Source organism: Aquarana catesbeiana, linkage group LG04, assembly GCF_042186555.1.
Source record: "Aquarana catesbeiana isolate 2022-GZ linkage group LG04, ASM4218655v1, whole genome shotgun sequence".
Taxonomy (NCBI): domain Eukaryota; kingdom Metazoa; phylum Chordata; class Amphibia; order Anura; family Ranidae; genus Aquarana; species Aquarana catesbeiana.
The window spans coordinates 521535391-521607479 of record NC_133327.1 but is presented as its reverse complement, the minus strand read 5'-3'; the positions used below and the strand labels follow the sequence as shown (position 1 = coordinate 521607479).

Below are 72089 nucleotides of genomic sequence, written 5' to 3'. Positions count from 1 at the left end.
ACAAGTTAGTGTAGTGCGTCCTGCTCACAGTGTTCAGCTAAAACTACAAGTTAATGTAGTGAGACCTCTGCACAGTGTTCGGCTAAAGCTACAAGTTAGTGTAGTGCGTCCTGCTCACAGTGTTCAGCTAAAACTACAAGTTAGTGTAGTGAGACCTCTGCACAGTGTTCAGCTAAAGCTACAAGTTTTTGTAGTGCGTCCTGCTCACAGTGTTCAGCTAAAACTACAAGTTAGTGTAGTGAGATCTCTGCACAGTGTTCAGCTAAACCTACAAGTTATTTTTTTGCGAGCTCTGCACAGTGTTCACCTAAAGCTACCTGTAGAAGGTTGGTGGTGTTCTCCTGATGCTATCACTACCGCAGGCAGCTAAATAAGCTACAAGTTAGTTTTTTGCGAGCTCTGCACAGTGTTCAGCTAAAGCTACCTGTAGAAGGTTGGTGGTGTTTTCCTGATCCTATCACTACCGCAGGCAGCTAAATAAGCTACAAGTTAGTTTTTTGCGAGCTCTGCACAGTGTTCAGCTAAAGCTACCTGTAGAAGGTTGGTGGTGTTTTCCTGATCCTATCACTACCGCAGGCAGCTAAATAAGCTACAAGTTAGTTTTTTGCAAGCTCTGCACAGTGTTCAGCTAAAGCTACCTGTAGAAGGTTGGTGGTGTTCTCATACTACAGGCAGGCAGTTGATTTTGCTAGCTGCAGTATCAGTACATATATATATATATATATATATATATATATATATATATATATATCCCAGCTTAGTGCAGCTACAGGCCATTAGTATGTCTGGAAGGCCAACAAGGAGAGGCAGACAGTCACAAGCCAATAAAAGAGGGCAAGCAGGCTCTGTGTCTAGTGCTGGTCGTGGAGACGGTGCATCCTCATCAGCACGTGGCTGTGGGACACGCTTGGCCTTTTTTTCGGCAGCTGGCCGTGTTGAGCCGCAACATGCGGAAGACTTGGTCGAGTGGATGACCAAGCCGTCCTCATCCTCCTCATCCTCTCTCACCCATGCTCAGGGTACTTTGTCTGGCAAAGCAGCGGCCTCTTCCTTTGGCTCAATGTCATCAGTGACTCCTTCCCTAGCCCCACCATGTCCTCCTGAGGAGTCCCTCGAACTGTTTATCACAGTGTTGGGTACATGCTCCAGGAGGATGCCCAGCGTTTGGAAGGCTCTGATGATGATACTGAGCTAGATGAAGGCAGTAACGTGAGCACGGACAGAGGGGGTGCCCAAGAAGGACAGCAATCTGGCAGTCATGTTCCCCCTGCTGCAGCATACTGCCAGGTTTGCTCCAGTGATGAGGAGGGAGGGGATGATGAGGTCACTGACTCAACGTGGGTGCCTGATAGGAGAGAGGAGGAGGAGGCAGCACATCACCAACGAGGCAGGATGCCCTCCAGGGGCCAGCCTAAGGGCAGCACACTGACTGCATCACACCCCCAAAGCTCCGCATGTGCAGGGTGCTGCAGTCTCTGCGCGTTAGTCAAAAAGTTCTTTGGTGTGGGCCTTTTTTGAGATGAGTGCATCAGATTGCACCGCTGCTATTTGCAACATATGTCTCAAGCGTATCTCGCGTGGCCAAAACATCTCCCGCTTGGGTACCACATGCTTGACCAGACATATGTTGACCTGCCATGCAGTTCGTTGGCAAGCGTATCTAAAAGACCCACACCAAAGAACAAAGAGGACCTCTCCTTGCTCCTCATCAGCTGAGATCTCCAACCCCACTATACCTTCAGTCCTCTCTGAGACCTGCACTGAGAGGAATTAAGGTGTAGAATTAGGTGTGTCACAGCCAAGTACTTGTGGGCAATCTGCTTTCGGTACACCAACGTCAGATTGTACCAAGCAAATTTCCCTGCCCCAGCTGCTGCACCGCCGAAAGAAGTTTGCTCCCAGCCATCCACATGCCCAGCGGTTGAATGCTAGCTTGGCAAATTTGCTAGCACTTCAACTGCTGCCTTTTCAGTTGGTAGACTCTGCCCTCTTCCGTGAGTTTGTGGAATGTGCGATTCCTCAGTGGGAGGTACCCAAACGCCACTTTTTCTCACGGAAGGCGATTCCGGCTCTCTACCGGCATGTGGAAGGCAATGTCCATGCCTCGCTGGACAGGGCGGCCAGCTACCAAGCACCTGATGCTGATGTACCCGAATTATTTTTTTTGAAATCTCAGATCCCTTCAAAGACTGCCTATGTTGATGCTGAGTGACTATCCTGAGTAATTATCCTCTTCCTCCTCAATGATCACGCTGATAGTTTGTAAGAACATTTTTGGTTCTGGGCGCTGTCACCAGTGCCTAAGGCCCAATTTTTCAGCCCCTGTTTAACAGGGGCGTGTAATTACAATTTTTGATGCAATACTTTGCAGCAGGGCTCGTTCCTGCGTTCCAACTAGAGTATCTGTGAGGGGTTGCAGTGTTGTGGCACCAGCACCAGTGCCTAAGGCCCAATTTTTCAGCCCCTGTTCAACAGGGGCATGTAATTACAATTCTTGATCTAATATTTCACAGCAGGGCCCGTTTCTGTGCCCACCAAGAGCGAGTGAGGACTTACAGTGTTTTGGCACCAGCACCACCACCACCACCAAAGGCCCAATTTTTCAGCCCCTGTTCAACAGGGCCATGTAATTACAATTCTTGATCTAATATTTCACAGCAGGGCCCTGTGAGGGCTTACAGTGTGGTGGCCACAACAACACCTAAGGCCCAAATTTCTGTTGAGTATATAGGGCAGGCCCCTACTTTCAAACATCCAACTTACAAACGACTTCTAATTGCAAATGGAAGGAGACAACAGGAAGTGAGATGAAATCTACCCCTAGGAAGGGAAATTCTCTCCTGTATGAGTTAATATGGGAAAAACATTTCTTCTTTCCACTGATGCTTTATTACCAATCCTTGTTTCACAAAAAAACCCAAATTTTCAAAAAACATTTGTCATTGGGACAAAAAGTGAGGTGAAATCTTCTGAAGAGGAGCACAGACATCAAAACAAATGTCACAGGGGTGATAACCCTTCCCTATGTTTTCCAAAAAGCTTAAAAAAGATTTTTTGGCTGGAGCTAAACACGTTAAGAATGTACCCGTTCAAAATGACAAACAGATTCCACTTAACAACAAACCTACAGTCCCTGTCTGGTTTGCACCGCCTGTATACTGCTGTTCAGAGTATATAGGGCCTGGTGGCCCCACACCTTTCCTTTTTTTAATTTGGGTGCGGGGTTCCCCTTAATATCCATACAAGACCCAAAGGGCCTGGTAGTGGACTGGGGGGTACCCATGCCATTTGTCTCACTGATTTTCATCCATATTGCCAGGACCCAACATTACATTAAACCCGCAAGCAGTTTTAAATGACATTTTTTCCTTTAAAAATGACATTATGTGCAGGGACTGTTCTAAGCACGGGAAACACGCGCCACTTTACAGGCATACTATAGACACCCCCCAGGTACGATATTTAACGGAATATTTCACTTTTTTTTTTTTTTACTTTAAGCATCATTAAAATCACTGCTCCCGAAAAAACGTCCGTTTTTAAAAGTTTTTTAGGCATTGATACATGTCCCCTGGGGCAGGACCCGGGTCCCCAAACACTTTTTAGGACAATGCCATGCAAATAAGCCTTTAAAATGAGCACTTTTGATTTAGAACGTTCAAGTCCCATAGACGTCAATGGGGTTCTAACGTTCTTTTGAATTTTCGGTCCGTTCACAGGATCTGGTGCGAACCGAACCGGGGGGTGTTCGGCTCATCCCTACCCATCATCTCTATGAGGTTAAAGTAGTGATTTATTAATCCTCAAGAGACCAGCTAGCGTGATTCAAGTTTTTCTATTATATTTGTTGTATGTGTGTCATATACTTTTGAATTGCAGCTCTTATAGTCACAGTTTATGATTTATTCCTTAGCGCAGTTTTCTTTTTCTTTTTTCTTGGCCAGCAAACTCGCCTGACCTTAACCCCATAGAGAATCTATGGGGCATTGCCAAGAGAAAGACGAGAGACATGAGACCGAACAATGCAGAAGAGCTGAAGGCCGCTATTGAAGCATCCTGGTCTTCCATAACATCTCAGCAGTGCCACAGGCTGATAGCTTACATGCCACGCCGCATTGAGGCAGTAATTGCTGCAAAAGGGGCCCAAACCAAGTACTGAGTACCTATGCATGCCTATACATTTTAGAGGTCCAATATTGTTCTATGTACAATCCTTGTTTTATTGATTGCATGTAATATTCTAATTTTCTGAGATTGTGAATTTGGGGTTTGCATGAGCTGTAAGTCATAATCATCACAATTATGACAAATCACAGCTTGAACTATCTTGCTTTGCATGTAATGAGTCTATCTCATATATTAGTTTCACCTTTTAAGTTGCATTAGTGAAATAAATGAACTTTTGCACGATATTCTAATTTTTCGAGTATCACCTGTATAAAGACCCAAAATCGCTGAGAGGATAGAGGCACTAAAGCCATATTTTAACAGAACCTCTTTTAGATAGTTTCGGTGCACCCTGTCGAAAGCCTTCTCTGCATCAATAGTAAAAGAGCAGAGAAGGCCGTCAGCTGCACTCTGCCCTATGAATCAGGTCTATAAAGCAACAGGTTCCGTCAGAGGCCTGACGTCCCTCCACAAACCCTACTTGATCTTTGTGGATAAGCACTGGAACATATTGGGAAATCCTGGAGGCTAGTAATGTTGCAAACATTTTAATATCTACGTTCAGAAGTGAAATGGGTCAATAGTTAGCTGGGTTATCTGTGGTTTTGCCAGGTTTGGGAATTGTCACTATAAGGGCTTCTAGTGATTCTTTAGGGATTTTGCCAGAATTTGCAAAGGAAGAAAATGCTTTTAGAAGATGGGGTGACAGCAAATCTTTGGTCTTATAATATTCGTTACAAAACTGGGCCGGCAGCTTTGTGTAGAGGGAGTTTAGAGATTACTTTAAGAATTTCTTCAGTTGTGAAGGGTCTAGAAAGATCGTTTAGTTGGTTGGGTTGGAGAGTGGGCAAGTTGTTCGATGATAAGAAGCTCTGAATGGCTGCTTGGGTAAGATGAGGCTCTACAGGGGAAACTTTCAAATTATACAATTAAGCATAAAATTCACTGAATCTATTGCCAATATCTTGGGGGGTAGAGAGTTTTTTGCCTTGAGAGTCTAGCAAGAAGGAGATTTTGGATTGTGCCATCTTACTTTTATATTGTCTTGCCAATATTGCGCCTGGCTTATTACCCTGGGCATACAAGGTGGTATGCAGTCTTTTGACATAATAGTCAAAGTTGGCGTGTAGCAAGGAGTGTAGTTGAATCCTTAATTTATGCAATTCCTTCTCATCTTGGGGGTTGGAAATAGATTTGTGGGAGCACTCAACGACTCTAATATCCTAAAGTAGTTTAAAGATGGCTTGTTTACGGGTCCTATTCTCCTGTGCACCAAATTTGATTAGAAGCCCTCTAATGAAAGCATCATCGGATCCAGATCCAGAATTAACCTTGAAAAACTGTTGAATCTCAGACCTGATCTTTTCCTGGTAAGATGGGTGGGAAAGAAGGAAGGAGTTTTACTTCCAGATTGTTTGTGGTCATTTAGATGGAAAAGCATAGAGTTCCAGTGAAACTGGAGCATGATCGGACTATGTAATCAGACCAATCTGAGTGGAGCTCACGCATTGGAGTAGATGTTTGTTGACCAGGAAGAGATCAAGTCTGGAATAAGACTTTTGCATGCATGAAAAGAACTTGTAGTCTCTCCCTGAGGCATGAAAACACAGGGGCCATAAAGATTCTCCAGTAGTGCATAAGAGGTTAGGGCAGTAGAGCGTCTTCTACAAGCATTAGTCAAGTCATGGGAGTGGTTTAGGATTGTATTAACCAATTTCCACCCGCGCTATAGCTGAATGATGGATACAGTGCGGGCTTCCAGTGCAAGGAGGACATCTCTTGGTGCACACTGTGATCACCAAGTCCTTCAGACTTGGCTGATCACAGAATCCAATGACAGCTGATCAGGAAGTAAACAGAAGCCAATTTTTTTTCCTCCTTATGATCAGCGTGAGGAGAAAGAATAAAGCCAGTAACCGGCTTCTGTTACAGGGATATCGGTCCTGATCTATGCTGCTAATCAGTGCTCATGAGTGCCATCTATCAGTGCCCACCAGTGCCACCAGTGCTGCCAATCAGTGCCCATCAGTGCTTCATCATCAGTGTCACCTACCAGTGCCGCCTACCAGTGCTTATCAGTGCCACATACCAGTGCCCATCAGTTCCACCCATCAGTACTCATCAATGCCTCCTCATCAGTACCACCTCATCGGTGCCCATCAGTGCAGCCTCATCAGTGCCCATCAGTGCAGCCTATCAGTGCCCATCAAGGTAGCCTCATCATTGCACATCAGTGAAGGAGAAAAATTACCTGTTTGCAAAATGTTCAGTCTTTTTTTGTTTCTTTAGAAAAAAATAAAAAACCCAATGGTGATTAAATACCACCAAAAGAAAGCTATATTTGTGTGAAAAAAAAAATAAAAATTGTGTTTGAGTACAGTGTTGCATGACCACGCAATTGTCATTCAAAGTGCAACAGTACTGAAAGCTGAAAATTGGCCTTGGCAGCAAGGAGGTTTAAGTGCCCAGTAGGCAAGTGGTTAAAGTCCCCATATATGATTATTTGGTTCTTGGGGTAAGGGATAAGCCTTTTTTCAGAGAATGGAAAGATTGTTTATGGTGCTCATTTGTGGCATATATAGTATACTGACTAGGACCAGAGGATGATTGTTGAAAATGGCCAAAAGAATTTAGAAAATGTTAGTCGGGTCAGATTCAACTGAGCAGAATTGTACAGAAATAGAGTCATGGCAGCAATCATTACTCCCCTCTTTTTGACCTCCGTAGAGGCAAAAAAGCAATGGGGAAATCATTTGTGTTGGCAAAGGGAGGCCTTTTTAGCAGCAAAGTGTGTCTCTTGTACACATATTATGTCTGCTTTGTGGGATAAAGCATCTTTCCACATAAGCCTGCGTTTAAATGGGCTGTTCAAACCCTTAACATTATGCATGACATGTTCATTAGAGCAGGGATGCTGCAGTATGCCCAGAAAAAGACCACACACTAACCATCCACCCAAAGACCCCATAGGGATGGCATAAACAAAGCAGGTGACATAATATAGAACAAAGTAACATCCAAAAAGCTGATTAACAAAAGATTGCAATGTAAGTAGAACAACAGATAACAGCATGGTGTGCATGGCACATTTGAAACCAGGGGAGTGGAGAAACAACTGGTGGCTATCCGCTCAGGAGATGGAGTAACTAGCCATAACTCAGGAGGACGCCTGAAGTTAAATTGCAATTGAGAGCTAGGTATTTCCAGCCATGGACAGGAGTTTGAAATTTGGGAGGAGCTGGATCCGCATTGTGTTGATGTTGTGGAGGTGCTATGGGAATGCCCTAGTTGTGAAGGAGTCTGTAACTCTTCTTTGGAGTATGCATTGATATGACTGATTTCTGATTGGGACTCTAAAACAAAGTTAATACTGCAGCTGCAGGAACAGATTCACAGGACTCAATCACTGTGTTTAAAATGTCCGTTCCGAGAAAAATTTATTATTACATGTTATTTTATACATAGATAAGAAAGGGGTGGTGTGAGATGTTATTAAAAACTAACAAATAGCAATATGTTATTAAAAGCTAACAAATAGAAATATATTATTAAAAACTAGCGAATAGAACAATTGCAAAAGTAAAACCTTGAAAAGGGAGGGGGGAGTAGAGAGCGTTTAGTAGGAGATGTGTCTGTGTGTTAGGTGAAGGTTACAGAACACATTTCAACAGTGAGAACAAAATGGATTCTCTTGTGCTTAAATGAACAGTACAATGAATGTCCATGTCATTTCCCCCCTTTTGTTTATTTGACACCATTCTTCTCCGCCTTACGTGCAGCCGATTGCTGGTAACTCCTGTTACATTGGCGCTGAGAGACGGCGTCCTGTTCAGCTCTCTCCTAGCTTTCTCACAATAATGGGTTCATCAGGGCTGGTGGTACATTTGTTGGTACAGCGGGTAGTCACACAGAGGCATAGCCTGATGAGGAAGTAAATAACAAACATGAGAAATAGGAACATCACAATGTAAGCGCCTAGTTTCTGTAACCATGTTGCTATGCCATATAAAAAATCACCAAAACCTCCTAAACCCTGAAAGGGGTTCCATCCATCTTTAGCAATATCTCTGGCCTTATTCTGTAGTTCTCTTATCTTAGCAAGATGCCCTTTAATAATGTCCTCATTATCAGAAATGTATATACAACAGTCAGTGCGAAATATCTTACACATCCCACCTTGAGCTGCAGTGAGATAATTTAGCGTTAATCTGTGCTCTAATACTACTTTTTTAAGCTGAGCCATTTATTCTGGTCCTGTTTAGATCAGTGAAATTGAGAGGCATTGCTATCATGGGTATTGTTCCTGTTTGGGGATGTAAGTGAGAACACACCCAGCAGTTGCTAGCGTTGCTATGGGTTGCATACAATTTTAACATTTGGATGAAAGGGTTATTTTTCCATGTCTCAGTTCTCACAAACAACAAAAAGAAAAGAAACATTATCATCTTTTTTTCAAAGGATATCATCACTTCAGGATTTTCTTGCAGTGACTGGCGTGAATCCAGGTGGGCTTTCCTTCCAACTTGACAGCAGGACCGGTTGTCAAAAGCACCAAATGTGGTCCGTCAAATTTTGGTTCTAGTGGCTTTCTGACGTGTCGCTTGACCACCACCCAGTCACCTGGTTGGATTCTGTGAATACCTGAAACAGAATCTGGGTCGGGGATAGATTTATAAACACCTTCATGTATTTTATTCAATGTTCTTTGCAAAATCTGAACATATTCTAACAGATTAGAGTGAGAAGCCTGCAACTGTTGGGGAAAATATAGCCCTGTTTTGGGTGGCCCTCCAAATAAAATCTCATAGGGGGACAGCCCATGTGGTTGTTTAGGGGTAGTTCGTACAGAATATAGGGCTAATGGCAAAGCCTCCACCCATCTTTTTCCTGTATCTGCTTTAATTTTTGCACATCTGTTTTTCAAAATTCCATTAAGTCTCTCAACTTTACCACTACTTTGTGGATGATAAGGTGTATGGAAAGCTTGCTGTATGTGAAGGGCTTCCATTACCTCTTTCATTACTTCCCCAGTAAAATGGGTTCCTCTGTCACTCTCAATAGTTTCAGGAACTCCATATCTACAAACTATTTCATTCAAAATTTTCTTTGCTGTTGTTTTTGCATTTCCTTTGGCTACTGGCCAGCTCTCGGGCCAACCTGAAAACATGTCAACACACACTAAAGCAAACTCATAGGTGCCTATTCTGGGCATCTGAATGTAGTCTATTTGAATTCTTTGGAAAGGGAAATCTGGCTTTGGAAAATGCCTTTGGGGAACATGAACAGGCCTCCCTGCATTGTACAGAGCACAAGTGAGACATGAAGCACAAAACCTGGCTGCAAATGCACTAAATCCAGGTGCTATCCAATAGCAGTCAGTAAGTGCCACCATCGCGCCCTTAGCAAGATGACTGACGCCATGTGCCAGCTGTGCTAAAACTGGGTACAAACTCCTGGGTAGACACCACCTGTTGTCAGCGCTCCACAGGCCCTGCTGATTTTGGGTAGCATTACATTTGATCCACTTATCCTTTTCTTCATCAGGGGCCTGGTTCTGCAACTGAATTAGAGTTTCTACATCCCACTGCTCTTGATGAGGGGAATCTGTCCCCGCTACCTGGGCAACCCCTACAGTGGGTGTGACTCCAAATGCCATAAGGGCAGCATCCTTTGCCGCTTGGTCCGCTAAAGTATTTCCTCTGGCTGTCATGTCACTTCCCCTTGCATGCCCTTTTACCTTCAAGATGGCAACTTCTGCTGGTTTTTGAAAGGCCTCAAATAGCCGCTCTATGAGTTTTGCATGTCTCACTGGCTTCCCTGCACTAGTCAGAAAGTGCCGTGCTTTCCAGATAGGCCCAAAATCGTGGGCTATTCCAAATGCATATCTGCTGTCAGTGTAAACATTTCCCCTTTGATTCTCTAGGAGATGACATGCTTTGACAACAGCACACAACTCCGCTTCCTGTGCTGACATCTGGGGTTTCAATGCTTCCTGATGTAAAATGGTGTCTGTAGTGGTTACAGCAAACCCTGTGTGTGGCTGACCATCATCAGTGTAAAATCTGGAACCATCTACAAATAAGTGTGTGTCACAATCTGATAAGGGCTCATCTTTTGCTGGTGTGACAGAGGCCCTTTCTACCTCCATAAGAGCCATACAATCATGAGAAAAACTCTCAGGTTCTACATCAGTACCATTTGTTGCATCTTCCTCATCAATTATAGGAAGAAGAGTAGCCGGATATAAAGTAACACATCGTTTGATTGTTAAATTCGATGGAGCAAAAAGAGCAGACTGGTACTTGTCAAATCTACTGGCAGACACATGTCTAGTATTTACTTGATTCATGATTTCCTGTACTGCATGTGGCACATACAGGATCAGAGCAGAATCTAGTACAAGCTCCGTTACTTTGTCTAGCAGCAAAATGCAGGCTGCTATGGCTCGCATACAGCTAGGGGAGCCTTTGATGACAGGGTCTAATGAGGCTGATACATACATCACAGGCCTCTGTTTGTCTCCATGTAGCTGGGTGAGTACACCTGCAGCAAATCCATTGACTTCATGACAGAACAACGAGAAAGTTCTAGTATAGTCAGGAAGTCCAATGGCGGGAGCTTCAGACAAAATTTTAATAAGCTCCTTCATCTGCAATTCATTGTCCCATGTGAGTTTGAAAGGGTTTCTAGTGGTAGCCTCATATAGAGGAGCCATAAGTTCTGATGCATTTGGAATCCAGTCCCTACAATATCCCACTAACCCCAGGAAGGCACGTAGTTGCCGGACATTTCTTGGCTTTTCAAAGTTTTGTAGAGTTTTAACTCGATCTGGGGTTAGGTGACGGATTCCATGTAAAATGCAGTGACCCAGGAAGATCACTTTCTCTTGGCAGTATTGTAGCTTATCTTTGCTAACTTTGTTGTTACTGTTATAGAGAAACAGGAGAAGGCTTACTGTTTCTCTGCTACAAATGTCCTTTGTATCAGAACAAATAAGCAAATCGTCTATGTACTGAAGCAAAACAGTGATTGGGTGTGAGGGGGACCATTGGTCCAATACTTGCTTTAACGCAGTATTATATTCAGAGGGGCTACTCACACAGCCTTGGGGCAATCTTGTCCATGCTAACTTTTGGGCATCATGGGTAAATGAAAAAAGGTGCCAGCAATCTGGGTGCAGGGACACCGAAAAGAAAGCATTTGCAAGATCAATCACTGTAAAGCAGGTGCTGGAGGCAGGTATTCCACTTAGTAAAGTGCGGGGGTTGGGCACGATCGGGGTATCTGCCTCTATTATATTGTTAATGGCTCTCAAATCATGCACCATGCGATATGTCACCTGCCCACCCTTCTTGTCTGGCTTCTTTGCAATTGGGAACAGGGGTGTATTGACCTGGTACTTAATTGGTACAACAACCCCTGCTGCTTTCAGTTGAGTGATTTGATCCTTTATCCCCTCAGTCTGAGCAATACTCAGTGGGTACTGTTTAATCTGTGGGAGATGGGCTCCTGGTTTAATTTTTATCATGACTGGGGTGCAATCCAGCAGACCTACATCATATTTACTGGTGGCCCATAATTCAGTGGGAATCACTTTCAATTCTGGTGGAAATGGCAGAGTGGAGTCTTGGATTAAAAATACTCCATGAGCAGAATTTAAAACTTCTCCTGATAGACTACTGATTACTTGGACTCCTGTAGGAGTGTAGTCTATGTTTGCTAAAATTTGGTTCAAAATGTCAGCTCCCAAAAGATTGGTAGGAACTGTGTCTGAAACTAACACTTTAGTGACAATTTCTGTTTGCTGTCCTAGCCTGAGTTTAAGTGGCTTGGACTCAACCAAATCAGTAGAGGTCCCGGTTAGGCCAACACCAGAGATAACATTTGTAGATAATAATCCTGGAGGTAAGTCCTCTATATTAAAAACACTTCGGCTTGCACCAGTATCAATTAAACAGGTTCATTCTGTTTCTCCTCCAGGATAGGGGAGTTCTTGTAAAAATACTTTTACTCTGGCCTCGGGACCATTGTCTCCCCTATTTAACATGATTGATACTGGCATGCCATTTTCCTATGCCTGATCCACTGCTTTTGGCAGAGAACTGGGATCAGTATGAGGGGCCTCTAAGTTCTTTTCTAGTCTACGGTCAGGAAGATGGCAGAATTTGGCTATGTGTCCTTCCCCATCACAATTGTAGCATATAATTGGTCCCCGATTGCCATGATTTCTGAAATTGCCTTTGTCTCTTCCTCTTCCTTTTCCTCTCTGCTTCCCCATGTACATTACCTTGGGTTTGCTGTCTTTTTGGTTAATCCTGTTTTCTATGGATAACAGGATAGGCAGGATGTCTCGAATAGACATATTGCCTGCCTCAGGCCTTGCTGTGAACAACTTTTCTTTCAACTGGGGTATTAAACCATCAAGAAACCTTTGTTTCATCAGTTGTGTAGATGGACTTGCAGTTTCTCCCGCCTTCTCTTCCTCTATTTTAATGCCTGCTTCCTCAGCCATATCACTTAACCGCCTCCAATAAGCCTCTGCTGCTTCCTCTTTCCCTTGCTTAGCATTCATAAATTCAGCATGTCTGGTTTGTCCATATATTTGGGGCAATTTTTCCTTCAATTTCTCACAAACCTCCCGTCCACTCATCATCTTACCTAGATTTTTGACGTCTACACTACATTCTTTAAGTATATATCCAGACATGTTGCTTCCCACTGCTTTAATAAGAAGCTGATGAATGTCAGTAGCAGAAGCCTCATATGCTTCCTGTGCAGCACTAAGTTTGTTTGCAAACCCAATTGGATTCTTTCTAGGATCTCCCAATCCCTCTAATATGGCTCTCATATCTTGGGGACTAAAAGGTACATGCCATTTAATTTGAGACTTACTGTCAACAGCATCACCTTCAAAAACTAATTGGGTTCTGACAGGGTAAACTGCAACAGATTTCTCTATGCCAGGGGCAGAAGGGCTGGCATCTCCCTTCTCTTCATCTTGCTGCCACAATTTGGAAATTATGGTTTGCTCTGGAAGTTCAGACTCTATCTCTCTTTCTCTGGCCAAAGCCTTAAGTTCAGAGAGATCTAGGTTTGCATATGTGCCTTTTGATTTATGCCAATCATCTGTTTCTAGGATACGAGCCAAATCCCTCTTTGTAGGTTGATATGGGGCTGTTAAACCTCTGCTCTCTACTATATTGCATAGCTCATCTTTTGTGTGTTCCATGTAATCTAATTCTTTTGCTTTTGTGCGTGGACCCCTTAAAGCCAAACTGGCAGCCACATAAGGTGGGGGGTCCTCCTCTACAGAGTCTTCTGGCCAAATGTAGTAAATTTGGGCAGTACTTTTATTAAATATCTCCGTCAAGCCAGTTTGATTTGCTACTTTAGCTTCTGTCTCCCATGTGCAAGCTATTCTCCACGTTCCTTCACTGCACAGTAGTGGGCCATAATCGTGCAGAAAAGTTTGCCATACTTTTAAATCAAAAGTCCCTTCAGATTTTAAAGGTTTAGCTGTTCCCTTTGTCCATTCTACCCATTTATCTAGGGGCTCAGTATAGGCAGAACCGTACCTTCGGTTCATATATTCTCTAGCGCTCATCTTGCGCTGGGCATTTTCTGAAGGCCTCTCTCCCTTCATTCCCTTAATTAATTTAATGCCCATAATGACTGGCCAGTCTTCTCTCTTCTCTGCTTGTGCCTATACCCTCTTGCCTCTAAAACAAATAGTACAGAAAATCTGCAGATTTACAAGAATAGTCTCCACTTATCTACGTGGATAGAAGGGGTTTATGACAATAGACAAAACACTCATTAAGAGACCCTCCTCGTCTCTTCTTTTCTCTGTGAGTTTTATCTGACCCTACCATGCGCCTCTGACCCAGGTCGCCCACAAGGAGTCAATGCAGGGAACTGCAGAGGATTTTCCCTATCCACACACAGTCCAACCCGTGAAGGGGGACACAAACACATTCACACACACACGTTACCCAACCAGAAAGGTCCGAGAGTGGTCTGGTTTCCTTGAGAACCGACAGATAGGATACATAGGAAAAGGCAGAAATATAGCAAGCTTAAGGGCAGCTTACCTAGCCGGCATTTGAGGTCTGCGTTTCCCGATGATCCCGATCGAAGCGCGGTTCCTTCTGGAGACTCTGCCAAACTCCTGTTATGGCTCGCCAAGACTGATATGACTGATTTCTGATTGGGACTCTAAAACAAAGTTAATACTGCAGCTGCAGGAACAGATTCACAGGACTCAATCACTGTGTTTAAAATGTCCGTTCCGAGAAAAATGTATTATTACATGTTATTTTATACATAGATAAGAAAGGGGTGGTGTGAGATGTTATTAAAAACTAACAAATAGCAATATGTTATTAAAAGCTAACAAATAGAAATATATTATTAAAAACTAGCGAATAGAACAATTGCAAAAGTAAAACCTTGAAAAGGGAGGGGGGAGTAGAGAGCGTTTAGTAGGAGATGTGACTGTGTGTTAGGTGAAGGTTACAGAACACATTTCAACAGTGAGAACAAAATGGATTCTCTTGTGCTTAAATGAACAGTACAATGAATGTCCATGTCAGCATCGGCACAATTTGATTTTGGTATGCGACTAGGAGTTTTGTGTGGTACCCCCATTGGTATACCAGGTTGCGGTCCCTGAGAACTTTAGTTATTAGGGAGAATTCCTTCTGCATCTGTGTAGTGGTGGCAGAAATATCAGCAAACAGAGCAATTTTTGAGTAACAGGAAGGGTGCGTACAGATCTAGCGACCTTCATAATTTGGTCTTTTATATGAAAAAGTGGATGTGGGCTAAAACATCTCTTGGTATGGACGCAGGCAGATGCTTAGGTTTGTAGATCCTATGTGCACGGTCAATTAAAAGATCAGATGGGGACAGAAATGGGATGAGTTTAAGGAAAATCTGCTGGAGAAATGGGACTAGATCAGAATTTTTAACCATTTCAGGTATACCCCTGAATTTGATATTATTCCATCTGGAACGATCTTCCAGATCTTCAACTTTGGCTTTTAGGTATTGGATCTCTTCTGCATGACCAGAATGTGCATCGACCAGTTCCTTAATAACAAGTGTAACTTACTCCATCTGCCTTTCAAGTTGATCAGTACGCTCTTCCACATGATCTATTCTACTATGAACTTGAGAAACTGAGGAACGGAATTCTGCCTGTATATGTTTGTGGCAAGTTCAGAGCATTGATTTTAAGAAGTGTTCAGAGACTGGGTTGCTGGTAGCTGGGACAGAGGTCAGGGAACCCAGATCATCCCCCTCCTGACTTTATTGGAGCCTTGAGGGGAGTGAGCTGACAAGTCAGCAGCTCTCTTGTGCCTGTCAGCAATCTGGGGAAATGAGCAGAGCTGTTCCCTGAGTGAGGATTCCTCCATAAGGGCTTGTGGAGAGCAGTCAGGCAGCAGGGAAGGGAGCGGCGAGCGTGCTGTGTCCCCAGGGTCGGATCCATCTTGGGACTCCATTGCCAGTTGGGAGAAGAACTCTGTCAGCTTGCGCGGGACTGGGGGCTTATATTTCTTATATATATATATTTCTGGGAACATAGCCTTAGTAGTCCCCAGTGCTGGTGGGTGTATCAGGCGCGATGCGCAGCGGTCTACTGTGCTGTAAAGCTGCTGATTATCACCCTCTGGGACAGAGCAGTTAAGCAGCCATTCAGCTGTGCAGCTAAGCCATGCGCCTCAGGATTTTTTTTAACACATCACACCTAAAACACACATAAAACGCACAGGTGTGAACCGAGCCCTAGAATAGCAAGAGGCCAAATTGTACTTTTTAAATATTTGCCCTTTTTACTAATTTGAGTTTGCACCATGTTACATAGTATGAGGCTAGAAGGACAGCAGTGACAGGACACTGCAAAGAAGCTAAAGCTAGAGCCAGTTTTATACAAAATGGAACTTTGTGTAGAATTCACCCTGGGTGGTCCCTATACTGAAATAAAATGGTAATTTCATAAGTAAACCTTGTGTTCTTTGTTAAATAAACCTAATCCAGATCCAATGCAGGTGGTATTGAGTGTTAATTGTTATATGACTTTGCCACAGTAAAGCTGACCATACATTATTTTTTTTTTTCCGTTCAGCCAGCTAGCAGGACGAAAAAAATGGAGCCAATTTTCCCATCCACACATTTGTAAGCAGGTTGGAAAATTCTAGCTAGCTACTGCCCGGCAGGGAGAGAAAGGGTTAACTTGTTTGCCTGGCTTTTTCACTTGGTGAGCTCTTCTGGAGGCAACCAGTACAAGAGGATTATATGACAGCCAGATAGTGGGAGAGTGGTACTGGCAAGGTTGGTGGGTCTCATGTATAGTGTGGGGAGTGGTTCATAGCCTACCTCCCAAGCAGTAAGTGCCACAGCAACCAGGACCAGATCTGCGTGGCGGAGATCCTAGGCATCTAGCTATATGATACAGAAGAGTTAATTATGCGCATGCATGGGGTCTGCACTGGTTTCTGGCGGGCCCCGCTCTGTCACTGGGAGATGGGTGGCGGAGTCTAGCTGGACTCGTGGAACGGAACACTGTAATGTGGTGTCTCCTTCAAAATGTTGCATCATGGGATCAGGTGTATGTATCATGGGACCAAGAGGCACCTGTATGACAGCTTCAGGTTATGATACAAAGACACCGGGGTGTACGGCTCATTTCTAAGTCATGGTGCCACCATAATGTTGATGGCACATGAATGTGTCCCAGCCATTAGGGAGCATGTACACCTGGCAAGTTTCCCCCGCCCACACATTTGAGGTGGATGGGGAAATCCTCCCCGCTGTGTCATTGTATCCTGAAAGCAGGACTCTCTTACCGTCAGAATACACTGAACAGCACTGCAGCCCATTGGTTGTATGCGCGGATCGAGCAGACATTTTCCAACATTAGTCTCCAACTCTGGTTACCAGTTGCTGAGTTGGCTGGGTAAAAGTTTGTGTATTTTGTAATTGTAAGTAGGGAGAAGAAAAGGGGGTACTACTGAAGGTATTACCAAATGTCGGACTTTATAGGCCAGGAAACAATGGAGAAGGGAATATTATGAATAAATCATCACATTTATTGAAAAAATACAAAATATACATATAATAATATGCATTTATGCAATTTGTACAGTGAGCCCTTGTGCATCTGCGCGTTTCGCCATGAGGCTTTTTCAGGACACGACCAAGGTTCAAAGACGTAACAGATAAGAGAACAAAATCCCACTATCTTGAGTTGGAGTATATTGTATATACCCACAGCCTGGAATAGGCGATGGGTTTTCAAAACTCGAAGTAATATATAAATCTTAAATTTTGTGAACAGGGGCAGAAGTAGCCTTGACTCCGAACATAAGTGAGGCCAGCAGAGTTGTACAGCGTTCGACTGTCGCCCAGGGGCACGCTTTCCTTAATATATCCTCCATGCACAGCATGTCTTTTCAGGCTCTACTAGCCATGAACAATGCATAATCCCAAAAAGGGTCTGCTGCTTTGATACATATTGTATAATATTGCTCTGCTGGCCTCACTTATGTTCGGAGTCAAGGCTACTTCTGCCTCTGTTTTAAAATTTAAGATTTATTTATTACTTTGAGTTTTGAAAACCCATTGCCTATTCCAGGCTGTGGGTATATACAACAATATACTCCAACTCAAGATAGTGAGATTTTGTTCTCTTATCTGTTACGTCTTTGAACCTTGGCCGTGTCTTGAAGAAGCCTAATGGCGAAACGTATAGACAAACAAGGGCTCACTGTACAAATTGCATAAATGCATATGTATGATGTTTTTTACTCTTTCCATTTATTATATGTATATTTTGTATTTTTTAAATAAATGTGATGATTTATTCGTAATATTCCCTTCTCCATTGTTTCCTGGCCTATAAAGTCCGACATTTGGTAGTACCTTCAGTAGTACCCCCTTTTCTTCTCCCCCTATATTACGGATGTGGCTTTTGAGTGCCCTCTCCTTTATTTATGTAATTGTAAGTAAGTTTATAAGTGTAGTTTTCCTTGATTACTGATATAAAAGCCTCCAGTTCCCCTTTTCACAACAATCAGCTTTCTTTTAGATGCTACATGCTGTATACAGTGTATGTGTTTTTCACTTCAGAGCAAAGTGTTGTGCTTGTTTTAAAGCGGTGTTCTGGCCTTCCCCTCCAAAAATTAAAAGTCAGCAGCTACCTATATACTGTAGCTGTTGACTTTTAATAATAGGACACTTACCTGTCCTGAAATCCAGCGTTGTCGGCACCTCAGCCATGTTTACATCAGCTGTCTGGTGCTGCCACCACCATTGCCAGTAAGGGAACCCGGAAGTGAAGTCTTGCAGCTTCACAACCGGGTACCTACTGTGCATGCGCGATGCGTGCTGTGCTCTCTTACTGGCCCGACAGCAGGGGAAAGAGGAGGGAGGAGGAGTAGGCTGGATTTCCTACGTACCTCACCGCGGAAAGGTCCAACAGAAGTGGGGACAGGGTACCTGGGGAGGAATCAGATAAGCGGAAGTTCCACTTTTGGGTGGAACTGCACTTTAAATTTAAACCCCCAACTGGCTTTTTAAATATATGGGTGTTTTTTTCTAGATATTGCTGTAGGACTTTCCTTGTGCCCCTTTTCAAACTGACTACTTACTAATTGTGATAAATGCCAAAGAAAATGAAGGGATTTTGACGGTGCAAATAGACTGAACATAGAAAAATAAAAAAATAAAAATTTTTAATTAAACCATTAAAAAACATACAATTTGTACATAATTCATAAAATCACAATATCGATATAGTTACAGTGGTCAAGTAGAGCATGAGTGTATATTTATTTTGGAAGATGATATAGTTGCATACCAGCCCATACTTGGGCTAGTATGCAACTATATCATCTTCCAAAATAAATATACACTCATGCTCTACTTGACCACTGTAACTATATCGATATTGTGATTTTATGAATTATGTACAAATTGTATGTTTTTTAATGGTTTAATTAAAAATTTGTTTTTTTTAATTTTTTTATGTTCAGTCTATTTGCACCGCCAAAATCCCTTCATTATCTTTGCCATTTATAACCATTTTCAGGGATGTGGTGCCTATTCAGTAGGGTGTTTTACCATTAATCGGAACCGAAACTTTTGTTTACTAATTGTGATGTTTCGCCTTAAGCTATAATCACTGTCAGTGCTGTACTAATAGAAGCTGCAGTTCAACATGCCCTAATGTTTGCACAGACTAAAAATTTCTCATCAAAGTCTCAATTCACAAAGCCACATTCGTTTTTCTTTTTACTTGTGGTGGGTATTTTATCTGATCAAAGATGTTATATTCATAAAAATAAATGCGTTATTGTAGAATCACTTTGCGCCTCAATCACTAAGGTACACAAAGCACTACAAAACACAAAAGTAGTGGGGAAAAACCATAGAGCATTGGGGGGCACTGGCATTTGGCATTAGGTGTTCTATTTTTAGTAACATGTGCAACCAACTGTATGCCAATAAGCTTCAAACCACTGCATTTTATATAGGAAAAAAAAAATATATATATATATATATATATATATATATATATATACTTTAATCTGGCTTTTATTTAATACAGTCACATAAAAACATAAGACTTGAAAAGTGATCTAATGTACCAGACTAAAATCACATTAAAAAGTGCAGTATTTTTCATAGTTTATCATATTTCCTAGTTTTGTTCCAGCAAGATACTTTTCAAAATGTGCATCCACCTCCTTGCTCTGATCTTCGGTAAAAAGACTCTTCCAGTCCCCTACTTCTCCTTTAAAAGCAATAAAGTCTAAATAGTTATTATAACTAATGAGTTGGAATCAAAATGCAATCCTATAAAAACAATTCACAAAAAATAAATACATTGCAGAATACATCTTTGAGCTTCTTAAATTAAACAAGTCAGAATTGTAACCATATTTTACACCACTGATCAGTTTGGCTTGTTCAGTTATGTTTTAGAATATTTTTACTATCTTGCAGCATAGTCACTTGAAATATTATTTGCAGACGCCATACATTTTACAAGGATACCTTTCACAACCAAGTTGTACAATGTTTGAAATGAGCGACAAAAAGGGCAATGTTCTGCTATACAGTAAACCAAATACTTTATTATTTAACCACCTCTGTACCATGCCATAGCCAAATATGCCAACAGCATGGCTCTCTTGTTCTAGGAGGGCTTCCATGGACATCCTGCCAGAACACGCCTATCACGCACCCCCTGGGGCACGCATTGGGCATGTTCTGTGACCGCTGTGTCCTTTGGACACAGCTGATCACAGATCAAGGTAAGGGGTCAATCATAGTGGCCCTTTACCATGTGATCAGCTGTGTCCAATCACAGCTGATCACATGTAAACAAATTTGACAGTTATTGGCATTCCTTTTCTCATGTGCTGTCAGTGCTTGAGGAAAGGAGAGCTGATAACCAGCCAGTCTGGCAGGGCACATATACACTGATAATCAGGGCACTGATAATCAATGCAGCTCCATCGGTGCACATTAGTGAATAAGAAAAAGTACTTATTTGCAAAATGTTATAACAAACTAAGAAACCCTTTTTTTCATTTGTTTAGGGAAAAAAGGGGAGAGAGAGAGAGAGAGAGAGAGAGAGAAGAGAGAAGAGAGAGAAAAAGAGAGAGAGAAAGAAGAGAGAGAGAAGAGGGGAGAGAGAGAGAGAGAAGAGAGAGGAGAGAGAGGGGGGGAGAGAGAGAAAGAGAGAGAGAGATCCCCCGTTCTGTCAGGGAGAAGACAGACATCTGCTGTTTCTAGAGATTAGAAACAGCAATGTCTCTCTACTCCCAGTCACTACACTGCCCCCACAGTTAGAAAAAAGTACTTACCGGTATTTGCAAAATTTGATAACAAACTAAGAAAACCTTTTTTTTCCATTTGTTTAGGGAAAAAGAGAGAGAGAGACAGAGAAAAAAGAGAGAGAGAGAGAGAAAAAAAGAGAGAAAGAGAGAGAGAAGGGGGTGAGGGAGAGGGAGAGAGAGAGAGAGAGAGAGGGGGGGGAGAGGGTGAGGGAGAGAGGGAGGGAGAGAGAGAGAGAGAGAAGAGAGAGATCTCCCATTCTGTCAGGGAGAAGACAGACATCTGCTGTTTATAGAGATTGGAAAAAGCAATGTCTCTCTACTCCCAGTCTCTACACTGCCCCTACAGTTGGAAACACCTCCCTAAGACACACTTAACCCCTTGATCGCCCCTAATGTTAACCCTTTACCTGCCAGTCACATTTATACAGTAATCAGTGGCTATTTTTAGCTCTGATCACTGTATAAATGTCAATGGTCCCAAAAAAAGTGTCAAAAGTGTCCGATTTGTCCGCCGCAATGTCGCAGTCCAGCTAAAAATCACAGATTGCCGCTATTACTAGTAAAAAAATAATAATAAAAATGCCATAAATCTAACCCCTATTTTGTAGACGCTATAACTTTTGCGTAAACGAATCAATATACTTTTTTTTGCGATTTTTTGCGGGGTTTTTTTTTACCAAAAATATGTAAAAGAATACTAATGCCAAGAATGCATAATGGCATATTGTTTTTCCTTTTTTAATTTCATGATATTTATTATAGCAAAAAGTAAAAAATATTGTGTTTTTTTTTCAAAATTGTCGCTCTTTTTTTGGTTATTTTATTTATAGCACAAAATTGCAGAGGTGATCAAATACCACCAAAAGAAAGCTCTATTTGTGGGAAAAAAAGGACGTCAATTTTGTTTGGGTACAGCATTGCACGACCGCGCAATTGTCAGTTAAAGCGACGCAGTTCCGTATCGCAAAAAATTGCCTGGTCATTAAGGGGGAAAATCCTTCCGGGGCTGAGTGGTTAAATGCCACCAAAAGAAAGCTCTTTATGTTTAAAAAAAATTTAATGAGTACACTGTTGCATGACCTCGCAAATGTCATTCAAAGTGCTACAACTCTGAAAGCTGAAAATTGGCCTGGGCAGGAAGGGGTGAAAGTGCCCAGTATTGAAGTGGTTAAATTTGGTTGTGAAAACAAGCTCTCAATATACTATTTCTAATGAACACAGTAAACAGAAAAACACTGTCTACCAATAATTCAATTTATTTTGAAAAAGAAAAGAAAATAATCCATGGAGATATACAAATTTTCAGAATACAAATAATTTTGCTTTGCATATGATTGGGTGGCTGAAGTGAACAGATTTAGTCTGTTATTATTTTTGTAACTCAAACCCAAAATAATGGATTTAGATCTGTCTTATTTTTTTGTACAACACAGGATAAAACCGTTTTAATATTTTACCTTTTTTGAAGAAAACATTCCCAAGATCTTCATGTTTGTTTGTACAACACAGGATAAATCCGTTTTAATATTTTACCTTTTCTGAAGAAAACATTCCCAAGATCTCCATGTGTGTTACTGGATTTCTCCTTCATAGAAAAAAAGGTTGTTTTTTCTTGTACCAACTTGATTTGCTCATCCTTCAGAGCTAAGCCATAGAAGTCATTTATTTTTCTCAGTGCTTTTGTGAGGTCCTTTAGACAAAAAAAAAAAGAGAAAAAAATGATAATTATATATTGTCTTTTGCATTTTTGGGTGTGGAACCAGTCAGAGCAAAGACATTTGTGGGGTCTTAAATCATGCTGAAGAACCACAAAGACATGGACTGTTGGTTGTATCCTTGTACCAACTGAACTTCAAATGCTAGCCAAAAGCTGAATGCATTGTTTTGATGGAATACATTCCTAATTAAATCTGTAAGCCATTTTAATATCTTCTATAGATGTATTGATTCTGTACACAAATATACCAGACAAATCCAGTATTCATATTTAGGTGCAAAGTAGCAGCGTTACTGCGAACAATAGACGTTTTTGGTATTACTATAGACTGTAGGGCAAACACTAACCGCTTTCATGTCTTCAAATGTAAGTACTAGGATAGTCCCATCATCAATATGTTTCTCCCACTGAAGAGTATAATCAAAGTACGATCCATAGATTACTAAAATAAAAGACAATATGTAACAGTTACAATACCATAAAAGATTGATAGTAACAATTGTTTACTAATAGAGCAAAGCATGCTTACTTTCTGTAAAAAAAAATGTAAATTTTTAGATATCTAAGCACATCAGATGAGTGAAAATCACTTTCAAAGATTACCCATTAATGGGCAAGGAAAATTAAAAACAGGATTTTTGCTTGCAAATGATTGGATGAAGCCAGTACAACTTTATTTCATTTATTAAGCTAAGTGAAAATTCACTTTTCAAAGAAACTGCCCTTAGCTTGGAGAATGAGGTGAAGTTGTACTGACTTCAATCATCCATTCATGTGCAAGCACAAATCCATTTTCTTATCTTTCTTGCACACGACGTGTTCTTTGAAAAGTGAACTTTCACTTTATTTCACCTAATTCAATACCAGGGGCAGACAACTGTGGCCCTGCAACTGTTTTGTAACTGCATGGGCATTGAAAAACTGCCAATTACAAGCATGAATCCCAGAGGCATAATGGGAAGACTGGCAGTTACTCCCAGAGGCAGAGCCATGATGGGACTTTTAGTTCAGCAACAGCTGGCCGCTCCTGCACTGGAATAAGTGAACATTCACTTTGAAAGTCAACATATCTAATCCTTTAGTAAAATCAACCCCACTGCCTCCTACATTAAAGCTTTTTGGTATTCTACCTGTAGGTTTAGCTTTAGAACCAACTGGCAATTAACAGGTAAAGGTTTTCACATTCAACTGAAAGCAGCTTATTATGCTATATCCTCTCACTATATATTCCCTTTGATAAATATTTAATAGCATTATAAACTTAAGTAATGCCAACATTTTTCAATGTATAGGGAGCACGATGCAGTTGTTCATCTAAAAATATGTACACAAGTAGACAACAAGAAAAGTGTATTGAATGTATTTATTTGTTTTGTCTGCCTTTTTTTTTAACTGCTTCAGCCTGGAAGTTTTTACCCCCTTCTTGACCAGAGCACTTTTTGAGATTTGGCACTGCGTCGCTTTAATTGACAATTGCGCGGTTGTGCAACAATACACATGAACAAAATTGACGTCTTTTTTTTTCCCGACAAATAGAGCTTTCTTTAGGTGGTATTTGATCACCTCTGCAGTTTTTATTTTTTGCGCTATAAACAAAAAAGAGCGACAATTTGGGAAAAAACGCGTTATTTTTTACTTTTCGCTATAATAAATATCCCCCAAAAATATATTAAAAAAACCTATTTTTTTCCTCAGTTTAGGCCAATATGTATTCTTCTACATATTTTTGGTAAAAAAATTGCAATACGCGTATATTGATTGGTTAGAGCAAAAGTTATAGTGTCTACAAAATAGGGGGTAGATTTATAACATTTTTATTTTTTTTAAATTTTTTTTACTAATAATGGCAGCGTTCTGCGATTTTTATCATGAATGCGACATTATGGCGGACACATCGGACAATTTTGACACATTTTTGGGACCATTAGCATTAATACAGTGATCAGTGCTATAAAAATGCATTGATTGCTGTAAAAATGTCACTGGCAGTGAAGGGGTTAACACTAGGGGCGATCAAGGGGTTAATTGTCTTCCCTAGTGTGTGTTCTAACAGAAGGGTGGAGGGGACTGACTAGGGGAGATGACAGATCACTGTTCATACTTTGTATGAACAGACGATCTGTCACTTCTCCCCTCAGAGAACCGGGATCTCTGTGTTTACACACAGAGTGTAGAAACACGAGAGTTGCGCTAGAAAATTAAATAAATGAATAAAGTGAAGTGGTGAATATGTGAACCATATATGATGAATAGGCTAATTCGCATGCACAAAATAAATGCTATAAATATAGTCTCTATGAGTAGTGGCGTCTAATAATAACCCCCCGTGCTGAAACAGAACAACAGAGTCCACATAAGACGATCTTGATCCACTCTGTGAAGAAATGTGATCCACCACTGAAAGATAGAAGGGGTAACTCCTTACCAGAAAACCATCATCCCCCACCACAGAGGATCATAGCAAGCAAAAGCAGCTGTGACTTGAAATTGGCATCAATACTAGTCTGCTAGATCTTCGGATCATCACATGGTTGGGACCGAATCAAATGGGAAGTAGACCGTGTAACAAAGATAAAAACTCCGATAGTGTAAAACCTTATGAGTTTAATAAATCGCATAAAAAAACACACTTACACAGACGTTTCAAAAGATAAGTCTTAAGTCCGGTCAGGCGGCCGCACAGACTCGGACAGACCCATCCTCTTGGAATATGAGCAGTGACTGGAGGTGACGTCAGCGCGTCGTCCTGCTCTGCCCTACGCATTTCGTAATAAGATTACGTCATCCAGGGGCACGGGCGGCGCACTGTGTCACCTCCCTAAGTACTATAGCAATGCAACCAAGCCTCGCTTTGAGCCCCGGTCAATCAATAGACAGACAGCCTCTCTCAGAATGGAACGCAAGCCTAGGAAGCAATTAGCTCTGCATAATGTTAAATAATCAGAATATATAAAAATATATATAAAAACAAAAGGAAAAAAAACGTCCACATCGGAAAAAACATCATACGGACATCGCACGTATGAATAAAAACGAATGGAGCACTAAAAGAATGCCTCTGTTAAGGATAAACCGGAAACAAAACAGAATCCATATCACGGTGACCCTCGCAGAGATTGAATGGACTAACGTATAGTAGGGTCTCACCAGATAAAGATGAAATAAAATGCTAATCATCCAGTGATAAACAATAATAGTCCATCCTACCCGTAATCTACAGCAGAGGTAACAATGGAGGAAAATAAAAATTGAAATTAAAAATACGTAATTGGTTAATGCCGCCCCACCCGTGACAGATATGTTAATGTTCCCGACAAAGTATCAAAATAAGACCCTCTATAGTGTTGGGTAGAGCTGACCACTCAGATAGATCCTGATAGACAATCTAACCCACCAACCAAAATAACAATTTACAACTGTAAAAGATTTGGTCAGTCTAAAAAAACGGAAGTTGAATATAACCAACTATGGGGCTACTGGTGTGATAATGAGTGGTGACATCTAGTGGATCATTATCAGAATACACAGCAAAAAAGCGAGGCTTGGTTGCGTTTCTATAGTACTTAGGGAGGTGAAGCAGTGCCCCTGGATGACGTAATCTTATTACAAAATGCGCAGGGTGGCGCAGGACGCCGCGCTGACGTCACCTCTAGTCACTGCTCATATTCCAAGAGGACGGGTCTGTCCGAGTCTGACCGGACTTAAGGCTTATCTTTTGAAACGTCTGTGTAAGTGTGTTTTTTTATGCGATTTATTAAACTCATAAGGTTTTACACTATCGGAGTTTTTATCTTTGTTACACGGTCTATTTCCCATTTGATTCGGTCCCAACCATGTGATGATCCGAAGATCTAGCAGACAAGTATTGATGCCAATTTCAAGTCACAGCTGCTTTTTCTTGCTATGATCACTTCACTTTATTTATTTATTTAATTTTTTAGCGCGACACTCGTGTTTCTACATTTTGGTAATATATGGTGTCATATAATTAGAGTTGCTGCTTTTCACTTTTTATCATTTGTTCAGGTTTACTACACATTTTTCAAACCTTTACATATGATTGTTTATTCACATGATGTAGCGCGGTTTTTTTTTTCCATTTTTTCTTTACACACAGAGATCCCGGCTCTCGCCGTGTTACGAACAAGCGCATGAGCCCAGCAGTCATCGAGACCACCAGGCACTCGCATCGGCTCCAGGGGCGAGTTGCGGGCGCGCGTGCTCACCCCTAGTGGCCACCAGAGGGAGCGACGTAACATAATGGCGATTCGCACAGCCGAGCCATGTTGCCGCAGCACAACTGCGGCAGCTGGTCTGCAAGCGGTTAAACTGTATTTTTAAACCTATCCAGTCAGTACCATTTCCAGTTATAAAATCCTTGAAGAACAAGTCCCAAGATTCATATGTCGGAAGCACAGGATTCTTGTTTGAGAAATGATAGAAAGACACCGCTGTATCTTTTGGATTCCGAAGGATGAGTAACATCTGCAAAAAAAAACACACAAGGCTTAATATGGTAAAAAAGTATTGTTCACTATGTTTTACTTCAGTAACCTATGCACATGATTGTCCTGAATTATCACATATATAATAATTTGATAGGTATATAAATACATTAAATATGGAGCTATTATTAAGATGAAATAATAAAGTTTATCTCAGGCCAAAAGTTTTTGCTTAGAATTGGATAGAATATGGAATTAACATAGTTGCCAACATTGAAAAAAAAATATGTGGGACACTTTTTTGGCTGTAGGCGGAGTTGTACAATAATTAGGGGGCGGGGCATTCGTTTGTAGGCGTGGCTCCGGAAAAATCCATAAGGCGTGGCGTACATGAAAAGTGGCTCCAGCAATAGGGTCACCTGTTTTAAAGTTGGGCCTACACGATCCCAGGTTCAAAACAATTCTTAAGCTTTAACCAATTTAGACTAAAACATTTTCTTTCTTTCAGGAAAAGGAAATCTATTTCAGACATTAGAGTGATGCATGACCCATCTTTGAAATTCTGGAAGGCTATGCAACTCAGTCACTTTTTTTCTAATATCACCTACCTAACCACCTACACCTATAGATGTCCTTTGAAAAACTCTGTGGACCCTTTCCATTATACCTTGTCCACTGCATATAGTCTTCTTACACATCCTGCAGATGACTTTGAACTTCCTTTTCTAACATCCCTATAAATGGGATCTCAGTTTTACTAAGTTACTTTGTCTTAAAATCATCTGTATCTAGCAGAATCAAGAAAACCCTGTATAAACTAATGAATAGATTGTACTCAGTGCCTGGACTCCTACACAGAATCTTTTACTCAGTCCCCTCAGTAAGCTGGAGGTGCAGCCACACAAGAGGCCCTTATTTCACATATTCTTGGTTCAGCCCTTTTGGGGAGACATTCAAAATTGAGTTACTGTGTCAGGAAAGGCATACTGTGCCCAGGTGCATACATGTGCACAAGTACAGAATTAAATTGAGCCATGTTCATTAACAGGTGTTTGCATGTGCACATATTTGTGCACAAGCATGCACCTGGGCACATTTAACAGTAGTAAGAAGAGCCAGCAGAACTGTAATCCTTGAAGTGTCGTTTATTGGTACATCAGAGTGACAATAAAACAATAAGCTGACACGTTTCGGCAATAGCCTTAGTTGTAGCTAGTTTGAAACAGATATGGCAAAATATATATATACTCACGTATGCAAATTCCATCTCTACATAATTGGCCTATCGGGTTAGTGTCACAGAAAATTAACATATTTAATTGATACCACCAATTATCCAAGTGGTTAGTGACTACACCTGTTTTTAGCCAGCAAGAGAAGGGGGAGAGGAAACAAAGAAATGTATTTCTTAGAAGAAGGTGAAAATGCAGACTCATGTTCAAGTAAAATACTTTGTGAACATCAGTCTGCATTTTCACCTTCTTCTGAGGAATACATTTCTCCCTTGGAGTAATATGGTCCTAATATCTCATGTAGCATTTTTTCTACACACTTCTTTTTGGCTCAACAAAATAACTTTTTATATTGCCTTTGTTTCCTCTCCCCCTTCTCTTGCTGGCTAAAAACAGGTGCTGTACACTCACTACTTTACATTGTAACAAAGTGTCATTTCTTCAGTGTTGTCACATGAAAAGATAGAACAAAATATTTTTAAAAAATGTGAGGGGTGTACTCACTTTTTTGAGATACTGTATACTCTGCATCCAGTGTAGCCTATATCTACAGTGCATTCGGTGGTGTACTGTTTCTAATACACTTCAGGTGGTGTACACGGTATCTAATACAGTGTGTATAGTTTCTACTACTTTTTTGGTGGTGTACACAGTATCTAATACAGTGTGCACAGTTTCTACTACACTTCAGATGGTGTACACAGTATACAATACAGTGCAGCCATAGTACAGTTTGGAATACAGTGCAGGCGGTGTACATAGTATCTAATACAGTGTGTACACTTTCTAATACACTTCAGGCAGTGTACACAGTATCTAATATAGTGTAGTGTGGTGTTGCAAAATAAAAAATATATCATGTCTGGAAGGCCACCAAGGAGAGGCAGACGCTCACAGGCCACTAAAAGAGGGCAAGCAGCCTCTGTATCTACAGTCAACAGTGGTGGTCGTGGACATGGTGCATCCTCTGCAGGTGACCGTGGGGCACGCGTGTCCTTTTTTTCTGCTGCTGGCCGTGTTATTGCGCCACAACATGCAGAAGAGTTGGTGGAGTGGATAACAAAGCCATAAATAACAAAGAGTAGTTTGCCTTCCAACGCAGCTGCCAAAGCAGTATATTCCACCTGCTCCTTGTCCACAGTCACTTCTTCCATAGCCCCACCATAATGCACAGAAGAGTCCCCAGAATTATTCGACCAGTGTCGGGTACATGCTGCTGGAGGATGCGCAGTGATTTGACGGCTCCGATGTTAGTTCCCAGGTTATGGAAGGGAGTAATGTGAGCCTAGGGAGATGGGGTGCCACAGAAGGACAAGAAACTGGCAGGCATGTTTCCCCAGTTTGCTCCAAGGAGGAGGAACAGCTCCAGTGAGGCAGGATGTCCTCTAGGGGGCAGCTTAAGGGCAGCCACCCTATTGCATCACACCACAGAGCTCCGCATGTGCAGGGCGCTGCTGACTCCCCGCTGACTTTTAAAAGTTCCTTGGTGTGGGCCTTTTTCGACACGTGTTCAGCAGATCGCACAGTTGCTGTTTGCAACCTATGTCTGAAGCGGATCAAGCATGGCCAGAACAGCAGCCGCTTGGGCACTACATGCTTGACCAGACATATGACGACCTGTCATGCAGTTCCGTTGGCAACAGCACTTGAAAGACCCACATCAAAGAAAAAGGCAGACTTCTCCTTGCTCCTCATCTGGCATCTCCAACCCTACTATACCTCCAGTCCTCTCAAAAACCTGCACTGAGAGGAATGAAGGTATAGCAATAGGTTTCCCAAGTACTTGCAGCCAATCTGCTAGCAGTACACTCCCAACTGATTTTAGCAGGCAAATTTGCCCACCCCAGTTGCTGAACCGTAAAAAGAAATTTGGTCCCAGCCATCCACATGCTCAGCGTCTAAATGCTAGCTTGGCCAAATTGCTAGCACTGCAACTGCTGCCTTTTCAGCTGGTAGACTCTGCTCCCTTTCGTGAATTTGTGGAATGAGCTGTACCTCAGTGGCAGGTTCCAAAACGCCATTTCTTTTCAGGAAGGCCATTCCAGCTCTCTACCTGCATGTGGAAGGCATGTTTTGGCCTCGTTGGACAGGGCGTTCAGCAGTAAGGTTCATATTACCACTGACTCATGGTCCAGCAGGCATGGGCAGGGACGTTACCGTTCCTTCACAGCACACTGGGTAACTCTGCTGGCAGCTGGGAAGGATGCAGGACAGGGTTTAGTGTTGTTGGAGCTTGTTCCACCACCATGCCTCCAAAATGCTAGTGATGATTCTGCTACAGCTCTCTCCTGCACTCCCTCCTCCAAGCAGTCAGGCTAAAAGATGCCATGCGGTGCTTGAGTTGGTCTGCCTAGGGGACAGGGGCCACATTGGGGCAGAGACTCTGTCAGTTCTGCAGGGGCAGGCTTAGAGGTGGTTGACGCCACGCCAGCTTCAGCCAGGAATAGTTGTATGCGACAATGTCACCAACCTTCTCTCCGCCCTCTGACAGGGACACTTGACCCATGTTCCATGTTTGGTGGTGCAGTGCTTCTTGGTGGTGCAGCGGTTCTTGAGCAGGTACCCAGGCTTACAGGATCTCCTGAGGTAGGCCAGAAAAGTCTGTGGTCATTTCTGCCGGTCATACAATACCAGTGTTCGGCTGGCTGACATTCAAAGAGAATGCAACCTGCCCAAGAACCGCCTCATTTGTGACATGCCCACCAGGTGGAACTCAACGATGGCAATGCTGCAGCAGCTGCACACACCTGTGCTAGTATGGCACCAGGACAGGGTCAGGGGAGTTTGGCTTCTTTTCACCACGCCAGTGGCTACTGATCAAGGATGCTTGCACTGTCCTGTCACCATTTGAGGAGGCCACAAGGATGGTGAACAACGACAATGCATGTATCAATGACACTGTCCCTCTAGTCTTCCTGCTGGAGCACACACTTTATGGAATCATGGACAGGGCACTTGAGGCAGAACAGCGGGAGGAAGAGGAGGACTTCCTTTCCTTTAAAGGCCCCCTTTATCCAGATAGCATTCCTGCGGGCCCGCCAAACATACAGGAAGAAGAAGAGGAGGAGGAGGATTGTGTCAGCATGGATGTAGAGGATAACACTCAGCAGCAGTCTTCAAGGGATGGTTTTCAGTCCCCAGAAACCCAAGAAGTTGTACGTGGCTGGGAGGAGGTAGTTACGGATCATATGATCCTCAGTGACCCAGAGGACTCAGAATTGAATGCCTCTGCAAACGTACGCTGCATGGCCTCCCTGATTCTGCAAAGCCTGCGAAAGGACCCTAGGATTCGTGGCATCAAGGAGAGGAATCATTACTGGCTGGCAACCCTTCCTGATCCACTTTACAAGGGTAAGGTTGCTGAACTCATCCTGCCTTCGCAGAGGAAGCAGAGGATGAAACATCTTCAGGAGGCCTTGAAGAAAGGTTTGTGCAATGCATTTCCAGACCCTGGGAGGTTACCATTCCCTGGTGCTGGACAACATGTTGCTGAGGCTTCATTCAGTCAGGGGAAGAGAAGGTGGCCGCCTGACCGATGCCTTTAAACTATTTTTCAGTCCTCAGCGCCAAGGTCTGATCGGTTCAAGCAACCATCTCCAGAGTCTGCATTATATGGTGCAGGAAAATCTAGGGGCAAGAGCAGACATGGAGACCTTTCCAACAGAGCATCCACTGGGTTACTGGGTCTTGAGGATGGACCACTGGCCAGAACTTGCTCAATATGTACTTGAGCTACGGGCCTGTCCTGCATCCAGCGTGCTTTCTGAACGCACATTCAGTGCTGCTGGAGGGTTTGTAACAGATTAAAGAGTGGCCTGTCCACAGACTCCGTTGATAGGCTCACATTCATAAAAATTAATCAGTCTTGGATCAGCAGCTATCAAGCACCTGATGCTGATGTAACTGATTGAATTTGCTATGAATGTGGGATCCCTTGAAGACTGCCTATGCTGACTATCTTATCCCTTCTCAGTCTTGATGATGCTAGCTTCCAACAATATTTTTGGTTTAGGGCACCGCCACCACCACCACCCAAGGCCCAATTTTTCTGCCCCTAACAGGGGAATGTAATTACAATTTTGATCTAATATTTCACAACAGGGCCCGTTCCTGCGCCCAACAAGAGTATCTGTGAGGGGTTACAGTGTTGTGGCACAACCACCACCACCACCCAAGGCCCAATATTTGTGTCCCTGTTTAACAGGGGCATGTAATTACAATTTTTGATATAATATTTCACAGCAGGGCCTGTTCCTGCACCCAGCAAGAGTAACTGTGAGGGCTTACAGTGTTCTGGTACCACCAACACCTAAGCCCAGTTTTCTGCAGAGTATATAGGGCAGGCTGTATAGTATAAACACTGTTGTTTAGAGTATATAGTGCCTGAGGGACCCCCATGCCATTTTTAAAAAAAAATTTGGTGCACGGTTCCCCTTAATATCCATACCAGACCTGAAGGGCCTGGTATGGATTTTTTGGGGGGGGACATCCACGCCATTTTTTTGGGGGGTATTTTATCTATATTGCCGGGATTCCAACATTATAGCCGTGAGCAGTTTTACATTAAATTCTTTCCTTTAGAGCTGTAATTTTTCTGTGGCACTGTTATAAACATGGGAAAGATGCGCTACTTTACAGGGAGGCATACTAAGGACACCCCCCCGGAATGATATTTAAAGCATTTATTGTTTCACTTTAAGCATTATTAAAATCACTGCTCTCGGAAAAAACTGCAGTTTTTAAAACTTTATTTTTACATTGATACATGTCCCCTGGGGCAGGTCCCGGGTCCCCAAACACTTTTTATGGCAATAACTTGCATATAAGTCTTTAAAATTAGCACTTTTGATTTTTCACGTTCGCGTCCCATAGACTTTAACAGTGTTCGCACAGATTTTTTGCCTGTTCACATGTTCTGCTGCGAACCGAAGGGTGTTCGGCTCATCTCTACATTACATTCACATCATTTTAAACTGTTTGTTCTTGGGTTCAACTGTAACCATAATGCCAACCTCAATATGGAATGAAATGTTCCAAAAAATATATATATATAGTTACTCACCAATCAACAATACTGTTTGTGGCTGGTGTGTAAGAGGTAACCTCATGATCATTAAAGAATTTTTGTTAAATTGTAGTGAATAAACATATAAATCTGGCTGAGCCGTGTGTTCAGCAATATGCAGCAAAAACTTTGTGAGGGAGTTATAGTAAGCAGCAGCATCCTTTATACCACAAGACCTATATATCCAGTTATTTTCAAGAGATACAAAATCAGAATGGATAAATCTATGGGTAGAATAGAAACTGCTAAACTATATAGCCTAAATGAAAACAAAGTTTTCATAGCTGATGGTTAAATGTTATTTTTTGTAACTTTGCTGGTGAAGTTGTACTTAAGAAAAATAGCAAATCTGTAGGTATTATTTATATTTCAACAATATTTAAACTTTTTTTTTGCAAATGGATCAACATGCTTACTAATACTATACCTTGGTCTTCTTTTCAAAAAAAGATTTAGGAATGTTTTCGCATGTAACGTGTGATGAGATGACTCTTGGCGATGGCTGTTGACTCATGTACTTCAAAGAAGGAAAAGAAAAGGTATGTTCATTTTTTTAACAATAAATAGCAAATGTACAGAGGGAGAGAGGAAAGAAGCATTTGTCTGTCAGAGTCACATATGAAGCAAAGTGAATAACCCCAGGTGTCTCTTTCCTGTCCACATCCCACCTCATCACACAAACTGATGTAAACTTGGTACCTCCTTGATCAACTGTTGTGACACCGCTGCTACGCAGCTTTAAAGCTGTTGCTTTTCAGAGCTGATTGGCTTTGTTTGATGCAAACTAACCCATTAATTTAAAATAGAATTTTGACCTCCAATTAAAAAAATATATGCTGCAGCACTTAGTTATATGCGCAAGTGTAATCCAATGCTACCATGAGACAAATCGATATGGTTTGTGGGGAATTTTTAAAATAAATTCTATTTTTAAAGCTAATAGGCAAGGGAATAACTTCCGTTCCTAAGAGACAGTTTCCAAGGCTAATTGGGCGTACACACAGTCGGACTTTTTGGCTACAAAAGTCCAACGGACGCCGACGGACCAAATTCGGTGGACAATCCGATCGTGTGTGGGCTTCCCCAGACTTTCAGTGGACTTTTCCAGTCGCAAATCTGACAGACTTTAGATTTGGAACTTGCTTCAAATCTTTACGTTGTAACTCCGCCAGACCCAGAAATCTGCTCGTCTGTATGCTAGTCTGACAGACAAAAACCGACACTAGGGCAGCTATTGGCTACTGGCTATCAACTTCCTTATTTAGTCCAGTGTACGTCATCACGTACGAATCCGTCGGACTTTGGTGTGATCGTGTGTAGGCAAGTCCGGTCGTTAGAAAGTCCACCAAAAGTCCGCCAAAAGTCAGTCGAAAGTCTTTTGAAAGTCTGTCGGACAGGCTGTCGGACTTTTGTAGCTGAAAAGTCCGACCGTGTGTACGTCCCATTAGGCGTAAATGCACAAGTACTAACAACTTTTTGGAGCAAGCACAAACATTAAAATCAAGATTTCTTGAAGTTAATTTAGGTTAGGTTAATTTAGGGTAATATGTATTCAGCTACATATTTTTGGTAAAAAAATCCCAATAAGTATATATTGATTGGTTTGTTAAAATATTAAAGCATCTACAAACTATGGAATATATATATATATATATATATATATATATATATATATATATATATATTTTTTTTTTTTTTTACTAATAATGGCGGTGATCAGCGAATTATAGCGGGACTGCGATATTGTGGTTGACATTGACACTTTTGACACTGTTTGTGGACCAGTGACACTAATACAGTGATCAGTGCTTAAAATATGCACTGTCACTGTACTAATGAGAGTGGCTGGGAAAGGGTTAACATCAGGGGTGATCAAAGGGTTACCTGTGTGCCTAGCCAGTGTTTTATTATACTGTGTGAGGTTCTTTTTACTAGGGGAAGAGATGGAATTTATTTCCTGCTTTGCATGGACACAAACTCCATCCTTTCCCTCCTGTCAGACTGGTGATCTGCCTTGTTTACATAGGCAGATCGTAGTTCTGTCTCTCTGCTCAATGATCAGTGGGTGCTGGAGGACAGGCCCGGTACAAGGGGTGGGCGGGCAGGGATTCTGCCCTGGGCGCAGTGTGGGGGGGGCGCTAGGTTGTGAGAAGAAAAATCTGTCCACAAAATGTAGCTGTGACACTTGTATGCCCCTGTTGCCTGCTTAAATCAATAATTATGCGCCCCTGCTTGCTGCTCTGCGGTCGCAAATACACCCCTTTCCAGGCTCACTTCTTGAGTTCCTATGAGTCCTCCCCCCTAGATCTGAGTTGGTACAGTCCCAGCAAAAGTGCATGTGGGCGGAGCAGTTAGAGAAGCTCACACTGCAGCATCGATCTTTGGGTCCCGCCCAGCACAGAGCAGAGACCTCCTCCAGAGCAGAGTGGAGATGAGAAAATCACAGAAGACAGACTGGATCTTCTTCTATTGTGAGTCCCGACTGCCCTGCATTCCTCACTGTGATATAAACCTGCTCTGTACTTTTCACTGCAAGTTTATTGAAAGTGAAAGTAAGATTCTACACACAAATTAGGAATTAGTGAGACTGGTCAGGAGCTACATATGTGTAATCCATATACACATTATATCTTCTAAAAAGAATGATTTTTAATAAGATAAGATGTGGGCAGCACAGTGGCGCAGTGGGTAGCACTCTCGCCTAGCAGTAAGAAGGGTCGCTGGTTCGAATCCCGACCACGACACTACCTGCCTGGAGTTTGCATGTTCTCCCTGTGTCTGCGTGGGTTTCCTCCGGGTACTCCGGTTTCCTCCCACACTCCAAAGACATGCTGGTAGGTTAATTGGATCCTGTCTAAATCGGCCCTAGTATAGGTATGAATGTGAGTTAGGGACCTTAGATTGTAAGCTCCTTGAGGGTATAGGGACTGATGTGAATGTATAATATATCTATATGTAAAGCGCTGCGTAAATTGACGGCGCTATATAAGTACCTGAAATAAAAATAAAAATAAAATTACATTGTATGTAGCACCTGAAATGTCACACTAATTCTTAATCTATTGAAGAATATAAGCATACACAGTAAAGGATGTGATTTCTTATCCCAGCCTAACTCCAAGAAAGTCCACTCTTGCAGTGTGGGGGAGGGGGGAGAAAGGGGGTATAGTCTTTTTTTACCTACCTGATTCTATGCTTCAGCCAGCTCTAGTGCTCTCCCCCTCCCTAGATATCATCACATCTACAAGGAGATTAACCCTGTATGGTCCAAAGTGGAGGCTGGAGTGTGACCACTGTCACTGCAGGAGACCAGTAACAGCACTGCAGGGAGCAGCAAATGACAAGGTAAGACTGGGTACACTGATCAGAATTCATCTGGTTCAGTGGGGGGGCTGAATATTGATCGGCGTGTAACCCTCTCTGTTAGGCAGAAACCGATTGTTATATCCGCTTCTGCTGGAAATCCTTGTTCAATTTAGCTGTTTGCAGCCAAACAGCTGCAGTGCTGATCAGTGTATTCTGATAGGGAAGAGTCCCTGCTGTCAGAATACAATGTCCCAGTAAGGGGGAATTCCCACATCCACCCCACTTGTGTGGATGGAGGAATCTGTCGGCCACATGCTCTCGATCCAGCAATGTGCACAAGAGCACTTGCTCTCTAGTGGACTGTTTGTTTATAGTGTACTTTATAATACTTTGCGCTGTGTGTTTGATCTGCAGCACTGGGAGTTTGGTAGCAACTCCAACACCAAATTGTGTGCAAATGAACCATAAGAATTTGACTAGAGTTATTTCAATATTATTTGGGAGTTATTCACATTATATGTTATAGTATTTAATTTTTTTATTTACAACACCAAGAGTGTGGTTTTATCTCCCTCACAAAATGTTTTTGCAGCACAGGGAATTTGGTCCCACATACATGTGATATGTAATTGAATATTTATGTGTTGTTTGCATTATATGTTTTGGTATTCTACTTACAGCTCTGGGAGTCTGGGATTCGCCCCCTCACAATTTTGTTTGCAGCACTGGTATTTTGGTTCCATATTCATGTGATATGTATAATTCACTTGGTCATATTTGATAATGACACATACAGTAAATTTGATATAATTTATAGGGGTACTGCTATGCACTAGGGTGTATATACTCCTGGTCTCTGCACTCTGCAGTTTATCGCTCTTGACTCCTGCACATTGTATATTACTATACATACACCTTACCTCTGCACTCTGTATGTTTTCCTCTCCTGACTCCTGCACACTGTACATTATCTTTGCTCCTGATTTTTGTACTTTGTAATTTATCCAATCCTGACCTCTGCACTCTATATGTAGTTATAATGATCAGGTTTGTGTGTAAGATAATTGGTTGGGGGGGTGCAGCTTGGCATGTTCGCCCTGGGCGCTGTTTGACCTTGTCCTGGCACTGCTGGAGTACATCAAATACCCTGCAACCGCCGATCAGCTTCCGCTGCATGTAATCACAGCAGAAGCAAGCCGCCGGTGGCATGCATGCGTGCCGCCTACCTAGGAGTGTTGGATCACGTATATATACACGTGATCAACTGCACAGGTGCTGCTCTGTAGCAGTAAAACTGCTATAGGGCGGACCTAAAGTGGTTAAAGCTTAATTTCATTTCTCACGTATTGTAATGATGTTTTTTGTTGCATTTGCATAAGAAAGAAGTGCACTGAAGATCTGGTCATGCAGACATCTGTTAGCGATAATGTTTGTTGCATTTTCTAAAGTTTGAATATAATTCTAGAGCTACACATTTTACATTTATGATTTTATATGCTGTGTCAAGATATAGTGTTAGTAGCTTCACTTTTAGGTGATTTAATATATTCTTTTAGGAGGGGATTCTTTTTATTTTAATAGGCAAGGGATTGTACAACAAAAAGCCACAGAGGCTTGACACTGCCCTGTATGCATTTACCAATACACATAAAAAACACTTTTCTGGGAGCTGGAAACCACTTTACGCAAATCGCCGTCATTGTACGTCGGTATTTTGATGCTAAATGCCGGTGTTATGGCAGCAGCTAGCTGCCAAAACCCCAGTATTTTCAACAATGGCGAGCGGCGCTCTTTCAGATAAAAGTGGTCCCTGTGATGGGTTCGCCGCAAGATCACTTTTATCGGGGGCGGGAGAGGGCCCCCCCACCGCGTTGCGGTCATCTCCACCGATTACCGGAGCCATCGGTAGAGGCGGAGACAATCTCATCCTTCCTCCTGACAGACATGGAGTCGAGTGAGGGAAAGATGGCCCCCGTTCGGCTCCATAACATTGAATGGTGGAAGCAACGTCAAACATCACTTACACCCAATGGTCTCAAAAGGGGGAAATTATTTTTTTTTTTGCAAAAAAAAAAAAAACACATTTATTTTTTTATTTTTAATTGCATTTCAGTGTAAATGTTAAATCTGAGGTCTTTTTGACCCCAGATCTCACATTTAAGCGGTCCTGTCATGCTTTTTTTCCTATTACAAAGGATGTTTACATTCTTTGTAATAGGAATAAAAGTGACCCAATTTTTTTTTTAAAGGACGGTGTAAAAATAAAATATAAAAAAGTAAAATAAATAAGAAAAAAATTAATTTAAAGCATCCCGGCCCGCCGAGCACGCGCACAGAGGCGAACGCATAATACGTAAGTCGCGCCCGTATATGCAAACTGTGTTCAAACTACACATGTGAGGTATTGCCTCGATCTTTAGAGCAAGAGCAATAATTCTAGCACTAGATGTCCTGTCTAAACTCGAAACAAGTAACCTGTAGAAATTTTTAAATGTCGCCTATGGAGATTTTTAAGGGTCAAAGTTTGTCGCCATTCTACTAGCGGGCGCAATTTTGAAGTATGACATGTTGGGTATCAATTTGCTCAGCATAACATTATCTTTCACAATATAAAAAAAATTGGGCTAACTTTAATGTTGTCTTATTTTTTAAGTCAAAAAATGTGTTTCTTTTCCCAAAAAAATTGCGCTTGTAAGACCGCTGCGCAAATACAGTGTGACAAAGTATTGCAACAACCGCCATTTTATTCTCTAGGGTGTCTAAAAAAAATATATAATGTTTGGGGTTCTAAGTAGTTTTCTAGCAAAAAAAAATATTTTAACTTGTAAACAAGTGTCAAAAAGAGGCTTGGTCCTTAAGTGGTTAAAAAAGACTTAAAATGAAACATAAAAATATACTTCCTTTAAAAACATGTTTGATGAATGCCTTAAACCTGCCTATGAAGTAGCACACCTGTTCAGGGCATACAATATACTATAGCAAGTGACATTTGCAAAGAAACAAAAATACCATTTAAATTGCTTGTAAATTACATTCCAGCTTTGTTTTTTGTTTTTTAAGGTAGAGTTCCACCCAAAAATGGAACTTCCGCTTTAAGTGCTAGTGACCCCGACATGCCACATTTGGCATGTCATTTTTTTTTGGGGGGGGGGAGCGGGTACCCTGTTTTTACAGGCACCCAGCTCCCACTTCCTCCCCTGGCGCCGGAAGGAATATTACCTCTCCCTCTCCCTCCCTGCAATCTTCTGGGACACGTCACAAGTCCCAGAAGATTGCCCGGCTATTCACAGTCTGCAGGGTGGCTCGCGAATGCGCATTGCGTGCCTGGCTGTAAAGCCACAGCCGGTCGCCCACAGTTAGAATGCTGGCACTGCGGAGAGGAGGGGGAGAGCAGCGAGGCTACGAGCACCCGCATCGCTGGACTATGGGACTGGCGAGTGTCTGATTATTGAAAGTCAGCAGCTACACTTTTTGTAGCTGCTGACTTTTAAATGAGTAGAACTCTGCTTTAAATATAAGTACTCCCCAAAATATATACCAGACCCCAGTGGCGACTGGTGCTCAATTTTCTCCCAGCCAACCAACCATCCCCCAACGCTCGCTCGATCGCCGATTCTCCCCCCCAGCGCTCAATCACCGCATTGCTCGCCCGTCAGGCCCCCTGCCAGCCTCTCACTTACCCCATCCAGGTCGCGGCATCTGCGGCTTCTCCCCCTACATCTCCTCGAGTCCTGGCGGTTGCTTCTCCTCCCAGCCAATCTCACGGCCAATCGGGTCTCAGGACTCGCTTCCTGATTGGCCGGGAGGAGAAACAGGAGGACATTAGCGAATATTAATTCCCCAATGTCACACAACTGGGTTGGCTTGGGGCGCAGTGCTCTCTGCCCCAAGCCCACCTTTTTTGAAGCCAATTAGAGCCTCCAGCTCTAATCACATGCCTCGGGGAAAAAAAACCCCAATTGGAATCCATGCGTCCGGCGCTCTGCATGTAGATTAGGGGCCAGGTGCGTGGATTAGGGGGCGGCGCCCCTTCATGAGCGGCCACCACTGCCAGACCCTTAAGTTTGGTCATTTTTTAGTGGACCTTTAAGGGTCCCCATGCCAGTTTTTCACAAAAAAACAAGCAAATGGAATTTGCCAGCAACGTTTTTTTTCCTCCAAAAATATCACTTCTGCTGTAGGATATCCTATAGAAAAGACCAAAATGCCTGGGGTTCCTTCTAATGCCCCGTACACACGGTCGGACTTTGTTCGGACATTCCGACAACAAAATCCTTGGATTTCTTCTGACGGATGTTGGCTCAAACTTGTCTTGCATACACACGGTCACACAAAGTTGTCGGAAAATCCGATCGCTCTAAACGCGGTGACGTAAAACATGTACGTCGGGACTATAAACGGGGCAGTGGCCAATAGCTTTCATCTCTTTATTTATTCTGAGCATGCGTGGCACTTTGTCCGTCGGATTTGTGTACACACAATCGGAATTTCCGACAACGGATTTTGTTGTCGGAAAATTTTATCTCCTGCTGTCCAACTTTGTGTGTCGGAAAATCCAATGGAAAATGTCCGATGGAGCCCACACACGGTCGGAATTTCCGACAACACGCTCCGATCAGACATTTTCCATCGGAAAATCCGACCGTGTGTACGGGGCATAACAATTCATACCAAACCTTTATCTTTCATAAAGTGAAAATGCAGCATGGGGGTTGGCCCTAGAAAATATTGTCCTCACGTTTGGCCCTGGTGGATGTGGGGGTCTGCGAGCAGGGATCTTATCAGAATCAGGAAGCTTCCTTTAAAATAATGAGGCCCCAGATATCCGCCCCCCATTATGTGAAATTTAAAAAAAAACAAATAAACACACCAAATGTTTTAAACGTTCCTTAAAAAAGAAAAAATGGTCATGGTCATATATGTCATATATGCCGAAAAAACGTACAAAATCAGCAGGGGATCAAATACTTTTTTCCCCTCACTGTATATTTCTGGTTCTCTTATGTAATGTGTAAAAGGCCTGACATTTTACGCAGTCTTACAGATTTTAAATTAAAGTGTGTAAGGTGTTACCTATTATTTGCTATTACTTTTTATGTTATGATGTGTTACCTTTAACAAATCTACAAAGTAAATAGTTACTGATTATGTATTACCTTATCCAGTATTTAAAGCTATGACAGTTTTTTGTACAAACCTCAAACTTCTCTGGATTTCCAAACTCCAACATAGCTTGATCCAATGTCGGCTCTTTGTTGTGCATTTCAAATAGCATTTCATGTAGTATCTGTATTGTCCAGTTTGTTCCTACAATGCAACACAACACAATATACTTCAGAGCATATCACAGTGTTTACTCTCCTGCGCTGTGCGGTAAATCCCAACTTGTTATCAGACTCTTATCTTGACATACAGTGCCTTGCAAAAGTATTAACCCCCTTGGCATGTTTTGTGTTTTGTTGTCTCACAACCAGGAATTAACATGGATTGTTTGAGGATTTGCATCATTTCATTTACAGAACATGCCCACAACTTTGAAGATTTTTTTTTTATTATTGTGAAGCAAACAACAAATGAGACAAAATAACAGAAAAAGTCAATGTGCATAACTATTCACTCCCCTAAAGTCAATACTTTGTAGAGCCACCTTTTATGGATATCACAGCTCCAAGTCGCTTTGGATAAGTCTCTATGAGCTTGCCACATCTTACCACTGGGATTTTTGCCCATTCCTCCTTGCAAAACTGCTCCAGCCCCTTCAAGTTGGATGGTTTGCACTTGTGAACATCAATCTTTAAGTCTGACCACAGATTTTCTATTGGATTGAGGTCTGGGCTTTGACTAGGCCAATCCAACACATTTACATGTTTCCCCTTAAAACTGCTTTAGTAGTGTGTTTGGGGTCATTGTCCTCCTGGAAGGCGAACCTCCGTCCTAGCCACAAATCACACACAGAGTGGTACAGGTTTTGCTCAAGAATATCCTTGTATTTATCACCATCCATCTTTCCCTCAACTCTGACCAGTTTCCCAGTCCCGACTTCTGAAAAACATCCCCACAGCATGATGCTGCCACCACCATGTTTCACTGTGGGGATGGTGTTCTTTGGGTCATGTGATGTGTTGGGTTTGCTCCAGACATAGCATTTTCTTTGATGGCCAAAAAGTTCAATTTTAGTCTCATCAGACCAGAGCACCTCCCTCCATACATTTTTGGAGTCTCCCACATGCCTTTTCACCAACTCAAAATGTGCCATTTTGTTTTTTGCCGAAAGTAATGGCTTTCTTCTGGCCACTCTGCCATAAAGCCCAACTCTATGGAGCATACGGCTTATTGTCGTCCTATGTACAGATACTCCAGTCTCTGCTGTGGAACTTTTCAGCCTCTTCCAGGGTTACCTTAGGACTCTGTGCTGCCTCTCTGATTAATGCCCTCGTTGCCCAGTTCCTGAATTTTGGTGTGCGACTATCTCTTGGCAGGTTTGCTGTTGTGCCATGTTCTTTTCATTTGGTTATAATAGATTTGATGGTGCTCCTAAGGGATCATCAAAGATTTGGATATTTTCTTATAACCTAAACCTGACTTGTACTTATCAACAACATTGTCCCTTACTTGTTTGGAGAGTTCCTTGGTCTTCATGGCAGTTTTTGGTTAGTGGTGCTTCTTGCTTAGGTGTTGCAGCCTCTGGGGCCTTTCCAAAAGGTGTGTAGATGTAATGACAGATCATGTGACACAGATTGCACACAGGTGGACATCATTTCACTAATTATGTGACTTCTGAAGGTAATTGGTTGCACCAGAGTTTTTTATGGGCTTCATAACAAAGAGGGTGAATACATACGCACATGCCAATTATCATTTTTTTTATTTCTGAAAAATTGTTTTATGTAAATATTTTTCTAATTTTACTTCACCAACTTAGACTGTTGTGTTCTGATCCATCACATATAATTCAGATTAAAAAACATTGAACTAAAGGCATTGAACTAAAGACTGTAATGTAACAAAATAGGTAAAAAGCCAAGGGGGTGAATACTTTTGCAAGCCACTGAGTGTATATATATATATATATATATATATATATATATATATATTTTATCTTTACATATCTGAGTGTGGATCCCCCAGTTACATCAGGGTGGTCCCCAGAGAGCCTCCCCTTACATCAGGGTCCCCAGAGAGCCCCCCCTTACATCAGGGTCCCAAGAGAGCCCCCCTACAACAGTGTCCCCAGAGGGCCCCTTCCTTACATCAGTGTCCCCAGAAAGCCCCCCCAGACAGCTGCCCCCCCTTCCAGTGGTTCCCCTGTACTTGGCTGGTCTCTGCTGTGCACCTCCAACCCCCAGCACATCTCTGTACCCCCCACCTGGGGGGAGGTGGGAGGGGGCGATCAGCAGCTCTATGGTGTCCACGGGCGGCGGGATCTCCCTGAGGCTAGTAGTTCTCTTCCCGAGTGTATACAGTAAAGGGGGCGGGGCCTCTGACCTAGCATGTGTCAGCAAGAGTGTAAAGCAGAGCCGACTCACTTGTACACTGAAGAACAAAACAAACGGACCAGCGCTCAGTGGGTTGAAGAGTAAACACAGTCTCAGCAGACAGTTGAACATGATTAGTCCTAGTTTATTCAGTAATGCATGTAAAAGAACAATCCTTTTGTCAGACAGGAAGGGATATGAGGTAGGTAAAAAAGAAAACAACAGCTTACAGTTTCACAGAAGATCCATGGAGCAACAAGGAGCTGACGGCATTGGGGTTTACAAAAAGCCTTCTGCAGCATGGGGGGGCGCCAATACCCCTGCTGCACTGCGGCCGAATGTGGAACATGCTCCCCAGCGTGTGGGGAAGGGCTGGATGTGCTGGAGGATAAAGCGAAGATGATTGACAGCGGGAAGGTGGAGACCCGAACTGTAAGCTACATGTGACTGGGATGCCAAGTCCACTGGTGTACTGACAGGTGGAAGGGAGAGAGCCACTTTGCTGCAGTGTGGATGACATTATACTTTCACAGCATCTGAAGCCCAATGGATGTGAATCTCAGCTGCATGGGAGTGTCCCAAAATGATGTCGACCTCAGGGAGATGGAAAACCAGGGCTGGATGGGCCAATGTGGATGTCAGTCAGTGTTGCTGGGGTTCTAGGGGTGCTGGTCGTTGGAGCACCTCATGGACCTGGGTGACCTGTTAGCTGTGGTGGTTGCCTTGACAAAGCGTTTGGTGCATCTGGGAGATGCTGGGTCTTGGTGCCCCCCCCCACAGCGGCAGAGTGGCAGGGCCCAGTGGCAGGTGCGACTGCTTCGACCGTGATAGTTCCGCCACTGGCTCACAGACCGAAGTGTGAATTGGGAGCTACTCTATTCTATACTGACTCTTGTATGGACCAATCCTACTGATTCTGTTTCCCACTGGACGATTAGGTCTTACTCTGTTTAAAGCAGCAACTACTTTAGTGGCCAAAAATTAAGAAAATGGTACATCTTAGATTCTTCAGTAAATTATGTCTCCGCCAAACTGGTACATTGATGACTGGTGCTGGTCAAGCTGATTAAGCTTCGTGTAGACTACAGAAAGGCCTCTACGATTAAGCCCCACATGGGTAAAATGCATTAGAGGAATCTCTTAGGGGTGGGGGAAGAGAGTTGAAGCCATTTACACCTGTAGCGCTGGTAGATTTGCAATCTACCACATGGTAGGTAAATTTAATAAATTGTTCGTTAGGAAGGTTAAGTTTGCCTCTGTTCCAGCTTGGCTGACGTTATGTGTGTTTCCATGCTGACCGGTGGGTGTCGCTGTTATCACTGGTTAGTGTTGGAAAGGCAACGTGTTGAAGCGTATGGATGCTCTTCTGTCCCGGAGACAACTCGGTGGAGGTGGTCCTCCGAGATGCATTCTGGGCGAGGGTATTTATGGGACATATTTTGGGGTTCGTTTTACAGCAACCTGCTGGCCCTCCTGGCCTGACAGGTATGCATTAAGGAGCTACCTCGTGGTCCTCCGTACTGGAGGCCCACGATACTGCGGCGCAGGGGTGGGTCCAGAGGCTTGTCTGGGGCCTACCACCGTGGCCGAGGAATGGTCCTGAGCTGTCGGTCCTATGTGACGAAGCTGGACAACCGAGGAGATCCCAGGGGAGGACCCGTCTTGAAGAGATCACGCAGTGTGCTGGTCTATAGAGGGGCCTGGTGACTCGGTTGGAGGACGTATCCGAAAGTAACTATACAGCATAGTGTTGCCGGGTTGGCTTAAAGGTTCAGGCACTGTGACTGACATTCATTACAGAAAATCTGATACATCCTGTGGCAGAGGATCGTACGGGTTTTGTTCCCAAGCAAGTCTGTGGCAGAGACTTTGATTCGTGCTGCGTACTGGCTGCTAGGCTAGTGAGAGAGGCCTATCCAGACGAGCAAGGAGTGTGACCCACGAGGGGAGCGCATTTCATACAATATCTGAATTCTACCGGAACATTTGTCAAAAGAACCCTACAAGAAGATGTTTGAGTTTCTTCTGCAGTTTCCTTTCCACCTCTTTCCTGCTATTTCCTAAGTCAAGTGTTTAATAAAGCATTGAAAATGTACTCCAGTGTTGGTGCGTGTGTCGTCCAGAGGTAAACTCAACGGAACCCTAGACCCGGTGCCGGTGAAACAGAGGGAAGCAGAGTGAAGGTAACAGACCCGCTTAAACCAGCAGCTCCACCGTGAGTTAGTGCTACACACCTATACTTGGATTTACCAATATGTGTATACTGTGCTGGTTCTGAATGTGGACAGGCACCATCTTTCTGTAAGCTATTATTTCAGATAAATTTCCATTAGTGAATAGGGTTAATTTTTGCTAGTAGAAACCTGGAAACGAAAGAAATAGGAAACACACTAATGCCGGTACAACTAAAGGGCTGTCACAGGCTCTCTTCAAAACAGTCTGACTATGCCCGCCTTTACACCCAGCAGTACTACAGCTTTTATGAATGGAACAGGATGTAAGAATGGAGGACTGATGGATAATTAATAGCTCCACCCTCTCCATTCATAGATGTAGTATGTACAGCTTCTCTGAAATTCAGAGCTGGGTGAAAATGCCAGGCATAGTCAGGCCAACTTGATGAGAGCCTGTGACAGCCCTTTCATTGTATTAATCCTCACTGCACCGGATGATTTCAGGGCAGGGTGGAGAAATACATGTTTCAGCAGAGGAATAACACAAGGGACAAATCCTAATGACTATAATGTATATCCTTTGTGCTGATTTATTTTTTTTTTTGGGGGGGAGGGGGGGGGTTGGCTGCACTTAGGCTTTAAAGCTAAACTCAGACACAAATAAAATACAAGACCAATTAATTAAATTATGGATTAGTTTAAAAAAATTATAAAATGTAAATCTAAATGCACCTAGGGCAAATATCAGCATTCACCCTGGTATCTGCATGTAAGACCCTGTGGAATGCTGATTAGATATGAGCACAGGCATGCTCCAAACTCATCCCTCTCCAAACTTCCATTTTGCGTTATTTTCTAGTTATTTTTTAATGACATTTACTAAATATAGGCATGTGTCCATACAAAGGCACCCCGGTGCAAGAAACCACGAAGGGCCACCCTAACAGCTGGGGGCCCTTTCTATCGGTCCAGGGACCCTTTCCTCTGGTCCAGGGGCCCTTCCCTCTAAGGCCAGGGCCCTTCATTTCAATGGGTGCCATCTTAACCAATTCCTGCCCGCAATGTATTGGGGATGGGTGGCCGCTGTAGGAAAAGCAACTCACCCGTAATTCGCTGCCTACTTCTGGGTTTAAGGTGTGTGCATTTGCACCCTCCCGCACGGCTCCCACTCAGATTGTACACAGCGAGAGCCTGTCAGCATGTCCCGGCCAATGATTCATGAGGTCTGTGTTGGTAAACAACACAGAGCTCTGTACAGAGGGAGCGATCTATCAGTTTCTCATTCCTACAAAGCAGGGTTTAGAGTTCAAGAGAAACTGAGAGATCTTTAGTAAAAAGCAGCACACTTTACACACATTACATATAGTTAAGCACACTTCTGATCACCCCTTGATCGCCCTAGATGTTAACCCCTTCCCAGCTAGTGCCATTAGTACAGTGACAGTCAGTATTATCATTGATCACTGTATTACGTCACTGGTGATGTCAGTAGCAGTTAATCAGTTCCCCCTAGTGTCAGATTGCCCACTGTGCTATCGCTGTCACTGATCGCCACCATTAGTAGTATAAAAAAAAATTACAGTGTATATACACACCATAGATTGTAGGCACTATAACTTTCGCGCAAACCAATCAATATAAACTTATTGGGATTTGTTTAGCAAAAACATGTTGTAGAATACATTTTGGCCAAAATTTATGAAGAAATTTGTTTCTTAAATTTTTTATTGGATATGATTCAGAGCAGAAAGTAAAACTATTATTTTTTTCAAAATTTTTGGTCCTTTTTTGTTTATATTGCAAAAAATTTAAAACCCAATGGTGATCAAAAACCATCAAAAGAAAGCTCTAGTTGTGTGAAAAAAAAAAGATACAAACTTTGCTTGGGTACAGCGTTGCATGACTGTGCAATTACCAGTTAAACTAGCACAGTGCCAAATAGCAAAAAATGATCTAGTCATGAAGGGGGTAAAATCTTCCAGAGCTGAAGTGGTTATTTAATGCGACTCAAGTCTCAACAAAAAAAGGACTCCTGCACTCCTGTGACTTTGGTGAAATCTGAGTGCCATAGATGGCAATGTTAAACCACAAAAATCGCATGCAAGTACAAGGAAGTCACAAGGAAATAGCAAGGACATTGCAAGCAAGTCATATGACTTTGGGGTTGCAGCTGAGTGAACCAAGCCTTAAAGGGGTTGTAAAATCTCCTGATTGGCTGAGACACAGCAGCAGTGCCATTGGCTGCCGCTGCTGTCAATCAAAGTCAGCTAGCCAATCAGGGGAGAGAGGGCGCGGGGCCGGGTCGGGGCTCCATGTCTGAATGGGCACAGGGAGCTGTGACTCGGCTCAGGTTCCCCCATAGCAAGCCACTTGCTGTGGGGGTACTGAACAGGAGGGAGGAGCCATGATCACAGAAGAGGGACACAAGAAGAGGAGGATCCAGGCTGCTCTGTGCAAATCCACTGCAACAGAGCAAGTAAGTATAACATGTTGGTTATTTTTATAGGAAAAAAAACAAGACTTTACAATCACTTTAAGGTCCTGCAGCAGGCCCCCCCATGGTGGAGCAATGCCAGGGCCCAGTTGAAAATGTGACCTTTGCCACACAGGTAGTTATGCCACTGTGTCCATATGAGGGTACTGACAGCACCAGCATCCCACCCTTTTTTAGGTTTGCTGTGGGGTGGGGAATGATCCTGCCTGCAGCTGATTGGACTGGAAAATAGAGCAAAGTGGAAGTTCAAGGACATTTAGCCTAGGTTCAGACTAGTGCGATGGGGGCGCCAAATCACTTCTCCCCCGCAGGCAGTTCACACTGCCCTCTGCAAACCGCTGTGTGTGTCAATACAATGTTAATAACACCCCCAGAATCCTCACCAGAAGCTGCACATGACACTTTTTTTTTAGCAATGAAGTGCAGGTGCATTGCTTTAGTACATTAGCCAGTGATGGCATAGTGCTGCGTGTTCTCATAATGTGTGCAAAAATGTCATGGTGTGAACCTGACCCATATCACAGGTATGAATGAACAGAAATACAATCCCTTTTACCAGATAAATCAACTCCCATGTATGTATTTTAGCAGTTTATTTAGCGGTTTGCCTGAAGTTCAGCTTTAGGAAAACAGACTCCCATATGACAAAACAAAACTCTCACATTCAACACACTTACCACATTTTGGATAGGTTAGAATTAGAACATCATCTTCTCTAGCCTCTAATTTCTCCATTGCTTGAAAAGTTTCCTTGCTACAGAGAACACTAGGATACAGAATTCCCTTATAACTGCATTTCAGCTCTTCTGGTGTCATCTTACTGGCCTTTTCTGCAACTTTTTTCATTTCTGCCAGGAATTTCTCCCTCTTTGTTTGTTTCTCTTCAGCAGTAGCCATTTTTCCTATGGAGTATAAGCACAGCGACAGAGTACAAGAGGCGAATACTTCCCTTATGAGGTCCTGGGAGGGGGAGGATTACGTACTAGCACTGCCTTTTCCTTGCACTCTTTCTCTGTACACAACCTCTGAAGCAATGCAGGAACAGGATTGGTAAGGTCAGCCAAATACAAATAAAGTATACATTAACCTACTCACAAGAATTACATCACTTTCTGAACCTTGAGGCTACCAGTGAGATACTCTGAAAATTGTCACATTTTACACTACCCAGTTTGTTTTTCAGCCAATGTGAGTGGCGGGATAGCCTCTCTTAAAGGCTAAGTTCACCTGTAAGAAATAAATAAAATAAATGCACAATTTTTTTACAGGAAAAAAAATGTGCATTAATAAATGTGCATTTATTATTTTTTTCTGAAGAGCCTGTGTAGAGCATTGTGCCTACAATCAGCAGATTGCAGGTGCAATGTCAGCCTCCAGCATGCCTGCCCATACCTCATTGTAAGGGGAGGCAGACCTGGAGCATGTTACAAGTTGCACCCTAAATATGGGTGTTATGCCACGTACACACGGTCAGATTTTCCGACGGGAAATGTTGGATGCGAGCTTGTAGTCGGAAAGTCCGACCGTGTGTATGCTCGATCGAACATTTGCTGTCGGACTTTCCGCCAACAAATGTTTCTTAGCAGGTTCTCAAATTTTCCGCCAACAAAACTTTGTTGTCGGAAAGTCCGATCATGTGTACACAAGTCTGACGCACAAAAATTCATACATGCTCAGAATCAAGCAGAAGGAGTCGCACTGGCTATTGAACTTCCTTTTTCTCGGCTCATCGTACGTGTTGTACGTCACCATGTTCCCATGTTCGTAATTGTTGGCCAACATTTGTGTGACCGTGTGTATGCAAGACAAGTTGGTGCTAACAACCTTCGAACAAAAAGCCATGGTCTTGTTGGCGGAAAATCCGATCGTGTGTACGCGGCATAATATGTTGCAAAAGGTGAAAATATCCTTTAACCTGGCCATAAATGTGGCAACTTTCCTGCAACGTCAACCACTTTTGATTTGGAATCAAAATTTTGAGCAAATACCCTGACGATCAAATGTGGGCTGATAAGGCAGGATATGGACAAAATTAGGGGCCGTTTAACAGAAACTGAGCAGCGCATTTCTACAGTGGAAAACGTGGCGGCCTCCACGACACAATCGGTGGTGGAGCTGCAGCAGCAGGTCAAAACTCTAATGGCCCGTTCAGAAGATGCAGAAAACCTCCTCAGGCACAATAATGTCCGGGTGAGGAGGGCGCCAACCCTGTGGAGTTTGCAGAGGCCTTTTTCAAAAAGCTCCTGGGACTGCAGCATCTGTCTCCTGTCTATGTCGTGTAGCGGGCGCATAGGGTACCCACAGGCTGGAGACCGGCGAGAGCGTGGCCACGTGCATTTCTTGTGCGCCTGCTGAATTTCAGGGATAGAGATATGATCCTGGCGGAAGCCCGCAAGCACCCTGAATTGAAACACGAAAATGCTGTCATCCATTTGTATCCTGATTTCTCGCCAGAACTGCAAAAGAAAAGACGCTCCTTTACAGATATCCGCAGACGCCTGAGGGAGAAAGGTCTGATTTATAGCATGCTGTATCCTAGCCGTCTAAAAGTACTTCATTGTGGAGCTGCAAAATTCTTCGAATCCCCTGCGGAGGCGGCTGAGTGGCTGGATGCCATCGTCTAATGCTAGGATCTAGTGGCGGAACCTGTCTCACGGAAACATGTGGATCGGGTCCAGAAGATACTTACCTTCATGTGGTACTAATGCTGGGAGTGGTGGTTCCTGCTGATGCGGCACCTTTTTGGAATCCTATTGTCCCAAAAAAGTTTTTTGTTTTTTTTTTGTCCCCCTAGCAGTCTGCAATGGAGGACAATCTCTGAAACTTGCCATCCGTGCACTGCAGGAGCTTCAGGTACTGTTCTAAATGTTTGCACTACCTACAAGTCTTCCCGAACCCCCTTTTTGAGTGGATAGACTCTTGGAACGTTTTACCTTTTGCTCACCAAGTTGATGGGAATAAAGTTTCTCCGGCGGTTTTGCTCTTTTTTTGGTTCTGTTCGCCTGGAGCAAACAGGGAGTTGGGTTCTTAGAATGTTTGTTTTTTTTCTGTGACTTCACTTTTTTTTATTATTTTTTGCAAGTCCTTTTTTATTTTTTTTCTCTTTTATGTTTTTTGTTGGGAAAGAATAACTGTTTTTTATGCTTTCCTCGGTGGCCCACCTCACTGGTGTGACCACATGAGGGTGTAAATTGCCTATTAAGATATATGCTGTCCATTTGTAGTGCTGTGGTGCTTTGCTGCTCTCTGTGCCGGGTCCCTCCCCACTGACCTCCCCAGTTTACAGGACAACTCCTGTCCCTATCCAATACCTAGCTCCACTTTATGAGTGACCTCAAAATAATCTCGTGGAATGTCTGTGGATTAAATTCCAAATTTAAACGTTCATTGGTCCTCCAGTACCTCAAATCCTTGAATCCCCATATTATCCTCCTGCAGGAAACCCACGTAGAGGGTAACAAAATTTTATCCCTGAACAGGAACTGGGTACAGAGAGCCATACATTCTACGCACTCCTCCTATGCCAGGGGAGTGGCCATTTTAATACATAAGAACTTAGCATGTGCTATAGAACATGTAATAACAGATCCCTATGGGAGATATGCAATTGTGGTCCTTGCCATTGAATCTCAGTTATTGGCAATAGCGAATGTATATGTTCCACCCCCCTTCAAAAATGAGGTTCTATACCTGGTTTTAGAGAAGATTGCCACCTTTGGCTCATTAAAAGTGCTTGTGGCGGGCGATTTTAACAACATCCTAGACTATGGGCTGGACACCTCTAACCCGACTCGGGTGCGGAATCTAGAACTAGGCCACTGGGCAGACACAGCGGCGTTAGAGGAGGTGTGGAGGTGGAAACATCCTGGGGAGCGCAGTTATACTTACCTTTCCCACGTCAGTGCCTCCTCATCCCGTCTTGATCTGGCTTTTGCTAATTCAGCACTGCTACCACAGATTGCGTAAGCCATTTACCTGGCGGGGGATCTTTCTGATCATACCCCCTTACAGGTAATGTTGAGCCGATCCGCAGGCAATGGTCGTAGGAGTTGGAGGCTGCACTCGGGGTGGGTGAGTGAGCCCTCGGTTGAGGCATTGGTCTCCCCACACATACAGGACTACTGGGACAACAATGAGGGTTCAACAGATGGGCTCACGGTCTTGGATGCGTTCAAGGCATCCACCCGTGGGGTATATATAGCTGCCATTAAAGCCGCTAGGGTGGAGTCGGAAGTTCTTCAGGCCCGTGAACTACGCTGTGCAAAGCTCCATGCTGATGCCCCCTCCTCCTCCACCCTGGCAGAGTTACAGATGGCCAGAAGGACCTTGTTGGTCAATTTTCAAACTCATACACAATGTATATTTAAGAGAAGGGCTGAGGAACTATTTAAAAAAGGTGATAAGAATGGGAAGCTGTTGGCCTACTTGGCGGCAGACACCCGAACACATACAGCTATCCCTTGCATTTATTCAGCTGGAGGTAATCTAGTGAGAGATGGAGAGGGTATTATGCAGGCTTTTGTGTCGAACTACTCAGAGTTATATACTGCTATACCCAAATATGATGACCAAGTGCTAGTGGATCTGTTGGGCTCCCTTCAGATCCCGGAGCTGCCGGTGGAGGTGGCGGCGGAGTTGGAAGCTCCTTTTACTCCTAAGGAATTGGCTTCGGCCATTGCCTCCTTCCCCAATGGTAAAGCTCCGGGTCCGGATGGGATACCAGCGGAATGGTACAAAACTTATATGGAGCTGTTGTCTCCCAGACTCTTGCAACTTTATGGAGAATGCTTTGAAGCAGGGAGACTGCCACTCTCGTTGTACGAGGCTCATGTGGTGTTACTTCCCAAGCCTGATAAAGACCTTCTTCAATGCTCCTCCTACAGGCCCATAGCACTGTTAAACATGGACCTCAAAATTTTGACCAAAATGATTGCCAATAGATTGATGAAGATTCTAGAGCACTTGATATCACCAGATCAGACAGGGTTTATGCCCAAAAAAGCCACTGACATTAACATCCGCAGAGTGTACACCCACACGCAAATAGATGAGGAGATATCTTCTGGAGGGGCTCTGGTGTTTTTCGATCTGGAAAAGGCATTTGACTCCATAGATTGGGGATATATGACCCAGGTACTTCAACGCATGGGATTTGGTCCTGTATTCCTCAAATGGATATCAATGCTCTATGAGCAGCCGGTGGCAGCACTATGCCTAAACGGAGGGGTGTCTGACAATTTTCCAGTATCCAGAGGCACTAGACAAGGGTGTTCATTGTCACCGGGCTTATTTGCGTTGGTCATGGAACCTCTGGCGATTGTATTGTGCTCCTCTTCTCAAATTCAGGGTATTAGGGTGGGCACCCTTACTGAGACTACGGCCCTTTACGCAGATGACCTAGTCCTTTTCATTAGAGATACTGAACCTTCTCTACAGGTTGCACTGGCACTACTGGAGCGCTTTACTGGGGTTTATGGACTCCGGGTCAACTGGAATAAATCCAAGATACTTCCGCTACGTTCTCACCGGCAGATAGACAGGCAGAACCAAGTAATCCCTTGCAATGGGTAACACAAATTAAATACCTGGGCTTTCAAATTACGAATTCGGTGACGGTCTTAATGTGTCCCCATTACTAGACATCATCTCTAAAAAATTACATTCCTGGAAAAATCTTCCATTGTCACTTATTGGGAAGATAAATTTACTCAAAATGAAAATATTACCTTTACTCCTGTATACCCTTAGAAATTCTCCGGTGTGGATACCAAAAACAGTCTTCAAGTCAATAGACAGTATGATCTCTTCTTTTCTGTGGCAGGGAGGAGCACCCCCGCATTAAACTGACCATTTTGCAGCAGCCGTGGGGGGAGGGAGGCCTAGCGGTGCCAAATTTCCAAAAATATTTTTTAGCCGGCCAATTATCGGTGGCGCACCGTTGGTTGACCACGCCTTCGGATGATGCTGCGGTGTCGTTGGAGGTGGCATGTGTGGGTTCATATGAAGCACTATCCCACTTGGTATATAGGGGTTTACGGGCTCCCTACCCTCTGACGCCCTCCATGCGCTCTGTAATTAGGGCATGGTCCGTGACTCATGGGCCCCGGCCTTCTAGTCATGATGAATTTTCTCCAAATCTCCCCTTGTGGAGGAATCCTAGTCTGCCACACTTCTTCGACTACCCGGATCCCATAGTGTGGACAAAATACGGAATTAAGACACTGAATCACATTGTAGTGAATGGCACCCTAATGTCCTTTGACGTGTTGAAATCACGTTATGAACTACCAAACATGCATTTTTTTCGATACATTCAATTAAGGCATGCCTTTCAATCCCAATTTGGAGGAGAACCTCTTAACCTTGAGACCAGTGATTTAGAATTGCTGACTCGCAGTGACTCGTTATCTAAACCACTTTCTAGCCTATACAGAGATCTCTTTCAGGAAATAACGAAACTGTTAGAACCCTGCAGACAAGCGTGGGAGGCTGTAACCTCGGGGTTGGATAGAGATGACTGGGATGATGTATGGGGAATTGCAATTCAGACTCTGGTCTCCACTAGGGACAGACTAATTCACTTTAAATTCCTGCACAGGATTTATCTGACCCCAGCTAGACTTGCTAGGATGTTTGGGAATCAGCATTCCTTTTGCTGGAGGTGCTCCACGCCGCTAGCGAATTTTATGCATATCCTTTGGGAATGCCTACAGGTCAAAGCATACTGGCAGGATGTAGCAGGCTGCATAAGGTCGGTCACCTCTATTTTGATTCCCATGACAGTTGAGGTATGCCTACTGCATCTGGTAGAGCCCCTAGCTACTACCAGGGCTATTAGAACTCTTCTTACCCTATTGTTTTTTTAAGCCAAAAAGAGGATTATTCTCTCCTGGAAGAGTTCCTCAGCCCCAACCCTAGAGTCCTGGAAGGCATTGGTTAACAAGGCAGTACCATTTTATAAAGCCACTTATTTGAGTAGGGGGGCACTGACCAAATTTGACAAGGTGTGGGGTGGTTGGATGGCATCGGTGGATAGACTAATTACAGATAACCTATCGCTATTGATATTGGTGTATGAGACCACAAAGGAGGATGTATATGACCGACATACAGGAGAAATATTGATAATTCTGCATTAGGATAACTGGTCACTTGTAGGGGGGAGAGTTATTTATTCATACAAAATTCTTGGTGCTGGGAGGGGGGGGGGAGCCGGGTCATGCTTTGGACTGTATTTAGCATCACGACCCAAGTTGTTAGACAGCGAGGGTGCGGTGTCTCCTAGTGCCTTCCTCCAGTCTGGAGGCCAGCTTTGACAGTATATATCTAGGCAAAAGCTTCATTGTTTGGGGGGGAGGAAGGGGGGAGTTCTAAATTTATGTTTGTGTTTTTGTATGTAAATGTCCACCGGCAACTGTGTTATAGTCGGTGGTTGTCGGCCGCAATGTGGCCTGTTGTTATTTGTATGCCTAAAAAATGAATAAAAAAGAATTTTCAAAAAAAAAAAAATTTTTGAGCAAATAACCACTTAAGGACTGGGCCTATTTTTGGTGTTTACAAGTTAAAATCATTTTTTTTTTTTGCTAGAAAATAACTTAGAACCCCCGAACATTTTTTTTTCCAGAACACCCTAGAGAATAAAATGGCAGTTGTTGCAAAACTTTATGTCACACTGTATTTGCGCAGCAGTCTTACAAGCGCAATTTTTTTAAAAAAAATACATTTTTTGACTTAAAAAATAAGACAACAGTAAAGTTAGCCCAATTTTTTTTATAATGTGAAAGATAATGTTACGCCAAGTAAATTGATACCCAACATGTCATGCTCGTGGAATGGCGACAAACTTTTACCCTTAAAAATCTCCATAGGCGATGTTTAAAAATTACCAGTTTTGAGTTACAGAGGAAGTCTAGTACTAGAAATATTGCTCTCCCTCTAACGATCGTAGTGATACCTCACATGTGTGGTTTAAAAACAGTTTTCATATGTGGGCACGACTTACGTATGCGATCGCTTCTGCACACGAGCTCAGCAGGACAGGGTGCTTTAAATTTTTATTTATTTATTTTCTTATTTATTTTACTTTTTATTTTTTATTTTTACACAGTCCTTTTAAAAAAAAAAATTGGGTCACTTTTATTCCTATTTCAAGGAATGTAAACATCCCTTGTTATTAGAAAAAAGCATGACAGGACCTCTTAAATATGAAATCTGGGGTCAAAAAGACCTCTGATCTCATATTTACACTAAAATGCAAAAAAAAAAAAAATCTCTTATTTTTTTGCAAAAAATAAATTTTTTCCCCTTTTTAGTTTGACGTCGCTTCTGTCCTCCAATGTTATGGAGCTGAATGGGGGCCATCTTTCCCTCACTCGGCATCCAGCCTGTGGGGGGAGAGGACACATTTTTTAAATAAGAAAACTCTATAAAAAGTATATATAAACAGTATTATATATTTTTAAATATAACAATTACCGCTGCTACCATAAACAATTGAAAATATCCTTAACATATCCAAATTGATTCACAATCTAGATAAAGGTAGCACTGTTTAAAATGAAACAGTTCAAAATAGTCAATCCATGTCATGACAATCATGCAACCCTCTTCGCTACTCCATATGCCAGAGCCTACCCCCTCTTCTTTGCACTCACTGACTCCAAGTGCTTATCCACAATGATAAGCAATAACACCTATGATGAACATGCGATCTCCTGCAGGACTTCACTTCTCAAATCAATTCTCCCCTTAATGAGCTTATCAAAAAGCCCCAGGCCAAAGTAAAAGGGAAAACTAATAGTGTAATTCCATAAAGCCACTTTTTATTAAAAATTCAATGAAATGCCACTCAGAAATATAATATAAAGGATAGCCTATTCAGTCTTTAAAGGAAGTGCACAAGAAGCCCTCAGTATACAGCTTGCATGGTGTCTGACTCGGTCCCCTCGCTCGCTAACAGTGACACGTCACTTTCGGTTGCCAAGGTCTATCGTCACGTCCGGGTTGCCGTGCGGTCTGACCCTGACTAGTTTCGTCTCCTGACTTTTTCAAAGGGTTGTGCCTCTGTAAGATGTCCCTGCCATTTCTGCATTCCCCTGAAGATGCGTGCGCAAAACAGAGCGGAGTCCAGGCAGTGACGTTAACGTGCACGGCCGCAGTCCGGAGCAACATGCGCCATTTGAGCTCCATGCATATTTATTCAGATGTAAGTGCGCATCTGGGATTTAATACATTTTTAAGGATTTGTGCACTATGAAGATTTTTTCTTTCATGTGCTAATGTGATTGCGGCTTGCTGTGTGGACACCTCGGCTGATACCAGAGTTATTGTTTCGGTGGTGTAATTACCTGTGGCATAGTTTATCTTCACCGGAGGCCAGTGTCAGTGTATTGGCGCTGCCAGAGAGTTAAAAATAAGCGTGTTTTGGGAACATTGGTCATAGCAGTGGAAACTGCAGTTACATAGTTACATAGTTAGGTTAAAAAAAGAAACAATCCCATTTACACAATCCTATCCTATATCCACAGTTGATCCAGAGGATGCCGAAAAACCATAGCAAAGCATGATCCAATTTGCTACAGCAGTGGAAAAAAATTCCTTCCTGATCCCCCGAGAGGCATTGGGATATTCCTTGGCTCAACTTTACCTATAAATGTTAGTACCAAGTTATATTATGTACACCTAGGAAAGAATCCAGACCTTTTTTAAAGCAATCTACTGAGCTGGCCAGAACCACCTCTGGAGGGAGTCTGTTCCACATTTTTACAGTTCTTAAGTGAAGAAACCTTTCCGTATTTGGAGATGAAATCTCTTTTCCTCTAGATGTAAAGAGTGCCCCCTTGTCCTCTGTGATGACCTTAAAGTGAATAAATCAACACCAAGTTCACTATGTGGACCCCTCATGTATTTGTACATGTTGATCATATCCCCCCCTAATCTCCTCTTCTCAAGAGAGAATACATTCAGTTCTTCTAATCTTTCCTCATAGCTGAGCTCCTCCATGTCTCTTATCAGTTTGGTTGCCCTTCTCTGCACTTTCTCCAATTCCCCATTGAACAAATTATCGTTCACATGCTCTAAATGTTGCTTAACATAGCATCCAAAATTTTTATTTTATTTGCCGATTAATATATTTATAATAAATGGACATATTGAGACAACTCACTTGTGCGCACACAAAGTTTGCGCTTACTGCATGCGGCAGAACGCAACCAAGATGCAGGGTGAGGGATCGCCAGCTGTTCAGCTTAAAAACTATTTTCTGCCACAAAAAAGAATGTTTCAGCCGGTTTGGTTTTTGAGATATTGGAATTCAAATTCAGATTATGTAACATCAAGCCCCGCCCACTTTGTACCCAATGTTATTAACCACTAAGCCACCGCCCACCGTCATATGATGGTGGGACGAGGCTTCTGTTGTTCTGGGAGGACGTCATATGACGTCCTCGCCCTCCCGAGCCACTAGGGGGCGCGTGCGCGTGCCCGCTGCGTCGCTCGGGACCCGGTGCGCGTGCCCGGCGGCCGTGATGTCCGCCAGGCACCCGCGATTGCCGGGTAACAGAGCAGGAGCGTGGATCTGTGCATGTAAACACAGATCCACGTCCTGTCAGAGAGGAGAGGAGACCAATGGCGTGTCCCTTGTACATAGGGACAGCGATCGGTCACCTCCCCCAGTCAGTCCCCTCCCCCCACAGTTAGAATCACCTCCTTAGGTCATACATTAACCCCTCGAGCGCCCCCTAGTGTTAACCCCTTCCCTGCCAGTCACATTTACACAGTATTCAATGCAATTTTATAGCATTGATCCCTGTATAAATGTGAATGGTCCCAAAAATGTGTCAAAGGTGTCCGATGTGTCCGCCGCAATATCGCAGTCACAATAAAAATTGCAGATCGCCGCCATTACTAGTAAAAAATAAATAAATAATAAAAATGCTATAAATCTATCCCCTATTTTGTAGACGCTATAACTTTTGCGCAAACCAATCAATATACGCTTATCGCAATTTTTTTTTACCAAAAATATGTAGAAGAATACATATCGGCCTAAACTGAGGAAAAAATTTGTTAAAAAAAAAAAAAAAAAATTGGATATTTATTATAGCAAAAAGTAAAAAATATTGTGTTTTTTCAAAATTGTCCCTCTTCTTTTGTTTATAGCGCAATAAATAAAAACCGCAGAGGTGATCAAATACCACCAAAAGAAAGCTCTATTTGTGGGGAAAAAATGATAAAAATTTAATTAGGGTGCAGTGTAACATGACCGCGCAATTGTCATTCAAAGTGCGACAGCGCTGAAAACTGAAAAATAGCTTGGGCAGGAAGGGGGTGTAAGTGCCTTGTATTGAGGTGGTTAAAATGTAAAAACAAAGATAGCATTCATTTGCACTGCATCTGTGCTGATTTGTGCTGCAAAAACAAACATATGTGCTGGTTTGGTTTCAGAGATATTGCACATTATGGTTGATGAAACCTCTCCCACTTTGCACAACATGTTATTGCATTTAAAAAAAATTATACATTTTGTTTCTGCTGATTTGTACGACAAAAACAAACTTTCTGTTTGTTTGGTTTTTGAGATATTGGACATTCAACGTTAGATTATGTAACCTAAAGCCCCACCCACTTTGCACTATGTTATTACATTTCAAAAACAAATATACCATATTTATGCTGCATTGGAAGGAAAAACAAGCATATTGGTATAGTGTATTTTTTCATACAGCACTCTCGTTTTGTATCAGAAAGAATGAATATAGGACTCATTTATGCTTTTAGCCTGAGCTACCTTGAAAACCTAAAATATATCTTTGACGTTTTTCAGATCTTTTTATAGCTAGATGTGGGGAATCTATCTTCAAAAGTTCATACTTTAAAGTGCAAATTACTTTCCTAACAGGCTTAAAAAAAAGTTAATACATTCAGTGTTCTATGTGCTTTACAGATATACTGTATGTTACATGTGTGTGTGTTTAAGTTTAATTTGTTAGCTGAGAAAGAGTTTTATTTAAAAACAAAAAAAAGTATATTTACATTTGATGCTGCTTTAATAATATTTCATTTGTAACACTTTAAAAAAATAATAAATGTTTTTTTTTTTTGAAAGCCTGTTTCATGAGACTATTCCTTTTAAAAAAAAAACATATTAATGTATTCATTATTGTTCATTATTCATTATTGTATTGTGTTCAAATCCTAACCATGACACTTCCTGCCTGCAGTTTGCATGTTCTCCCCTGTGCCTGTGTAGGTTTCCTCCCATGCTCCAAAGATATGCTGGTAGGATAATTGGCTCTTGTGTAAATTGGCCTTAGTATGTGTATGTGAATTAGGGATCTTAGATTGTAAGCTCATTGAGGGCAGGGACTAATGTATATGTAAAGCACTGCATAAATTGATGGTGCTATATAAGTACTTGAAATAAATAAGTTAATGTATGTGTTTCTATCATAAACTTTTCTAGAAACTGGAAAAAATTGAGTTGGCTTTACTTGAACCTATGGTCTATAAACTGGAAAAATTTAGTTGGCTTTACTTAAAACTATAGTTCCATACAAGTTAAGATAAGTATTCCTAACTTAAAACACTATGGTCTATAAACTGAAAAAAAATTAGTTGGCTTTACTTAAAACAACAAAGTTGAAAACATGAAAAGTCTAATGAGTCAGACAAAAATAAGTTTAGTTGACAGCACTTAAAAAGCTGATACAAATAGTTGCCTCAATTTTTTAGAGTAGACCCAGCACAATATTTTTTCCTGTGTATATAATTTTGTACATAATTTAATGTGTTTAATTTTATTTACATGTTTGGTCAAATATTGGTGGAGTTAGCGCATCCACATTTTTAATCTATTTAAATTATATGATTTTATATTTGTTTATATTAAGTAGTATATTTTATAAATAATTTCCTTAGGTAAATTGATCTTTGGTTATTAATTATGAATACATTTATGAATAATCTCTTGTTGTTTAAGGATAGGATATTAGGTTAGTATATCGTTGTAGATCTGAGTATTTTGTTGTTTTTTTTTCCTTTCCAAAGATACAAATAGCTCAGGAGGGTGGGGAGTGGAGAGGGAAAGAGCAGAAAGTTTCCTTCCCATGTCCTCCCTCCCCAATTCACCTCCCCCCCAACCCCCTTTCCTGCATGCTCATTTTTAGTTAATTTATAGACTAATGTACTCTTAGTCTGTCTTTATATAAAAAATAAATAAATAACGACGGAGTGACTCCCCTGACCAACCAGCACGAAGTGGGTTGGGTCCGAAGCATAGCTCATTCTGTATCACTCTATCACCAGTTAAACGTCCAAGTGCAATTTACCCTGATAGAGAGTTTAGCTGGTAAATGCTACCCAACTAGACCAAATGTTATGGAATTTTTTTTCTCCTGGTTATGTAATGTGGCTGTTTTTTTTTTTATATATTATATTGTTTAAGTATTCGAACTGTAAATATATTATGAATAGGAATAAAATAAGTTAGGGGTCTGTCCAGCAAGATACTCTATCCTGAATATGTTAAGATGGGTGGTGAAAGTTTGTAGAAAGGAAAGGGTCAAATGGCTGTATGAAATTAATACTCTGGTGTTACCATACATACCCTTGACAAAGTCATTGTTGGCGAAATGCATTGAGCAGAGTTTGATAACGTGCACAGCAGGTGGCTCCCATTGTCCGTGCAGGAGTGTGAGTAAAATCTCTAATGTGAGACTAGGAAGGAGGTTCGTAAGGATTCAATGTGCATGCTGTTTTATATAGTGCTAATGCACACTAAAATTATGCGAGTGTGATTTCAACTCTTTTTTATTAAAGTCTGCTGAACTTTATTACACTATGTGCGATCTTTCTTTGCTTTCTTGGTATATGGATGCTATGTGAGCTGGAAGAGTGTTTTATAAAACGGTGACATACATCAGAAGTTGTTCAACCATACTAAGAAAAACAAAGATTTTGAAAAGCTCAATTGTCTGTCTTGAAGAGAGAGGTAAAGGAGAGGGTGAGTATTATTTCCATTTTGGGTGGAGGTGCACTGATGTGTTGGGAGAATAGGAAGTGAGAAAAAATTAGGTTTTCACCAGGAAGGACTCAAGGATATTATGTATACACAGTGGTGATAAGTCACAAACAAAGATTTCCCAGCACACTTACCAGCTAGCCTGCAAAACAAATTGACCCTGTGTAACAATTTACTTTAAAAACAGAGGGTTTTGTTTGCACACAATTATTTATTAATATATGCGTAAGCCTACATTAAGGCTCCTTTGTGTACTGCAATCCTAACTCTATCATTTTCAGAGTCTCCCAAACTGGAGCATATATACAGTGCCTTGAAAAAGTATTCATGCCCCTTAACATTTTCTACATTTTGTGGATCTCTGCAGCTCCTCCAGCTTTGCCATGGGCCTCTTGGTTGCTTCTCTGATTAATGCTCTCCTTGCCCGGTCTGTCAGTTTAGGTGGACGGCCATGTCTTGGTAGGTATGCAGTTGTGCCATACTCTTTACATTTTCGGATGATGGAATAAACAGTGCTCCATGAGATGTTCAAAGCTTGGGATATTTTTTTATAACCTAACTCTGCTTTAAACTTCTCTGCAACGTTATACCTGACCTGTCTGGTGTGTTCATTGGCCTTCATGATGCTGTTTGTTCAATAAGGTTCTCTAACAAACCTCTGAGGGCTTCACAGAACAGTTGTAGATTTAATCACACACAGGTGAACTCTATTTACTAATTAGGTGACTTCTGAGGGCAATTGGTTCCACTGGATTTTAGTTAGGGGTATCAGAGTAAAGGGGGCTGAATACAAATGCATGCCACACTTTTCAGATATTTATTTATAAAAATAAAAATAAAAAATTTAAAACCATTTATAATTTTCCTTCCACTTCACAATTATGTGCCACTTTGTGTTGGTCTATCACATAAAATCCCAACACATTTTTGGTTGTAACATGACAAAATGTGGAAAATTTCAAGGGGTATTGTCACGTACCTGAAGGGAGACTGAATTGACGAGGTCGGCCTCTCTTGTATCTCCAGTCCAGGTCCCGCTGAGAGTGAAACAGAAGGAGCCAATGAACAGGAGGCACATGAGTGCCTGCAGGTGGAAGCCAGGAACCCTGTTGCAGGAAGTCGCAGCTGGTCGCAGGACTGTGATTGCTGAGCAGGAAGTCGCAGCTGGTCGCAGGACTGTAGTTGCAGAGCAGGAAGTCGCAGCTGGTTGCAGGACTGTAGTTGGCAGAGCAGGAAGTCGCAGCTGGTCACAGGACTGTAGTTGCAGAGCAGGAAGTCGCAGCTGGTCGCAGGACTGTGATTGCTGAGCAGGAAGTCACAGCTGGTCACAGGACTGTAGTTGCAGACACTCGGGTAGTTGTGCTGGGCCAAGCTGGGCACCAGGGCCAGGCCAAAGGGATAGCCGGGTTCGTCAACAGGCGGGCAGCAGGGTACCGGAACATCAGGCAAAGACGGGTCAGATGGGAAGCCGGGATCAGGAACCAGAGATCAGGTATAACAGAGTTCAGAGCCGGGTAAACGGGAGCCAAGATCAGCAACGGGAATCAGGCAGAGTAACACAGGTTTAGAGTAACAGGGGCACAGCTGAAGATCAGTCAGCACCGATCAGTTGCTGGGGCCTCCTTTAAATAGGCCCACTGGCGCCAACTGGTGCTAGGGCGCGCTCCTGCGCGTGCACGCCGCGCGTCGCATGCGCACAAGCACGCATGGGCATCTGTGGTCTCCCGTGTGCGCGCGCATGCGCACCAGCGCGCGCCAGGCGATTTCTGCTGGTTTCCTTACAGGTATGAATACTTTTTCAAGGCACTGTAGCAGTGAATAGATTAAGGGCAGGTATGCCTAGAGGGAGCACACCCCTCCTTAAAGGCACAGGGGCGCCCAAGACACCCAGCAAAAGAACAATGGCAGCTGAAGAAGTCCAGTACGTCCCTGCATCCAATTCAACGAACTGTACAAAAAAGTGGCAACCACCCCAACCTATAACAAGACTTTTCATTAAAGTGTACATAGAAGGTCAACGCACATCACAAACAAAGATTTCCCAGCACGCTTACCAGCTAGCCTGCAAAAAAAACCCCAAAGAATTCACGTTAAAATCAGAGGATTTTGCTTGCACACATTTGCATTTTTGAACAGTGGTGATATGTGAAACATTTTGTATTGTGATACTTTGAATACACAATTTAATGTAACTAATTTGCTTTTGCACACCTTTTAAATACATTATATGGTTGTTATATTGTATGTATTGAGTGTTAAGAGTGCTGCATCATTTATAACTATTTTTTGTAGCCTATCATAATTGCCTCTCCCCATTGTATTCTTGGCGTATCTGCATCAAAAAGCCTTTTTCTTCTTACATATAGTGTGTTTTATTCTCTTTAAAACGCCATTGTGTTCTGGATAGTATAGAACAGTAGTCTGGAACATAGGTCTATGCTTGTTTTACTTGGGCAAGATATTGTTCTGAGTTTTCATAGGTTCACATGAATCTGAGTGAATAAAGTCCAGGGGCTGTTGGACTGCTGTTGCTACTTTTGGAAAAATTTTTCCTAGTCATTTTTCCCTTGGGTGAATTTGTATGCCAATGGTACACTAATTTTATTTAATTTCTTTAAAGTTTTGGGATTCCTGTGTCTGAGACAACAGTGCCAAGTGTGGATACAGTACAAATGTTTTTTTTTTATTTTCTCTTCAACAGTGTTGACCACTTCACTGCACTTCAGTGGATAAAGTTCATTTGTGATGTTTCCTTTCACTAATATGTGCCTCCTTTTGTGATAATACAACTGTTAACTCTGAATGTCACTACACATCCTTGCTTGGTGAGCTTCTTCAGTGACAGGAAGGTACTTTCAATAGTTGGAAAATATAACACATTTTTGATAGGTATCTTTCTGATAAGGCTAGGATCACGCTATGAGGAATGTAAGTTGTATGGACAATGCCACTTTTGAACAACAAGCCAAAAAACTGAGGTATAGACTATGGATCAAAGGCTATATCAAGACATATTTATGGAAAGTCTTCAATCGTACTAAATGTCAGTCATAGTAATCACTCACTTATTTTAAGACTACAAGTTAGATAATAGTGTTACGTAGATACAACAAACAACATCGAGAACTTAGATCTATACTTCAAAAATACTGGTGTCTCTTAACCCGTGACCCTACTATTTCTAAATTTTCAAATCACGACCAAGCATTGTGTTCGTGCTCCCTTGTTGAGGAATAAACTAGTCAATAGTCACTTTCAGGGATCGGGCAAGAAAAACAATATTGTCCTATGGGGCACATACAAATGTGGCAACTGTTTGTATTATCAATACTTATAAGAATGTTATTTTACCGAATGTAAAAATGTTTTTGACAAAGCAGTTTGCTAACTGCAATACGCAGGGGGTGGTATACCTTTTAACCTGTGAATGCAGCTCCTATTATGTGGGGAAGACCATATGAGAATTCTGGTGTCAAGTGTAGGATCACATCTATGCAATAGAAATTGGCGACCTGTGCTCCCCTATTGGGAGACATGCAGCCATTGATCACAAATATCACCCCATCTCTCCATCTAGGTGTTGCTCATGATACCCGGCGCTCACGGTGTATTTAAGTATAGGAGCTGCGCTGTGTGGCCATGCCCTCTGATGAAGTGATGACAAAACGTGTCAGCGTAACCATGCAGCATCCTACACCATTTGATCATCTGTCGACCCAGCCCTGGAACACCACTCCACGAGAGATCAGCTGAGCGGTGAGAGTTTGACAAGCGATAGTGACGGGAGCTATTGCGGTTTTCTATGCCTTTTATATGCCTGCCTTGAATTTTTAAATTGTAAGTGCACAATTGTAAGGGGGGTATTTTTATCAACAATACATTTTATTGGATTACGCTATGTGCACATTTATTTGCTTGTCATGAGCAACACTTAGATGAAGAGATGCAGTGCCTGCTGACAGAAATTGTTTAAAACACAAGCTTAATACCCATGTTTATCTGGTAAGTTCATTACCTTAGGGGAGTTTTCACACACGGTGTGATGACGGAATTCAGCTGGATTTAACCCCACATGAACTTATTTTGGACTTATGATATATATATATATATATATATATATATATATATATATATATATATATATCAAAAAATTGGATTCAATCATTACAGTCATTTTCTGTGATCGTTTAGTGCCACTAATGTTAGAGTATTTACTGTAACATATTTTGAGATCATGAATACAGTGTGATTATGAAGAGTAGGATATTTTTTTTCAGAAGATAAAACTTCCGGTTAAGAGACACTGGGGTTGATTTACTAAAACTGGAGAGTGCAAAATCTGGTGCAGCTTTGCATAGAAACCAATCAGCTTCCAGGTTTTATCAAAGCTTAATTGGACAAGCTAAAGTTAGTAGCTGATTGGCTACCATGCACAGCTGCACCAGATTTTGCACTCTTAGTTTTAGTAAATCAACCCCATTGTCAAATTCTTTTCTTTTCATGTGTTCACTAACTGTAAACGCATTTTTACAAAAAATTCCCCCAAAAAATCTGAATAAGTATGTTTACAGTTTTGCATTGGGCTGCATTCATAGCCATCTTGGGCTGCATCCAGCCCATAAACCACAGGTTGGTCACACCCCTGATTTACAACATTAAGTTCTCTGCTAGATGGTACATACATGTCTTTTTTAGTTGGGAGCATGATATTGTGCTTGTGCTGATTTTTTGTTAGCAAGATATTGCTCAAAAAAAGATGTCCCATTTAGTATGAAGCTCGGTGGTAACCAAATTCTTAAGTCTCATGAAAAGGCCACTAATATCATCAACAGAACCACTAGTTTCACAGAAAATACCCTCCGTGTTGGCTGATGTGAGGCTCTAAAATTAAAAATATCCATTTGGAATTATCCAGTAAGCAGCAACACAATATACCCAAAAATGACAATAAAACAAAAGAATCTGTTGCGCTAAAAAATATACAGTAGATAAAAGAAAAGCAGCTGACACTATATTGCTGGACACAATAATGAAAATGAAATAAAAAGTGTAGTGCTAAAATAATGGATAAACAATAAAGTCCATCAATAATAAAAAAAATGAGAAGTCAATCGGAATCTTCATCCGACAACAGAAAGAGCGGATAGAATAGCCACCACCAACACCCGAATCAACTGACCCTTACCGTCAGTGTGTAGGGTACACACAAAGTAAGTATTGGTAAATGGTCCCAGCAGTTCCTCTGCATCGATCGATCCACTCAGCTAGCAGTTAAGCCTATTTCTCTTTCAATGTTTAGATCACTTAAACTTCCACGGACAGCTCAAGCATCCGCATATGTATATGAAGAAATAAAAATGTTCATTGCCCAGACATCCGAAATTAGAATTTATTATAAATAAAAGGAGGCTGGTAAACTCACAATATGAAGTTACCACCAAGCATGTGGAAACATAACGGTGTTTCCAACCGAAAAGATGGCCGCTGCGTCTCCAATCAGCGTCCCGTGTCAGACGTCTTGGGCTCCACCCAACGTTTCGACATAAGGATGCATCATCAGGGGCGTGGTTTAGGACATGTGAGACAGTCTATTTATAAGGGATGGACCAGCAGCAATACCGGAAGTCGAACGCGCTCCGCAGACCGGAAATAAATTGCATTCCGGATACAGCAAACCTCCGGGAATTAAAAACAAATACTTTTTGCTGAAATCAGCAAAATAAAAGCATAACACATATCACTAAAAAGCGATTATTGAGCACAAGGACAATAGCAGTATTTAAACTGGAAAAAAATTAGGACGCGGAACGGAACCGAGAGGCAGCGACATCTAATGGTGGAAACACAAATTACAAACACAAATACAGATGAACGGTCTAAATACAGAGAGAATAAGAAATATTGAAAGAAACCAGACCCTAAATAGGGACAATGACATATGTCAATTAAACATATATTCAAATAATAGTGAAAAATAAAAAAATAAAAGATAAAAGAATAATAATAATTAAAAAAAATAATAGATAACATAAAACGTATAGAAATCAACTGTTGTTAATGGAGGAATTGATATCCTATTCAACATTTATTCTAAAAGGAGTGAATGTTTGGGCTTGATATATCGACCTAGTTTCTAACCTGGAGACCCCCCTAACCATGTTACTTCCTCTCCAGTGGCCAGAAATCGTGTCAATCCCCAAAAAGGTGGTACCTTCAGGGTTGCAATTATGTTTCAGGGAATAATGCTTGGAGAGGCTGTGCTTAAGAAAACCTATCTTAATATTTGCAACATATTCATTCAACCTTGTCTGTAACATGCGTTTAGTGCGCTCAGTGTACTGGAGACTGCAGGGACACTGAACGATGTAAACAACATATTTAGTGGAACATGTAATGAACGGTTTTATGGGAAATACTTCCTGAGTTATCAGTGTTCCAACATGATAACGACCCCAAACACATCTCCAAGATGACCACTGCCTTGCTAAAGAAACTGCGGGTAAAGGTGATGGACTGGTCAAGCATGTCCCCAGACCTAAACCCTATTGAGCATCTGTGGGGCATCCTCAAATGGAAGGTGGAAGAGCGCAAGGTCTCTAACATCCACCAGCTCTAAGAAAAAAAAGGGGGTGTGGTGGTATGTGTGTCTCAGATTAGATAGGGCACCTCATCCCAGCAAGGTATAGATAGAAACAAGGGACTGGGTAATGGGATTATTGCAGTGCCAAAAATACAACAATACAAATACTAAAATTAATTCAATTTATTACAAAAATCATTTAAAAAGAAGGGTACATTTCATACAGAGTATAAATTACAAAATGGAGCATAGGCAGATGTTTACAACCAGTGGATGGGAAGAATCAAATAGTCCCTACTAGTTTCGCCAATACATTAGCTTCCTCAAGGGATATAACAGGTTGTAATTCTATAAAAAGAAAATTTCATAGTAGTATAACAAAATGTACTAATTATAATGAAAGACAGCGTTGTGCAGACTACTAACATGAATGCAGGGGGACTAGACAAATGCAATATCCCCCAGCCAATAGGTCCCAACAAAGGTGGAAATAACATCAATCAAGGATCATCACAACATACCCACTGAACCCCAGGGGGCCGGGTGGGCCACCTCCGACGTGAGGGTCGTTCTTCACTGCCTTAGTATGACTGCAGGGGGCTTGATAAAAAACCTTGAAAGTAGCTGTGGAAATACACATATATAAGGCTAAAAAGCTCAATTAACGTGCGGTCCTTGTAGGTGTGACACCCTCCCTATACTTAGTAGACCACCACTGTGCCTCTGGAAATCAACCTAGATTATGACTATCCTCAGTTGGTGCTGTCCTATCTATAGCTGCCACTTTAGTGAATATAAACCATATACCAAATAATTTCAAATCTTGTGACGTGCTAGTGGTATCCTCCACCCACGTGAAGGATCAGAAATTGTGGCGCTATCAAAACACACTTGTGTTAACACTATATCCAGTGTACCAAACTAATCTAGTGTACCCATTATTTCAGGTGTAAAAAAATATAAAAAATCGAAATGAATACTGAATAAATCAGCTAAATACATCAAATAACTACCATACAAACAGTGACTTGGTGCTGATAATAACAAATTATATATGTGACACCTTCCTTAAATAATAAAAATATATAGATAACTTAATATAAATCATTAACACCTTGCACTTTAACAATGTGACTGATAAATAAAGTCTGTGGAGGATACACACATGTGTGTGAAAAAAAGTCTGTGATAGTGGTTTAGTAAAAAACAACAATTGTGCCACAGCAAGTCCTTAGTGTATCTTGATGTTAGATGGAACCTTCCACCACACCTCTGTGTTCCGTGCTCCCTCTCCCTATAGACAGTCTCTCACCAGCTCACTTTGCCTCCACTCTCGTATGAGGCTACAAAGCATAGGAGTATCCAGGTTACCAGCAGGGGTTAGGTCTCATCCATCCAGGGATTTGCTCCATATAAAAATGAAAAAACTCCCAATAGTGTGATAACGTAACAACTTTTAATAATCCACACTTCAAATAACACTTCAAAGGATGCACTCACATTATGTAAAATCTATAAAAGCACTGCACAAATCCACAGCAATCTGCACACAGCAAAATCAACACAACGATCTGGATAAGCCTCACTGGGGGGGTATGCGGTCACGGCAGACCCTGTCACCGCTGGCGTGTAAGAAGACTCTCTCACCCTCTCCTCGCTTACTCGTCCACCGGACTCATCATTTCCCCTGTTAGGCAAACCTTCACGATCGCTTCTTTCTGTCACTTAGTATGTAGTGTTTAATGTCCGCTCGGCCACGCCCCCGACATGTTTCGCTACGTCTGTAGCTTATTCATGGGATAGGCCGCCCACAGCATCAATCTCCTTTTATGTACTCCCCTCCTCTCCATTCAAGCTAAGAGATCACAGTGCGCATGCGCATCCTGTGTGTCTTGCGCCTGCGCAGTACGAGTGTCCCCGTAAGCGCAAACCCCCGCTGCTCATACAGGCCGGTCTGTAGTGTATGATACAACTCAAACAGATTGTCGGCAGCTCTTTACTGGATCATCCATATTACTGGCTATCTTACAGAGCAGTGGGTGATTTTATAGCATTCTAGCGTTCTGACATGTTTTTCCAACACATTTTATGTGTTCTAAAAGTCATTAAAATATGCAATATTATTTCAACATATAAATTAAAAACTCTCCAAGCCCTCTCTAATCAGGGTTATTAATAACACAACTACTTAGTAATTAAAATTAAATATCCGCAGAGGCAAATGAACCAAAAATGCATGCAGAATGATATATTAACATGAATGGGAAAACTATATCTTATAAAAATATATAATAAACAGTCTAGCCAAATGCAACTGGCATGACTGATATATAGTATTGAGCGAATAAAAATATTGAATAAATATGGCTGGACTGAACTTGACATATTAAAATTGAAAATGAATACTTCAACTTCAGTATTGTTTCTTCACTAAAATACCTATCCTTGATTAAAACATTGCTCACATAATACCCCAGGTTCCTATATCCGACTATCAATTCCTGAAATATCCATAAATACTGCTATTGGTCATTCGTGCGATTATATTACTTGCACTACTATTACCT

The 72089-nt window shown here is 42.2% G+C and overlaps 1 protein-coding gene and 1 long non-coding RNA gene across 2 annotated transcripts in view; one reads left to right on the top strand and one right to left on the bottom strand.

Moving 5' to 3' along the window:
• LOC141140518 (uncharacterized) overlaps positions 1-4273 on the top strand; it is a 16049-nt gene extending 11776 nt beyond the window's left edge. The window contains exon 3 of the long non-coding RNA XR_012243952.1: positions 3945-4273. This is a non-coding gene — a long non-coding RNA (uncharacterized lncRNA). The remainder of the gene's footprint in view (positions 1-3944) is intronic.
• A 15473-nt stretch (positions 4274-19746) lies between these two features.
• Positions 19747-49911, bottom strand: LOC141140517 (sulfotransferase 6B1-like). The gene is made up of 7 exons (XM_073627798.1): positions 49600-49911; positions 41977-42086; positions 33901-33990; positions 27090-27216; positions 23079-23173; positions 22548-22704; positions 19747-19963 (listed from the first exon to the last, which is right to left on the bottom strand). Exons 1-7 carry the CDS (start codon positions 49817-49819, stop codon positions 19833-19835), a joined length of 930 nt encoding a protein of 309 aa, XP_073483899.1. The 5' UTR covers positions 49820-49911; the 3' UTR covers positions 19747-19832.
• Positions 49912-72089: the final 22178 nt, after the last annotated feature.

Coding starts and splice junctions, on each gene's coding strand:
- LOC141140517 (XM_073627798.1), bottom strand. CDS start 49,819: ATGGCTACTGCTGAAGAGAAACAAACAAAGAGGGAGAAATTCCTGGCA. Junction 42,087..49,599: donor TCTAACCTATCCAAAATGTG/GTAAGTGTGTTG, acceptor GTTGCATTGTAG/GAACAAACTGGACAATACAG. Junction 19,964..22,547: donor GAATGTTTTCTTCAGAAAAG/GTAAAATATTAA, acceptor TTGCTTTTAAAG/GAGAAGTAGGGGACTGGAAG.